The 71,334-nt window shown below is 51.2% G+C and overlaps 1 protein-coding gene across 2 annotated transcripts; it reads left to right on the forward strand.

Moving 5' to 3' along the window:
* Positions 1-2,988: 2,988 nt before the first annotated feature.
* LOC149365168 (uncharacterized) lies at positions 2,989-27,930 on the forward strand. 2 transcript variants are annotated; one of them, XM_089570248.1, is made up of 3 exons: positions 2,989-7,109; positions 14,295-14,545; positions 27,339-27,604. In XM_089570248.1, exons 1-3 carry the CDS (start codon positions 3,078-3,080, stop codon positions 27,466-27,468), a joined length of 4,413 nt encoding a protein of 1,470 aa, XP_089426374.1. In that variant the 5' UTR covers positions 2,989-3,077; the 3' UTR covers positions 27,469-27,604. The 2 variants fall into 2 exon arrangements, with proteins under 2 accessions (XP_089426374.1, XP_089426373.1); XM_089570247.1 differs by lacking the exon at positions 14,295-14,545 and having other exon boundaries at positions 27,339-27,930.
* Positions 27,931-71,334: the final 43,404 nt, after the last annotated feature.

Below are 71,334 nucleotides of genomic sequence, written 5' to 3' on the forward strand. Positions count from 1 at the left end.
ACTCTAATATAAATTTTTTTCGCTTGGAGGTGTGGTCGAACGAGACGGTTGGCCCTTCTGCCAATGTGCACCCCTGAAAATCGCTTATTTTCGGCACCGAGAACGTAGTTCAGAACTTCAGTCAAGCATATATTGCGTCCTAAATCCTTCTGCATTACACATGGCTTTAATCGTGCGCGTGCAGCAATTCCTTTATTTCCTTCATGTTCTCAGAGAAAAAAATAAACGCCCAATCCTATTCTCTAAGATTATGCACAACTGAATAAAATGGATGAACTTCTTGAACAGCGACAGGCAACGAGACAAATAGAAAGTACGTCTTGCCCGTCGCAGCCGTTTTTATTGACTTGACAGCAAAAACACCAGAAATGACAGATTTCCCTCCGTGGACATATAGACGACAGTAACTACAAATAAGACGATTAAACTACTTCATAAAGAGAAGCCGACACCTGGAATTGTGGTTGACTCAAGTCCAAGAACGTGTCTCTCATAAGAGAGACACAATGCGTCGGTCATCGACGAGGGCGGCAGAACGGCTACTACTAGTTCGACACACACCGAGTTATTCACGCATCGGGAATATGTCTCTCACCATCTGGACCCCTCTGGTGATGGAGCTCTACGCTATCCGGGATGCTATGGATCCAATAACTTGGTGTCTGTAAGAGAAGCCCGAACTTATACGCACTCTTTAGAGGCTGTCAGGCAACTCAAAAGAGCTTCAAATACTCTATAAGCATTACTCAAGAGATACATGCTCTCAGTAAGAGAATAACTAAAACCCATCCAGGTAAACTGGACACAAGAATATGCGCAGAACGTCCACTAAAAGAGAGCACACGCTCTAACACCAAGCTCCAACGACGAACGTTTCCCCTAGCCTCCATTTTGGTCTCCGCTCCATTCTTTAAGGAAAAGTACACGTGCCCTGATTCCCCCATGCACTTACTCCCTCCCTCACATTTTAGCGAAACTGGAGGAGGTGCTGCTTAAAAGGATGTGTGGTCCTTAGCCCGTTGGTGACGTGCCGATGGGGCTGTCAAGAAGATGCACTGCTCAGCACATGTCCCAAGTGTTCCACGCCCGCCGCTGACGTGGATGTTTGCCATCTGCTGCGGACGTGCCCGGGAACAAGAGCTTCAAAAAAAATACTGCTATGGGGAGTTGGTCTAACGGCAACCAGGGAGGAAGATTTCACCCTGTGGCTGACGGACAACACTAATATGAGCCGGAACCAGTTCAAGTTTCTGAATGAAAATAGCCTCCACGACCTTCTGTTGTATATTTGCTGCCCCCATCTTATGCCACATGGCAAGTCCTCGAAATTAAAAAAGAATTGCTGGTTGATGCTCTTGCGACGAAGACAAAGAGCGCAGCTCGGTCGCGCGTCCCGCTGGCCCCTCGCGCTCGAGAGTGCTCGAGCGCGGCGCCCGATCGCAGCAGCGCCCGTCCTGGGCTTTCCATGGTTCCGACGGGGTAGGCATCCAAAGTAAGTAAAGCCAACGGTCTCTTACGTTTTCTGCTTGTTTCGCCCAGTCCACGCTGAGGTGTTCCACCGAGCTGTGCGACAAGGGAAGGCATAGCGCCGTGCCTGATTGCTCGAGACCTGGTTGCCATTGCAGCCGGGGCCGAGTGTGCCGCCGCCGTACCCATGCTTTCGGGCGCGACTTTTAAACCGCAACAGGCAAAACCTAACACTTACCTGCAGGACAATGGGAGTTTATGAAAGCGCGTGAGAATATGCGTCAAATATTTGGTCCGGGTAGCTCACGAACGCCTATTTTTTCCTTTGTTGCTCTACCGTCGCCTTTCCTTGGCAGCTCTGCAAACTAAACCAAAAAAAAAAAAAAGCTCGGCGGGAGAAATCAGGTGGCATGGCTGCAGTCGAACGCAAGATAGTAGACTAGCGCACATCATTACTGGTGAACAGCTTGCATTTGTTCCCGCAAAGAAAGATGAAGAATGGCACGATACCTCTGTGCTTTCCCAGACCGATGCAGCGCCGCCATCCCCCTGCGTCTTACCGTGCTTTTCTCTTTGGGTACCGTTTTTTGCGAACAAGGTGTGTATCCGATGTCTGGTGTTTTTCTTTTTTGTGTCCCTTCTTTTGTGCAGTTTTCATGCGTGTCAGTGTTATCATGTTCTGTATAAATACGGCTTTCAACAAGCTAGCCTGCCCGCATTTCCACGCCCTAAGGAGCTGCAGCCAATGGTGACAACCGGTCTCGCGTCGAAATCGTCAAACCTTGCACCACTTCCTTGCTCCGAAGCGTGTGTTTAGCGTAAACTAAATTGAACTCAGCTTAGAACAGTACTGGCTTGCAAAGTTGCCCGTTGTGGCGAAACAATATCTTACCCCATATGAGCGTATGTAGGCATGTTGCAAGGCCAAATGATATGCACACTAATTACATGCTAGATCATGCTTAGTTAGGCGGCAAAAATTTCGTAGTAGCTGTCTTCTTCCGTTTTATTCGTTTTAATTCATTGCAGCTCAGAATTAAAGCAAGTGATCAAGCTTTATTAAATGCTTTTTTTTTGTTTTTAATGGTTTTATGGGATTTGACGTCCAGGGCTATGGGGACGCCGGAGTGGATCGCTGCTGACAATTTCAACCACATGGGCTTATTAACGTGCGCTGACATCGCACAGCACAGGGGCCTCTTGCGTTTCGTCTTCATCGAAATGCGACCGCCGCGACCGGGATCGAACCTGCGTCTTTCGCGTCAGCAGCCAAGCAAGCTATCACATCTGAGCCACCGCGGTGGCCTTTATTAAACGAATTCCGATGTTGAAATCGCTCTTATACGACTGAAATTCACGTTGCAGGTGATTTAAGATTACTGTAAATCGTGTTAGCCTAAATAAAATTTAAGGCGCGTTTGAATCGGATCAAAGCCTGAAATTGTCATCGGCAAGACAACTCGAATCGCGCTACATCAGTTACCTTCTACGTTTACAGCTCGTGAAATATGGCCGGCCGTCTTTCATTTGTCGCTGCTGACCGCTAGAACTTCGGCAGCGTTTGACTGTCGCTCCTGCGCCACGCTCTCAATTTTCAGACCAAAGAAGCCATGGCCGAGCCCAAGACCGACATGGCGGCCAAGATCACGGACAACAAGTCCGGGGTCCCGGACCGGCCCACCAAAGTTTCTCAGGAGCTGCGGGACGAGGAGGCTGCATATCAACGCGACGTTCTGGGGAAGGATGTGCCCGTCGGCAAGAAGGGCGAGGAGAGTGGCACCAAACACGAAATGACGAACCTGTTGAACCGCGAGGAGGCTCGGCTGGCAAGGATCGGGCAGAACCTGGACAAGCCTGAGATGCTGGACCAAAAGCTGCGAGAGCAGACGACAGCGAAGCAAGAATCGTCCTTCGCGTCGACGGGCAACATGAAGACTGATATGAACATGCGCATGACCGACGACGTCAGAGGGCCAGCGGAACCGGAAGTCGGGCCTCCCAGGCCTTCAGCTGGCGGCCAGGGAGGCGGTCCGCCAGCCGGCCAGGGAGGCGGCCCGCCAGCCGGCGGCGCGCCGCTGCTGAGGGCTGCCTCCAAGGAGAAGCTCGGAGGAAAAGCGACGGGCACGTCTTACGCCACGGATGGCAATTACCCGAAAACAGACATGGCCGCCGTGATCACTGACCACCGCTCGCACTTGAACGAATTGAGCAAGTCTCTCCAAAACAGGGTGCGGGAGGAGGAAGCGAGCTATGCACGAGACCAGGTGAACGTGGTTAACGCAGTAAGGGAGGGAGGAAAGCGAGGACAATCGCTCCCGGGAGGGCCGGTGGTGCTGGGAGGCCAGCGCGCACCGTCAGCTGGAGGCGAAGCCGCCAGAGGCGGCCCGCGTGGCAGCCAGGCAGGCAAGGGGGCACCGCCGCCCGTCAAGTTAGCGGCCACTATCTACACCAAGGAGGAAGAAACGTCCGAGTCCGACGAGCAGCCCCGTAGGGCCTGCTGGCTGATGCCCGAGAGCGTTCAGCGGGTGCTTGACAGCGGAATGGAGAAGATTTACGGCCCACGGCCGAGGCGCCCATACAGGCCACCAATGCTGGAGATGGAAGTGGAGGAAGACGACTACGACCCGTACTTCAACAAAGTTGAGGCCACCGAGGCAGTGTACAAGCCCGAAGAAGGCCGGGTGATGTACCCGTCAGAGAAACGCCGCAAGGCCCGCCGTGCAGTGTATCCGGATGAAGAGGACTTTGACGTGATGTTTCAGGACGAGCTAGAAATCGATGGCGAGGGCCCACGCATGATGTACGAAAACGAAGGCGATACCCGGTATGCCGACGAGGGAGAAATGTTTGAGGAAGATACCGAAGACGTCATGTACATGGACGACGAGCAGATGATGTACCAGGGGAACCGTATGCTGTACCGCCAACCTGTAGGACAACACATGATGCAACCCATGATGCAGCCTATGGTGGGTCAGCCCATGATGCAGCCGATGATGGGGCAGGCCATGATGCAGCCAATGGCGCAGCCTATGATGCAACCGATCGGGCAGTCTATGATTCCGCAGATGTCTCCAGCTATGATGCCCCAGATGGGGCAGCCCATGATGCAGCCGGTGAATTCGCCCATGATGCAGCCAATGCCAGTCCAGCAGTACGGTTACGCGCAACAGCCAGTCGCCAGGCAGGAAATTTACGACCCTTCGCAGGGCATAATCATTAACAGGAAGGACCACATCGAAGTAAGCAGCTCGGACACTGACGCTAACGTCAAATGGACCAACACGTACACCGTGGGGTTGCCCGATGAACTCAACCGAACAGGCTCCGGTGTACGCATCGAACACAAGGTTAAGGTCAAGTCGCAAAAGGAGCAGTCGTCGACGACAGATGGAGATGACGAATCGGGGAAGAAATCAGCCGCCGTCCAAACTGTGCGCCATGACCCTGTATCCACAACTGCGCAGACGGAAAGGCCGGAGAAAGATTCCAAGAGCATCAGTGCGCGGGCGGACACCGACGACGCCGCCACTCAGAGGAATCGACAGCCCGAGAGGGCAATGGACACGCAGACCTTCGGCACATCGCCTTTTGTCCCGGGCGCCGGCATGCCGTTCATGTTTCCACCGGGCATGATGAACCCGTTCATGATGGGTGCCATGGGAATGCAGCAACAACAGGCGCCACCACCTCCGCCACCGCCCCCGCCCGAGCCGCCAGCCCCTCCGCCGTGCGAGGAGTGCGCGCAGCTGAAGTCGTGTTGCGATGACGTGCCTTTCGAAGACCTCAAGAAGAACATAGAGGAGGACATCATGAACATAGTCAACGAGAACCTGGAAGTCAAGATTAGCGACGAAGACACCAAGATCCTCGTCGCTCGGCCGGACTCCCCCTACAAGCTTGTCTACCTGATACCGCAGCGGCCGCAGGTCGTCAAAGAGGAGAAGAGCATCCAAACAGCCAAGGAACCTGCAGACAAGGGCATTCAGACCGAGGGCAAGAAGGGCGTCAAGGGTGCCAAGTCTCTTGACACCGACGCCGGTGAAGGGGAGCGCGTGATCAAGGCCTCCTACAGCACGAAAGAGTGTCAGGTGAACGGGAAACGCGTGCGAACGACCAAAGCATTTCGCGTCACACAGTCTGACGACGAGAAGAGCGCCACGGAAGTCCAAGAGTCTTCCAGCAGTTCGGAAAATGGCAGGTCGAGGTCAAAGCGCAGGTCGCGTTCGAAGAGGAGAGCCAAGCGTGCCCGTTCAGACGGTGCCTATCCGCGCAGTTTAACCATCTCGGTCGGGCGCACTAGCTCGACAACAGATCGCAGCCGATCACCGAGCCACAGCCACAGCCGCCGCAGCCGCAGCCGCAGCCCTGGCGCGGTGCGCAGTGACACTCCCACGCAGCGACAAAGCGCTAAGCACTGGAGAGAGATCGTGGTCGCCAGCAGTTCGGCGAGCATCAGCAGTCAGACAAACGTGTCCATCATCGGGCCCCCGTCAAACGCAGACAGCGTGACCTGCCGCGCCAGAGCGTATATCAACAACTCACCGGCGCGCGGGCAGTACATGCCGTCCAGGTACGCCGCGCAAGGCGAGGGCCCTACGACTGCGCGCTGCGTCATCGTGACTTCGGATACCAACATCACGTCCCACGAGACTCAGGACGTTGCGGAACCTCCGGCCGAAGCTAAGCCAAAGTCAAACAAGGTGTACGTGGAGCGTATTTACAACGAGCGTCCAGAGAGCGCGCGTTTCAGTCCTCGGATGGAGAACCGAGCCTGCTCTCCGCGACCGCCGCCGTCACTTGCCGGCACAGACAGACCCCCATCGCCTCGCTTGCACGAAAAGAGCGGATTCGTGTGCAAACCGCCGCAGTCCGCCTCTTCCGTGTTCCAGTCAGCTGTGGACGCTCGCCACAAGAACGTCAATCGCAATTCCAGCTACATTAACGCTGAACGCATCGCCAAGCAGATTGCGCAGCAGATCGCCCCACAGATCATCGCCGCCCGCCAGAAGGAGCCCATCCAACAGAAGCACAAGACCGGCCAGCCAACCGCACTGCAGAGCATGGTGGCGACTGCTCAACAGCAGCACCAGCAGCAGCAGCAGCAGCTGCACCACCTGCTTCAGCACAAGCGCTCTCAGCACCGCCAGGTTCCGCACCGCAAGGACCACGAGACCACCCGTTACGAGGACAGCACCCAATACCAGACCACCGGCCGCTATACCGTCATTTCCCAGCACTCCCTGGAACGGCTCAACAACGCGCAGGGCTCGCGCTGTGTGGCCGAGAACAAGGTGTCTCGCTACGGTCCGGCTGCTCCCTCTCTCAGCCAGAGCTTCCCGCAGCGCACCAGCGGCCGCTATACGGTCGTGTCCCAGCACTCCCTGGAACGGCTCAACAACGCGCAGGGCATGCGCTGTGTGGCCGAGAACAAGGTGTCTCGCTACGGTCCGGCTGCTCCCTCCCTGAGCCAGAGCTTCCCGCAGCGCTACTCGAGCAGCCAGCCGAGGCGGTCCGCCACCATGTCCGCGATGGGCTCCCCCCTTCACCAGCACCGTGGACAGCCGCGCGGAAGCCATTCGCCCTACGACGCCAGGCAGAGTCAACAGCAGGCCCGTTACATCCTGCCCATCCAGCTGCAGGTCAGTAACTTAGGCGCACCTTGCAATCACACTAGGCGTACCTATATTCTAGTGCCCGTCTGTGTGCAAACAGGCATACCGCAGGGGTGCGCGGAGCTCCGACACCATGGTGAACATGCCGTGCATTAGCGTGCATGCGCGTACGTCGGACTAGTCTGCGCATGCGCGCGGCGCTCAAGTATCTACTGCTCTCTGTACGATGGTGCGCAGTTCGCAGTTCATGGCAGAATGCATGCTAGATATCGGCGTCCGCGCTGCTGTCCCGCACACGCGCCAAAATCGGCACAGCGGTTCACTGCAGCCGGAAGACGAGCTCCCCGTGACACTTCTTCACGAAATTCTGTAATCAAGCGTGTCTGCGCGAGAAGGGGAGGGGGTGCGGTAGGGGGGGGGGGGGGGGAGGTGCGAGCGCCAGGCACATGGAGATGATGCGTGACCCTTTGTGAGTAATCTAGTTTATAATCTGTCGTACAGATTAGGCGGAAATGTGCAATGTATGCAGACGATATTGCATTGTTAGCCGATAACCAGGAAGACTTGCAAACTCTGGTTAATTCTTGTAGACGGAGACGCTCTAGGCGTCAGTTTTAGCGCAATTAAGTCAAGTCTGTTGATTTTTAATAATTCAACTGCGCAGGCTATGAAATACCCAGAGTGAAAAAATAAAAAAAAATTGAGGTATGGGTAAACGAAGGACACATGTGCATAAAAAATGGCTGCTGCTTAGCTCAGCTAACCCTGGTCATGCAAGCGAAAGTTACGCTTGCGGCCTATTGCTGCAGTGCCGCGTGTCTGCCACAACGTTGTCAGCGCTAACGCATGCAGCCCACATCTCTCTCTCTATCTCTCACCACCGCCTCATGTCTCCCTTTAATTTATGCACAGGTCGTTATGCTTCGCGAATATTTTTTTTAGACCTTATACACCACTTTTTAATTACTTCATGAAACCTCCCACCCTTCACATCTTGTTAACCTGAGTTGACCGTTCACCTTGTGTTAGGCGCTCTTTGGGCTGAGATGCCCTTGCGCCATTGAAACCCACCACCACCATCTTCATCATTTTCATCATCATCATCATCACCGCCGCCACTTACCTCAAAGCTCAACAGGGGGTCCACTGATCCAGGGAGCCAGTTATGCCCTTCCTTTCCTCAAAAGCATCGGAGTCTAGAACGTTGTCATTCCCAACGCCAATGAACCCAATTTACGCCGATGGCCTATAGCTTCAGTGCCGCTTTTTTGCCACAACGTTATCAATGCTAACGCACGCAGCGAATGTCTGTCACTACCGCCACATACCGACTCTGATACTTCGGATGCGGGCCAACCCTTATTCCACTTTTGAGAAATTCTGAAATGCTATAGCAGCATAACATCAACGCCACCCATCCCCGGCAAAAGGGCTTGGGAAAGCACACGAACTCGTGCTCCGACTTTTTCAAATACTCTTAATTGTATGCCCGGCTATAATGAAACATTATGACCCTATGGCTACTGGCCGGTGCTTGCACTGTGGGGAGGTGGCTGACACCTAGCACATGGTGTGGGCCTGCCAGCAGAACACAGCCCCTAACCCCAAAACCCAACCCTACCCGAGAGGACTGGGCGACGGCCCTGCTCGGCTGCTCGCACCTCCAGGCTCAGAGAGCCCGGACGCGTATCTTCAATTGATTGATTGATTGATTGATTAATCGAAAACTTTTATTCCCACTAATATAGGAGGCTCCCCTACTCAGGCACGCAGGCCCGAGCAGGGGGCCGGGATTCCGCATCTAAAAGCGCGCGAGAATACATTGATTCTTCGCGGCCTCAGCCGCCGGGCGGATGGCGGATGGCCCCTGCTCATCAGGGGTTGGCAGGAAACGAGGCAGCAGACGCAGCCGCCCGCGCGCTCTCTCACCGGGCTGTTTTCTCCTCCCCACCTGATCAGGAACCCGATTTTAATCCGGTTTATACGTTCAAAAATATCGCAACCTACTTTCAAGATAGCCATCGCCTTTACCCTAGCCCATGTAAAGGCCTCAAGAAGGCGGATGAGCGGCTTCTTCTCCGCCTCTTCACCAATACATTGCTGTGCCCGGCAGCACTAAAACATTTTGACCCCTCCTTTAGCGGCAGCTGCCCGCACTGTGGTGCGGTGTCTTCGGACACCTATCACATGGTGTGGGCCTGCCCCTCCAACCCGGCCATTCCCCCTATCCCCAACCCAACCCGGGAGGACTGGGAGGCGACCCTGCTCGGCTGCCACGACTTACAGGCCCAACAAGCCTTAGTCGGGCGCGCCCGGGCGGCGGCTACCGCCACTGGGGTCCCAAACTAGGGACCTCCACCTAGTGTTTGTAAGGATCGGTCCCTTACGGGCCGATCCAAACACCTCCTGTTCTGAATAAATGTTTTCACCACCCCCACCCCTACTCAGGCACGCAGGCCCGAGCAGGGGGCCGGGATTCCGCATCTAAAAGCGCGCGAGAATACATTGATTCTTCGCGGCCTCAGCCGCCGGGCGGATGGCTTTTAAGGCGAAAGCCTTTAATGGCTCATGCTCGCGGTGTCCGCCCATGCTCGCGGTGTCCGTCCTTGCGCTGGAATCGTGCCAACGGTGGCCTCTCCTCCGCGCAGCGACGCAACCTCCTCTGTAATTTCCTTTCCTCAAATTAATTTTGTTCATTACAGGCCCTTTTTCTGTTTCTTCTTTCACTCCCATTTCCTCCCTTCCTCAACAAACGGATGACGGGTGTCCACCGAGATATGCGAGACAGTTACTGCGTAATTTCCTTTCCTCAAATACAATTTTCATTTTCTTCACTACGGCTTAAATTGGTTAAATTGGTTTTTTTTATGAGAGGAAATGGAGCAGTATCTGTCACACATATCTCGGCGGACACCTAAACCGCGCCGTAAGGGAAGGAAGGAAGGTGCGAGTGAAAGAAAGAGGTGCCGTAGTGGAGGTCTCCGGAATAATTTCGACCACCTGGGGTTCTTTAACGTGCACTGACATCGCACAGCACACGGGCTCCTCTTGCGTTTCGCCTCCATCGAAACGCAGCCGGTGGTGGTGGTGGTGAAAATATTTATTTAATCACAGGGAGAGTTGTTGGGGGTTGTGACCTGAAGGGTCACGCCCTTACAACCACTAGGTGGGATGCCTAGTCAGGCACCCCATTGGCGTTTGCCGCAGCCCTGGCGCGCTGCGTTAAGGCCCTTTGGGCCTCGAGGGTGCAGCAACCAGACAGGGTCGCTTCCCAGTCCTCTCGGGTCGGGTTTGGGATAGGGGTAGGGATGGGTTCTGCTGGCAGGCCCACACCATGTGGTAGGTGTCAGACACCTCCCCACAGTGTGAGCACCGCCAGTCGAACTGAGGATCGAAATGCTGTAGATATGCCGGGCACAACATCGTGTTGGTGAGCAGGCATAGGAGTACCCGCTCGTTGACCTTCCCCAGCCCTGGATGTGGAGGCCAAGTACCCGGAGAGTGTTTACCTCCGGGATGGGCCGGTTTTCCAGTGTCACGGTGATGGGGACAACGGGAAAAACACACTCACCATACGGAAACTCAAGCAGACAACTGTGTCGATATCACACCTAATCCGCCGCGTTTCTGCACACCACCGGGGCATGAAGGAGCATGACCTATGTCGTCTCATTCATGCCTTCGTCCTCAGCCGCTTTATCTTCACGCTCCCCTACCTGAAACTCCAGGCTAGGGAAATCTCCACCCTGGATGCCATGATTCGAACAGCATTTAAGACAGCATTACACCTACCCCAAAATACCTCAACCGAAAAACTCTTTCAACTAGGCCTGCACAATACGATAGGGGAGCTTATTGAGGCCCACCGACAGACACAATACATACGTCTCGCGAGAACCACCACCGGGAGACACATCCTACACACCCTCGGTATACGCCTACCAGTTACCGATCCCACACAGCTCCAGGTACCCCGCCTCATTCACCGCGATTTATTTATTAAACCTCCCCCCAAAAACATGCATCCCACCTACCACGAACCCCGCCGCAGAGCTCGCGCACGGGCACTCCACAAATACTATGGCACGGAACCGTATGCCGTTTGGGTGGATGCCGCATGCACGGGCGAGGACGCGGTTGTCGCCATCACGAACCCCTCCCTCCAACCCATTGCCACACTTCACATAACCCCTACTGCCACTTCGGAGGAGGCCGAAGAGGCCGCCATTGCCCTGGCCATCACCCGCACGGAGGCGCGATATATACTGTCAGATTCCAAAACTGCCATACTAAATTTTGCTCGCGGTAGAGTTCACGTCCTTGCATTTCGCATACTGGACTCCCTCGCCGCGCACCCGCCCCGCCATGTGGAGCTGATATGGGTGCCTGCCCACTCCGGGAATCCCGGAAACGAGGCCGCCAACGCTTTAGCCCGAGCTTCTCTCAACCGGGCACCGGCGGCCTCCGACCTGGGGTTCTCGCGGGAGCGCATGCACTCATTCAGTGAAATGACGCAGGCCTACAAAGCCGAGCGTCGGCTCTACTCCCCACCTCATCCTTCCCTCGACAATTACCATCAGACACTTTGGAGGCGGCTCCAAACACGCACTTTGCCCTCCCCTTATATACGCTCGCGATATCACCCAGTCCACACGAACCCTTCCTGTACCCTCTGCCACCACCCCGAAGCCACCCTCGACCATATTCTTTTCCTCTGCCCGGCGGATCCTCCCCCGCGGGGCCTGGAGCACCTTACCTCATGGGAGGCTTGGGAGACCCTACTGCGCTCCGAGGACCCGGCCAAGCAAGCCATCGCCACCGGCCGGGCTGCCAGCGTCATGAGCCTCCGGGACATGAACGTTTGAGTGCAGTGGGGCCGTGCGGGGGCCCAAGGACCGACGTGTCCAAAACTCCCTTGTTATAAATAAAGTTTTCATCATCCCCAGCCCTTTGCACGGAGCGGGAAGAGTTTGGAGCGTGGATTAGCAGCCGCCGCGGTCGGTTTCGCACCCGGGTACTCCGGCTCGGTAGACGAGCGCCTTACCGCTGAGCCACCGCGGCGGGTCTTCACTACGGCGCCTATTTGTCTACGGCCACTATTTGTCTTTCTTCTTTCACTCCCACTTCCTCTCTTCCTGTACTATGCGATTCGGGTGTAAACCGCGAGGGTTGCTAGGCAACGGCTCTAGCGGCCGCAACAACGGCACAAAAGCGCGATTCAGGCGTCCACTGACCCAGGGAGCCAGTTATGCGCGCTTCCTTTCCTTAAAATGATCGGAGTGTAAAACTTCAACGCCAACGCCATTGAACACAATGAACGTCGAATGGACAACGGCGACGGCGACGCCGCGAAACGGGCGCCAGAGATCTGCGCTCTAAAACACAATAAAAAAAGCGACTGCAGCCGCCAAAGACAAAAAATTCAGGGGGCACTTTGGCTCTCTAAAGGGCTGCAAGGCGAAAGCGTTTCCTGGCGCGCTGTTTGTTTCTGTTTATTTTGTTATTTTTTTCATATATTTTTATTTTATTGTTTTTATTTGTTTCTTTTCTTTAATTTTTTTCCGTTTGTTATCTTTATTTTTATTTATTTATGAAACCCATGCATCCACTACATGCGCCTTTATTCATGCTCAAATCCTGATAATAAAGACAAAAAAATCCTTCGTAGTGGAGTTGTAGAGTCTCCGCTTCCAATGCCGAAGGCCGTGGTTCGATTCCCAGCCTCGACGCAGTTTTTTTTAAGTAGTGACGCCGAAACGCGGACACATTTGCTAACATTTTTTGCCACGACAACATGAGGCATTAAAGGCTTTCGCCTTAAAAAACCGCACATGCGGGAAGCCCGCCACGCGCCAAGGGGTTCGGGGAAGCGGCGGTGGGTTGACCGCAAGGCTTTCGCCAAGCACACTTTAGAATTTCCAAAGTGTCTTCGGTAATTTTTTTTTTTTTTTTGTTCTTCAAGGTTTGCGCTTTGAAGGAGGGTCTCCCAAGCTTCTAAGTCTATAGCCTCAGATCGGAAGGCGCATTGCCACAGAGTTTACATTTATCGTGTTCTGGTGGTGGTAGAGGTTTATTTAAATATAACAAAAGTGAAGCAAAAGAGTGTTGCCGGCCGCGGCAATTGCTATCTAATATCTTAAGCACCCGAGCTGCAGCCGGCGGAAATGAAAGGGAAAGGGAGAGGATAGTGAGGAGAAGTAAAGAGGGGAGCGACAGCAAGAAAGGACAGGGGAGAGCTTTGTACACTATTTACAAAATACAAAAGTAATCAAGTTCGCGCCGCTCGCGCGCTAATGTCCAAGCATTGTCCGAAAATGAGTGCGCGCGAGCGGCCACTGCGCACAATCACTTAGAAAAGAAGTAAACTGTATGTATACATAGCCGCGCGCACGTAGCGTCCTGTCTAGGACTAATCGTGCGCGCGGCACTCTGCACTAGCGGCCGGGGTGGGGCGCCCGGCCGCGTAACTGAGCCTCTAATATTTGCAGATGTCGTATGTGTTTAGCCTCTCCCGGGTCCTGGATTGTCAAGCCTTTCCGCGTTCGTCCGGCAGTAGATATCTAGGGCGAGCGCGTGAGCGGCTTCGGTTTCCAGACATCGATTCATGGCCTGGGGTCCATTTGTGATCTTGCGTGTGATATTTTATTCGAGGATTTTTTTCGTCTCGACCAAGACTCTCCCTTTTGCTAGGTTCCATACGTATATAGCTGTTTTGATGTCGCTAATAATTATGTTTGCCTTCGTGCTGACGCAGGCTAGTGCGATCGCCACCAGCAAAAGACTGCATCTCTTGTCTTTATCTATGCCGTGACCAGATCGTGCCAGTCCCGTTTACCACTGCTGCGACTGCAGGTCCAGATTTGCCAGTGGCTGCATCTGTGTGTGCTACAGTGTTTGGCTCTAGTTCATTAATTTCTCTTTCGATGGCTTTGCCCTGGCTTTTCTTTCTTTGATCTTTTCTTTCTTCTTTCTTCGTGTGATGCGCAAGTTGGCTCTGCTACCTTGGCTTAGGCTGGTTTTGGGGTTTGGCCCTTATTGATGAAGAAAAAAGTTTCTCTATTAACGATGCATGACTTTAGCTGCCATTCAGTGCGCGCCGGTCGAAGCGAGAAAGTAGCGAGGGGTTGCGATAACACACATTCTAGAGGCGCGGGGAAAAACTCCGGCAGTAAATGCAGTACTCTTGTCAAGCAGTCGCGGTCACTGTTGCAGGTGACTGGCCAGCCTAGCCGCGGGACAGCTGCCAGCCAGTACAGCCAGCACCGTTCAGCCAGTTCACGGGTCCCGGCGCATCCCGAAAAGAGTCGCTCCAAGGTGATCATGATGCAGCAACAACAACAACAGCAGCAGCAGCAGGGACAAATGTCGAGCGTCATGATGCGCTCCGTCGAACCAGACAGCCCTACAAGGATGACGCCGGTCACTTCTTGCCACGGCGACAAGAAGAGGGCCTTCTACAAACGGTACCGCAGCGCCCTTTAGCTATGTGAGGTACTCCCAAGGAGTGGTTTGACTCTGTGCTTAGGAGTCGTTTCATTCCAGAAGGGGACAAAATGCTGTTAATCTTGCGAAATGGCGCACCAACCGGATTAGCGAAACAAAATTTTCTGCACCGCAAGAAAACCCATTTTGTGGCATATTTAACTGAGAGCACGGAAAGCAAGGACTGGCAGGCATAAGCGGAGTGAGTGCGTAAGGAACGGCTCGTAAGAACTGTCATTTTTCAAAACAGAATACAAGGGGAGTGGTGTCACCAGATCTAGTAGCTGCATCCGCTGTGGGGGCTAGCGCGTCAACCCTCCCGCCCCTTCCTCTCTTCTTCAACCCTACCCTTTCAGTGTACTTCTCTATACACTAAAAAAATTTGGTGCATTTCCGTGTCTATAACTCGCACCCTTGCATTCTCCTTGTCAGACCCATACTAAGAGTGGGATCGTTACAGCTGCACCATTTTTCCGACTGTTAGAGTTTCGTAGGTTTTGATTCCTTTAAAAGAAGTTGATCTTTTTTTTTTTTTGTGCACTCTTCGTGGGGAGCTAAAAATTCCCTGCGAAAAACTGCTGACGACCTGTGTGCTTTGCACTACAGTTACGGCATCCCCAACCATAATTATCATACCCAGATGTGTCTTTCATGGGGTTGCTGAGCCTGTTTGCTGTGGAGTCACATTTGTGTTTTTCCGAATACATTGAAAAAAGATTTAAAAAATCTGCCTCTCCCGTAACCGAGAGTAGAGTAAGCATGAAATGTTTACGGGCCTAACACAGGCTGCGTGCAATACTTGCGCATACTTTCTCCAAGTTTATACGTGCCATTTCAGCGAGCCCCTATTTGGTGCCAGTGATGCTTAGCACTTCAGCTAAATTAATTCAGTTAATTGTCACTTTATGGAGGCGCAAATCGTAGTCACAGCTGCTCGCATTAAGGTTGCAGCTTTCATTTAATAGAGAGCTCGAATAGCTCGCATCATTTTGGTTCATGGTTTATGGGGATATAACGTCATCACATCATCATATGGTTTATGGGGGTTTAACGTTCCAAAGCTGCTAGGCAATGATGATGGATGGATGAAAAACTTATCAAGCAAGCGAGTTTGGACAGGCAATGAGGGACGCCGTAGTGAAGGATTCCGGAATTTTCACCACCTGGTGTTCTTTAACGTGCACCGACATCGCACAGTACACGGGACTCTAGAATTTCGCCTCCATCGAAATTCGACCGCCGCGGCCGGGATCGAACCCGTGCCTTTCGGGTCTTAGCCGAGCACCATAACCACTGAGCCACCGCGGCGGCTCGAAAAGTTTAGATCGTAGTCAGTAGAAATACTTAGGAAACAAAAATTGGTTTCCGAGGAAAGGAAATGGCGAAGTAACTCTCACAACTAGGCGGACGCCCGAACCGCGTCGTAAGGAAAGGGCTAAAGGAGGGAGTTAAACAAGAAAGGAAGAAAAAGGTGCCGTAGTGAAGGGCTCCGGAATAATTTCGACCAGATGGGGATCTTCAACGTGCACTGACAGCGCACAGCACACGGGCGCCTTTTGCGTTTCGCCTGACGCATGATATCATCCTGTCCCACCTGTCCCATGTGGACTGTGGGTACAACACATTCCAATAGATTAAGCAGTTCCTCACAGATCGGAAATAATATTGCAACAGATATCGTGAATGAAGACGAGGTGAACGAAGTGTCTCGGTGATGCGCGTGTTCTGGGCTTGTGTGCTTTGTGCGGGCTCTGAGCTCCCGATCTGTGCGTTGTACCCGGGTCGTTCTTGCGTTGTCCTCGCCTAGGGCCACGTGACATCTCTGGTAGAGATGCGGATTTTGCACTCAGCCCACCACGTAGCTTCGGAGTGGCCGTCACGCCGGGTCCACCACCATGGTTCAAGCCGGCGAATCAAGAAGCCTGTCTACCGCTCCTTTCGTGCTCATGGCTCCTCCTCGTGACCCCGATACCTTTTCCGGCACTGATAGAACGGACGTGGAAGTCTGGCTTAGCTTCTACGAACGCGTCAGTACTTTAGCAGGCGGGACCCGATGTTAATGCTCGCCAACGCCATATTTTATCTCAATGGGACGGCACGAGTGCAGTATGAAACCCACGAGGACGACCTACCAGCTGGGACTCTCTCTCAAAAAAAAGATAAGGACGCTTTTCGGTCGGCCTGATCAGCAGCTCGCCGCCAAAAAAAAAAAAAAAAAAACTTGCGCCTCGCGCCCTGTCTTCGACTGAAAGCTACGTGGCTTACATCCAGGATATCTTGGCTCTTTGCCACAAGGTCCACGCTGCCGTGAGCGAGACAGACAAGGTTGACCACGTACTCAAGGGCATTGCAGACGATGCTTACCATCTACTTGTTTGCAAGGACTGCTCCACTGTTGAGACGATCATTAAAGAGTGCTGCCGTTTTTAGCAAGTCAAGGCCCACCTCATTTCGCAGCCTTTTTCCCGCCTTCTGAACACAGCCGCGACATCTTACTGTTAGGACCAGCGATCTCCATTCCGACCGCCCTCGGACGCTCCCCCTGTCACCGATTCGGTCACGCAGATTGTCCGACGTGAACTGGAGGCCATCGCACCTGTGATATCCCCTCTACACGCCCCTGATACGACGCTGCCCGTCGTGTCGCTTATTTAGGCTGTCGTGAGGCAGGAACTAGAAAACATGGCTCTTCCTCCGCCAGTATGCTCAATTGGCCGCCCAGCGTCCACCAGCTTCCTGCCCCTGCTTTTCGCCCCGCCGATGACAGACCCACCCGCTTCCACTGCTCCCGCGTTGAGCACATTTCTCGAGAATGCCGCAGCCCATGGCCTTCCCCTCCCCGCCGTGACTTCTCCCCCTACCGACCTCATCGCCGCTTCTCGCCCCGCTACCAGCCGGAGCAGTCTGGACCCTCTTTCCGATCTCCGTCGCCACAAGGCCGTCACTCACGTTCACCCCAGTCGCCCTGTCTTTCGGCAGCTGTGCCCTACGTACACCAATACGTTACAGTATATCCGACTCCAAGACGCTGAACATGGCCTGTACCAACTTGGCCACAGGGAGCAGTCCTCTCGCCTCTTCTCTTCAATCTGGCAATGATGAAGCTCCGTACCCTGCTGAGTGAGGTCCCCGGTGTGAAGCATGTCCTGTGCGCGGACGACATCAACATCTGGGCAGCACACGGAAAGGTTGTAGATATCGAGGCCAACCTGCAGCAAGCGGCGCCTATTGTGGACGATTATGCACGCCTCTGCGGCCTTGAGTGCTCCCCGAACAATTCGGAATTGGTGCACATACGTGCCAATTCAAAGTGCACAACCAAAATTGCCCTCTCTCTCCTTAATGGCCCGATACCTGAACACGAGGAAATCAGAGGGACTCTACATACACAGGAACCTCAAGATTGGCACCACGCTGAAAAATCTCTGCAAGGTTAGGGACCAGGTAGGCCGTTTGGTCCGCCGGGTAGCAAATTGGGGGAGGGGGTTGTGATGCAAAGACGCCCTGTGGATGGCCAATGCATTCGTAACCAGTCGAATCCTGTATCCGGCACCTTACGGCGCGGTGCAGGTGTCCACCGAGATATGTGAGACAGATACTACGCATTTCCTTTCCTGAAAAAACAATTTATCCATTTACCAATTTTAGCTCTCGACCTCCCCATTGCCCCGTCCAACCAACGTCTACTCGGTCTGGGGATGACGAACACTTTTTGGGGAGCTGGGCGAGGCTCATATCAACAACCAATGATGAAAAACTGTAGCGCTCGAGACGAGGACACAACGAAGACGACAACACATGCGTCTTCGTTGTGTCCTCGTCTCGAGCGCTACAGTTTTTCATCATGAGCAACCAACTCGCCCAAACATCCACCCTGATCAACAACCGATACTTGCGGTTAAGCAGAATACGTGCGGCTAGCCGCCTTCTGACCCGCCTCCATATCACTTACACAACCCAACAGGAGAAGCTGGCATCCCTGCCCCAGGCCTGGCGCTTCGCCCTGCAGGTTTGCCCCCTTCCGAGAAACATGAGAAAGGATGCCCATGATTGCTGCCGCCTCCCGCGAGCGGATGTCATTTCCGAGCAGTATGGTGCTCGACGAGGGGTATTTTACACGGACGCGGCCGGTAAACAGTTCGTACACGGCTGCCGTCGTCCACCAACACCCCAGTTCAAGGCCTCACTTTCCGTGCCCCCAACATTACATCCGCGGAGGAAGTTGCTATCGCATTTGCAACCGCGGATCCAGCGTCCCGAGTCATTATCACCGACTCACGAGGAGCTTGCTGCAATTTTGAGCAGGGAGAAATTCCAGTTCGTGCCTTCCAAGTTTTACATTGATGTGAGTACCGGAGTTTCCCAACCCGGCTCGCCATCATCTGGGCGCCAACACATGCGGGTATAAAGGGAAATGAGGTAGCGGATGCTACCGCCGGCGCGCTTAACCACCGGGCATCGCCCCTCCCGCTGCCTGATCTGGCTCCTGATTTCAATCTGGCTATTATTTTCGGGAGACCTCTCTCCTGTATCAAAGCTCTCACCGCCGATACCCACCGCCCTGTAAAGGCCTCAAGAAGGCGGAGGAGCACTGGCTTCTTCACCTCTACACCAACACGGTACTGTGCCCGGCAGTGCTTAAACATTTCAAATCGGCCTTTTCGGGCAAGTGTCCACACTGTGGGGACGTGTTTGCGGACACGTATCACATGGTGTGGGCATGCCGGGCCAATACTGCTTTCCCATCACACCCCTAAGCCGGGAGGACTGGGAGGCGATCCTGTTCGGCTGCCACGACTTACAGGCCCAACGATCCTTAGACAGGCGTGCCCGGGCGGCGGCCACCGCCACTGGGGTCCCAAACTAGGGACCTCCACCTAGTGCTTGTAAGGATCCTTACGGGATAATCCAAGCATACTTCCTATCCCTTCCTAATAATGTTTTTAACACTACCACCACCACCCCACCCGAGAAGACTGGGAGGCTGCCCTGCTCGGCTGCTCAACTCTCCAGGACCAACAAGCCCTGGTGACAAAAGCCCAGGCCGCCGCGGAAGCCACAGGGTTCCCAGACTAGGGATCCATCCTGGTGATTTTGAGGGCCGGGCCCTTCAGGCCTGGTCCAAGTTTTACACCACCACCACTATCAAAACGCGGCTGCTGCTGCCGGGCTCGAAACCGGGAACTCCGGCTCAGTAGCCAGCCGCCGCGGTGGCTAAGTGGTTGTGGTTCTCTGCTGCTGGCACGAAAGACACAGGTTCGATACCGGCCGCAGTGGTCGAATTTCGATGGAGGCGGAATTCTAGAGGCGCGTGTTCTGTGAAATTCTAGAGCCCCCCCTCTCTCTCGGGAGCACAGACATTCCCTTATTATGTGGTCGAGGGTCCCTCTCGCCCCACAAAGATTACACCTATCACTCCTATGTAAAGACCTCCACGCGACTGCCTGTCTATTGTGTTAATTGCGTGTCTGGCTGGGGTATCAGTCTGCGATCCAATCTATCCAATCTGTAATGCTGCGTGATCTTCCCGTATGCATGCGCTCTCGCTATCTCGGTCTTCGGGGGGCCCTGTAACGGCTCGGCTGTAGATATTAGAGCACTGCACGGGCCTCAGTCTGAGGCCCAAGCCCGGCCCAAGCCCGGCCCAGGCCCGAGACCTGGAGCCCGAGCCCGGCCCAGGCCCGCGGCTTCAAGCCCGGGCCCGGCCCAGGCCCGCTAAATTATCGCTCTAGCGAGCCCGGCCCGGCCCGTGAATCCCGGAGTGAAGCCCAGCCCGGGCCCGGCCCGGCCCGTTTCACAATAACGCTTGAGGTATACTGCTCACTCTGAGCATGTAGACCGCTACTAGACGGATAAGAAATTGGCCGACAAAGGTTCTGAAACCACAGTTTGGCTTGCAGAAAGTTGGTTCCTTTTAACCCAGAAGTAAGTGATTAAGAGTACTGCTCGCCAGGCCCGTCTTTTGGACAGTGATCTCGTGTAGGTGCGCACAGATAAACTCTGAAGTTCCGAGAGCCAAATAAAAAGGGCTGCATACGTGTGTAAATGACTATTTTGCATCCCCCATGACTTTATTCAGTTATATTTTGCCGCCGGGAGGTATAAACATTAAAGCTGCCTAGCAAGCAGTGGGATGACATTTGTTTAGTGAACGCGATCTTACAGGTTGAACTCGTAGCTGAACTGGTCGCCTTTCAGCAGAAACGAAAAGCTACAAGGCTTGACTATTTCACGGTGTGTGTTTTGTAGACTATAAGCGTCTTAAACTAATATGTTCTTCGCGAATGCATTTCTAATAGTGTATGGGTATGTTTTTGAATGACGAACGATCAATGGCCAATTGAGACCGGTTGAAAAGAAATAAAAAGAAAACCAAACGCGCTTTTGCGGCTATTTCATTTACGAGACATTCCGGTCAGCTGATCAAAAAGAAAAAAAGAAAACCAAACGCGCTTTAGTTTGTGAATTTTCTCACATGAGCAAAATATAGCTATAAAATAAAAGCTATATCTTGGGGGCTTAAGGGCCGAAGGGGAGTCAGGCTGTGAAAGACACCGAAGCAGAGGGCTCCGGATAATTTCGTCCACATGAGTTTCTTCAACGAGCAATGATACTACAAAGTACATGGCTGTCATGCTTGCCGCCTAAATAGAAATGCGGCCGCCGAGGCTAGGAGAAAACCCGGATTCCCCGGCTCAGTAATCAAGCGCCTTGACCACTAAGCCCCCGCGGCGTGGAAATAAGGAAATAAATAAGTCAATGAATAAAGCATAGTTTTTTTCTCAGCGCGTACTGTAACCCATAGCTCATCCGTGTCGCTGCTCCAATGCCGCAGTTGTGTACTTCACTCCGCAATAGTGAAGGAATAGTCGGACACCAGCCGTTTCTGTACGGACCCAAGCCCGACTCGGGTCCGCAGCTTTAAGCCCGAGCCCGGCCCGGGCCCTCAAGTTCAGGCCCGGGCCCGGCCCAGGCCCGGCAAAACAAATCATGTCCCGGCCCGGCCCGGCCCGCGGGCCGGGCTGGGCCCGGGCTTTCGGGCCGGCCCGAGCCCGTGCAGTGCACTAGTAGAGATCTCACACCAGCTCGTGGGCCGCCTCGTTTCTGTGGACGGCTGCGTGCCCAGGAGTCCAAATCATTAATGCGTACGCATTGTATGGCTATGTTTGCGGAGCTTGTCCGCACGATTACGTCGGAACGAATGAGTTTATGCGAAAACGAACGGTACCATCGGATAGAGCATCAAAAAATCTCGTGAGGGAAATCGGTGGGTGGATGTGGGCTAATTACAATTAGAGCCAAACATATCCAAAAAGTGGGTGGGGCCGGAGCAAAAGTGGCGCGAAATTTAAAAACACCGGAAGTGTGGCACACGTGACCGGAAGTCTGGGCGGAGCCAACACATGGCGCCAAATTTGAAAACGAAGCGTGGCACGAAATTTGAAAACTCATGCTTACGCATTTCTCCAATGCGGGTGCCGCAGTGATCTCTATCGTTTTTTATTTTTCCTATCCAACTTTTTCTGGCCTAGGATTCTGGCCGCTAAGGGCGAAATCCTTCCCTTGCTAAAATTTTGCGTGGCAGTTTTGTTGACTGATGAAAAATTTCGTTTCCCTTCGTACGCAAGCTCCGTATCTCCACAAGATTTTTTATTTGGAGATTGTCGGGTTACAATGCCGACAACGCCAATAACACCGACACCGGCTTTTCTGCGACACGAGCTGCTTAACGCTATCGCGTTAAAATCTTAGGACAACGCAAACACTTTCATAACGTCACTTGAGGCAAATAGAAGGGGTGTTCAATAAGTTGTCTCCATGATGGAAATACGTGGGCGCAAACTAAACGAAGCACGAAGGAAAAGAAGACACACTACACGCGCCGTTCTTCGTCCTCGTATTTCCATTCTGAACGGCCTCCAATTAGCCCAACTTTCCACCTTACCCACTCTACCCCAGTATGTTCTCCGGGGTTAGAGTGCTGAGCTTCTCTGTACACTCTAGACTTTTGAGAGAAGGAGCTGTGTCACGCCATCCGAAGTTATAGAGCAGTAGTGGGGTGAGGATGCTGTTAGTTTGAAACTTTAGGACGGACGTGTGCTTGTTCCATGTTCAGGGACGGGTGACGTTAAGGTCAAATTATGCGTTTTTCCCTGGCCTTCTGGTAGTGTTCAGATATTTGCTTCGGCCACGTGGCCCTGTGGACGGCGCGGGACCACCACCTCTCCTTTCATGGCATATGCTACCTTTACCGCCTCGGTCGCCTTGTATACCTCTGGGCCCACCGCAAAACCTCTCGGTATCGCGAGATTCTGTGGAATCGGCTTGACTCGCACTCTTCCCACTCCTGCCTTCCACCACCTAATCCACGCAGCTATCCCTCCTCAGCTTGTAATTTCTGCCTGCCAGAGCCAACATCGACCACATATTTGGGGCCATGTTCGTCACCTCTCACCAACATTCCTAATTCGAAGGAGCAGTGGGAGGCTGCCCTACGCAGCCCAGTGCCTGATCTCCAGGACGAGATCCTCTAATGGGCTCAGAGGGTAGCGGAAGCCTACCCAGCCTAGGATTTCTTCCCTCCCGCTGTCCCCTTCCCTTTTGGTATAAAGTTGTCACTTACTCACTCGCTCTTTGTACGTACAAGATTCTGCCACTGGCGTTGGATTTGACCACGTGATCGAAGGTCCCGGATGTCGATTTCGCGGACCCGTTGATGAACCATCTCACTGATCTCATTCTCTACTCATTTAACACTGCCATTGCCTCTTCTTATTTTCCTTACATTCCCCTCTTTCCTGGGTTGCTTGGCTTCACTCGGGCTCGGAAGATTATCAGCTTGCCTTGGCGGAACAAGTTTCCTTCCTTCCTTGCTTGCTTGCTTGCTTGCTTCCTTCCTTCCTTCCTTCCTTCCTTCCTTCCTTCCTTCCTTCCTTCCTTCCTTCCTTCCTTCCTTCCTTCCTTCCTTCCTTCCTTCCTTCCTTCCTTCCTTTCTTTCCTTCTTTCCTTTCTTTCTTTCCTTCCTTCCTTCCTTCCTTCCTTCCTTTACAGGTTGAGACAAGTCTGAACGTAATACACAGTAGCAGTTCACTACAAAAGCCCTGGACATGGTTGTATGGCAAGTGCGGTAAAGTGTGGTCTAGAAAGAAAGAATGATATTTGGAACTATGTTTCATGATAAAATTCTTTACAAATAAAAAAAAATTATCGGGCAGATTACACTCTCGTGTAAGACTGACACAGCGATGCTGTTTGAGTTTGGTTCGACTAAGTTAACCATGATTATACTCGTCTTTTATATCTGTTGTCGTCCATAGTGTTGTCGCTCGACACGCATTTGTTACGTCTGGGCACAGTGGCTTGGAAGTGCGTGTCCTGGGCCTGAGTGCAGGTTTTATTGCGGTAGCACTATGAGGTGCATTTGCCGATTCGGAAATACCTATGTAGTTCATAAGTGCCTGAAGCGTACCCATCGGGGTGTGGACAATCTGCGACCTGCTAACCTAGTTGTGGCCAACCTGCCGGGTGTATAAACCTGGCAGACTCTTACCTGGATGGAGGCCTGGGTAAAGGTCTTTGGGCCAGAGGCCTTCATGTTAAATGCCTTACGGGCAAAGGTCTTTATGTAGAAGACCTGTATGGTAATGGCCTTTAGGTCAAATGCCTTTAGCCCGTAAGGACCTTTAGTGCCTACCGTAACTAGGGCTACTGCACGATATTGCGCGTTTAGCCATGATAAACCGTCTGCTATTAAAGCGATATATCTCTACTCCGTGAAGAACTTGAGTTTCAGTCCACTGTGTATAAATGACATTGAAATGACCTTCGAACTTAAAATTTCATAGAAACAGCCTTAAGTCAGATGCCAAAGCATACTTTGACTATGGCCAATGAGATGGCGCCTCCAAATTAGACCCGGGTCGCTTCCAAAACGTTGCCTATAAAATCTTCCCATTTGGATCACCCTTTCCCCGAAATTCGATCGTCGTCGATTAGAACCAAAATCGATGTCCAGGCTAATTTGAATGTGCTCAATACGATGGTAGTCTCCGAATTTGACCCGGCTCACTTCTAAAATTTGGGCCACCCTTCCCCGAAATTCCACTTCCTTCGATTTGGACCAAACAATGTCCAGCTTAATTTGACCTTAGTCATTCTGTTGGTTCGAACTTCGAGAGGCCTTGCCATTTAAACGAAATCCAAAGCTTGTCGTTCAACATTATTCGCGCGATAGACTAGGCAGAACAGCTATAGCTGGATCATTCGGTGTAAGTAGTGAAACCGCCGCTATTTTTTTAATTGACTAGCATTGCTGGTCGCAATGAGCGACTTCAGTGATGTCTGCGTGGTCCTTCTGCGTCACGCTAACAGAAAAAAAAACGGTAGAGATTACTGCGGCACCCACATTGGAGAAATGCGTAAGCATGAGCTGTCAAACTTCGCGCCACGCTTCGTTTTCAAATTTGGCTCCACGCGTTGGCTCCGCCCACACTTCCGGTCACGTGGTGCCACACTTGCGGTGTTTTCAAATTTGGTGCGACTTTTTCTCTGGCCCCGCCCACTTTTTGGATACTTCGGCTCTAATTAACTAATTAATCCACCGCAACCTCACGATTTCCGGTACTATATTTTTTGATGCTCTATCCAATGGTACCATTCTTTTTCGCGTTAACCCATTCGTTCGGAGCTAATTGTGCGGACAAGCTGCGCAAACATAGCCATTAAAAAATGCTTGCGCATTAAAAGAATTCCAGAAAAAAAGTTCCACGGGTCTGATGTGAGCTCAAGAATTTCTCGTTGGAAGCGAGTACAGAACCTCATAATCACGACGAGTAACGTGGTACTTGATAGAAATCAACATAGTCTGTGCGGCATAATTACGGGTCGATTAAGAGTGATGAATTACGCAGGATTGAGTTAAATTAGGTTGGCTTAAGGGTGGCTTAAGGGTGGATTACATTGGATTAAGGTGTATAAGGGCGAACTAAGTTGTCTTACGCTGGATTGTGATGAATGACGGGTGGATTCTAGCAGATTGTGGTTTATTAAGAGTGGTGTACTTTGAATTAAGTTGGATTAGGGTGGTTGTGGTTTGTGGTTTTGTGGGGTTTAACGTCCCAAAGCGACTAAGGTTATGAGAGACGCCGTAGTGAAGGGCTCCGGAAATTTCGACCACCTGGGGTTCTTTAACGTGCACTGACATCGCACAGCACACGGGCCTCTAGAATTTCTCCCCCAAAGAAATTCTAGCCGCCGCGGCCGGGATCGAACCCGCGTCTTTTGGGCCAGCAGCCGAGCACCATAGCCACTAAGCCACCGCGGCGGCGGATTAGGGTGGGTTGCTCTGTATAAGGTTATATTGTGTGGTCATTAGGGTGCATTGAAGGGTGATTACATTTGATTAAATTGCGGTAGGATGGATTAAGACGAATTACGGTGGTTTGTGTGGATTAACAGTGGATTAGTTTTTTGATTAGGTCGCAGTAGGGGGAATTATTAGTGTATTACATTGGATTAAGCTAAGTTGTGGTAGATAAAGTTGGATTTCAGGGGGCTGGGTAGATTACAGGTGGATTATGACGGACGAAGGAGATTGAGAAGGGAATACGTACGATTAAGTTGGATTAGTTGTGAATTCATTGGAATATGTTGTAGTACGGTGGATTAAGTTGGATTGTGATGGATGATTGGTGAATTTTGGTGGATTGAGGTGGATTAAGTTGGATTAGGTGGATAATCATCATAAGCCTAACTGTGCCCACTATAGGGCAAAGGCCTCTCCCATGTCTCTCCCTTAGCCCTCCCTGCTAAAAAAAAGTTGTATGATGCAATAAACTCATACAGTTTATCATACAAATATCATAGACTTATCATACAAATCATACAAAATTGTCATGCAAATGTCATACATTTCTGTAAAATCATAGTCATCATAGAGATGTCATAGAATATCATACAAATTGTATGATATATCATTCAGATTGTATGATATTCCAGGATGAAGCCTCTATGTGGTTATTGCATCATAGAACTTTTTTTCAGCAGGGCTGCCCTTTTCCAGCTGCAGCTACAGTATCCCCGCAAACTTCTTAATCTGATCCACCCACCTAACTTTCTGCCGCCACCTGCTATGCTTTCCTTTTCTTGGAATCCCCTGCGTTACCCTTAAGAACCAGCTGTTATCTCGCCTTCGCATTACAAGCTCTGCCCAAGCCCATTTCTTCCTCTTGATTTCAATTAGGATTCCATTAACCTGCATTTGTTCCCTCACCAGCTTTGCCCCCTTCGAATCTCTTAACATTACACCTATCATTTTTCTTTACATAGCTCGCTGCGTTATCCTTAACTTAAGCTGAACCCTTTTCGTTAGCCCTCCACGCTCCTGCCCATATGTGAGTACCGGTAAGATACAGCTTTTGTGTACTTATTTCTTGATTAATATTAGTTAACTGCTATTCATGATCTGAGAGCACCTGCCATATGCGCTCCACCCCATTATTATTCTCCTAGGTGGATTAGGATGCATTAAGGGTGGATTAGAACGTATTTGGGAATGGATAAAAAAGAAGTGAATGCTTTCGCCTTCACAGCACTTAAGTAGTCTTAGTGCCCCCGAAAAGTGTTTGCAATGGCCAATAAAATGTGTTTGAAGTGGTTTGAAAAATGGCTCAGCAGTCGCTAGAGTGCTCAACTGCTTGCTAGCGTGTCCAAACGTTTCTCTTGCACAGCATGACCTGCCATTTTCTTATCTGTCTTTGCTTCCCGGTGCGGCAGGGCATACCGGCTACGGATTCCAGCCCAGGAGAAGCAGGTGCTGACGTATGCGCTGGTTGCGCTGGTGGCCCTCATCAGCGTCATTCTTGTCATCAACACGCTCGGCAAAAGGCGCACCAGCGCCGACTGACCCGCTTTCACCATCGGCTTAACCGAATGCAGCGGTCGACCGGCAGGTTTTCCTTCGTCGTGCCTTTCTTCCCTCCGCACACATGGTGTTCAGCAGACGACCACCTCGGCAAAACGTTTGTGCGACGCGTCAACGATCCCCCTCCCCTGCCTATGCATGAAACGAACAGAACTTTGAAGAAGAAAAAAACAGAGGTTGCTGTCATTGCTCTCCTGGCACGCATGCTAGTGGCCATGGTGATGAACACCCGCTCTCAAAAGTTTATGGAAAGCAATATTAGCCAAGCAGTTTGAAGGGTCTAATTCGAGTGCGCTTTATACGCAATGGAGCATAAATAAAGCCGTGCACCTTGGGTACAAAAATTGAATTTCGTCTCCGGAAACGTGCTTAGTAAAATATTGGCCCTAATTTAGGTGTGTTGGCATGGCGGCAGTGACAACGTAAAGAATAACTCAGAGACTGCGCAATATTAACATATCTTTATGGGGAGCCTTGGAGCATCCTTGTCTTGCGCAGTCGAACCCCGATGTATCGAACTCGAAGGGGAAGAGTTCGATATATAAAAATGTCAATAGATAAGCCTTATCTTTAACACAGAAGCGATAAAGCATTGAGCCCATGCTAGTGACTGTCTTGCAGCGACGTGCTGCCCGCCAGCGCACTGGTGGTGAGCCACTCGCTAGGCGTTGCTAGGCCTAACCTGCTTAGAATCTATACTCCGTTTCATACATAGCAGTCAACGCGGCCAAGGCTGCGGCGCTGTTCGCGCTTCTCGTCCGCATCAGGTTTTCGCAGCTAGGCCGGCCGGTCATGTTGTCTGCTTTCGTCATGTTCTTTCCTTCCTCCATGGCTTTCGTCAACCTCTTCGTGCGCCCTCTTCATGAACCATAGAACCTCGTCGTCGGCTTCTCTCAATAACAATGTCAACCGCAGCGGCAAGGGCGTTAACATACGGCACCACTTGTTGCGTTCGATGGCCTGCGCAGCGGAATGTCTGCTCAGGGCCCAAATGCACAGCTTTCAACAATCCCCATCTCTCCGCACTAGCTTACACCCATAACACACCGAATCCGACATCTAATGCAAAACATTACTATGAACAGAAGCACTTCAAAGAATTTTCCTTGTAACAAGAGCTCAAAGAAGAGACCTCCCGAATCAGACGCTGCTCACTTTAAAGCCGCTGAGTACGCCGATCAATGCCGGGTTGCCGCTGGCCGAGGCTGCTGCGAATAATCGACGCCGCACTGAATTCTATCACCACACAATTAAAGATTCATTGTGTGCCGCATGCAAAAGAGCCACTGAACGCCCGAGAACAGCACATCACGTCCGTCGCCAATACACTACACTGCCTTTTCCCTTCGAAACAAGTAAACAGCGCAAGTAAACAGCGCAGTGTTTTTCAAAGTAGGCATTACAGTTTCGACTTTCTACCTAGTGATAATTATAAAAAAAAAAATAGCCAAGCCGGGGGTCGAACCTTGGCCCCTTATAATATGAACAGACAGGCGCGCGCTTCGTACCACTCAGCCACGACGCGAGGCGGACGGATACATTTTGCTTGTTTTTTGCAGCGGACTACTTTCGTACCTTTGGCAGCGTTGACAGCTATGTATGAAACGGAGTATAGGCTCTGCGGACGGTGCTGGAAACTAGTCGATGCCTGTCATAAGGTGTGTAATCCTTTTACCAGAGTACTTACCAGAATTCCTAAAATTAAGGTGGAGTTGGTTCCCGCAACGCCTTCGGTAGTGAAGTACCCCACGCGACGGCTGCTTTGGGCTCTAGTTATACGTTTGAGGGTAGGTAGGCTGGAAACTCTGATTGGTAAAAAAAAAACAAAAAACGTGACGTCCTACGTGTGGCGTCAGAGGTCATGTTTATTTAGTTTAACCCTTTAACCCTTTTCAAATTTATTTTTAATTTCATTTAACCCTCTAGAGGTGCTGCTGCAAGAAAACAGGCACATCTCGCGCGGGCAGTGACATGTTCCTCTTGTCGACCTCGGTCAACCACCAGTCTTCTAGCAATACCGCAATCCATTAGAAAAGCTTCCCTGGACGCCGCGACCCCGCGACCTCGTATGTGCCGTACGCAGCCTTGCCTCCGCTTCCCAGAACCTTCCATTCTTCTTACCCTTCCAACTGCAAGGCGCCCAAAACTTCTGGCTTTTCCCCAACGTTGATACTTGCTAGAACCGAAAATTCGTTTCAGACCCCAACTAGCTTTTGTTTGCTTTTTGTTAGCGTTTGTACTATCCTCCCGTCCTTGTGCATTCTCTCCTGAATGGTCTAGACACAAAGCACTTCCTGCTGTGCATGCAAGGCGCCCAAAGCACCAAGGCCATGCTCGCACTTCCGCACCATAGCCATATTCGCACATGCTTTGTCCAGCTTAGAGCCTTGGAGGTTTGGTTTTGAGTAACACCGCATGGCTCGTAATGCATTCCTACCATGCAGAAGCACGCACCAGACGAAATTAAAATGTGAGAAAATTCATTGCAAGCTAATATTTCTTTGTATTCTCCAAGTAAAACACTTTTCTTCTGAAGTGACCAAAAGAACAGCTCAGTCTGTAAAAATGCTGAATGCAAAAAACACTACTTTTGTGCGAACTTCATAGGAAGTGCACTTAAACTGGTACAAGTGCATGACCAATTAAGGAGAAAAAAAAACTGCGCAAAGGACAGAGACGCAGAACAGAAACACAGGACGACGCTGTGTTCTGTGTTCCTGTTTTCTGTGTGTTCCCAGTTCTGTGTCCCCGTCCTTTGCGCTGGTTTTCTTTCTACAATCATGCACCAAATAACTCGCCCACCTCTCCACTCGACTGGACCAAATTAGTATCATACCTTACGATACATATCTTGGAACTGTTTTTTGCTGCAAAACAGGTGTAATAAGGGAGTAATTACTCATTGACATCCACCCAAGCGCAGCCTTACGGCTACTAAGGAAAGCTATACAGCTACACGTCTTCCATTTACTTAGGAACAAAGCAGCGCAGTCCTGCCAGCGAAAATTTGAAAAATGTGTTTTTTTCAGCACCACTATAACATACGTTGTGAGGTAGTAGCTCCTCTGAAACACACAGTTCGCCACTACCTCACAGATGGCGCCACCTTCCCAGCGACGACGCCTTCCCCGCTGCCGCTCGGAGCTGGGGAGACGACGAGTGTGTTGTTGTGTAGTTGCCCGCCCGCCATGCGGTGCGCCCTCCTAGCCCCTCTCAAGCCATATGCCCCGTGTAATTATTGTAAATAAGAATTGGCCGCAATAAAGGCTGACTTCTGTAGTACGCAAGCCTGGCACGTGATCGTCAAGCCCCAGCAACGCCCTCACATTTGGCGCAGTCGACGACAGAACCTGCAGCCTCGCCGTTCGAGCACGCCGCTCCTGCCATGCCTGACTAGACGCAGCCTTTGTTTCTCGGCCCCCGCCATGTTCGCCATGCTGGTCTAGACGACGCCTTTGTCTACTCGTACGAAGTAAGCGCCATGCCGGGCATCAATTGGGCCGAAGTCGACGCCGCTACAGTCGCGTGCTTCAGCTCTGACTTTATTCAGAGAGAGCTCATGCGCCGCGGAATCGACGCTACTGGGTCAAGAGAAGAATTAGTTCAGCGCTTCACAGCGTGCATGGAAGACGCCCGTGCAGCCTTGCCCATGCAAGCGCCCAGACCTGCCTCTGCGCCAGTTGCTTCGAACAGTTTGTCTTATGAACATTATATGTGCGCTTCGCCTGGAGTGCAGTTCAGTGCCTCTTCTCCTACTACGAAGGTTCAAGCAGCCCCAAATGCAGCCTCGTGCGTCATGCCCCCGCCATTGTATCTTCCCGCGCAGCCGCTCGTTGACAATGCCGCAGCCATGCCAGCGCAAGAACTTTTCTCGCCGCCGCGGCAACCGCAGCCTTTCGTAACAACACCTGGACTTGCAACGGAGCCACAGTACTCCCATACGCCATTTGGAATGCCATTTTCTCCAACGTCGTCACCGCAATACCAAGTTCCTTACATGCCGCAGATACACGTGACAACCATGCCTGACGTATCGTCTACCTTGCCATTGTTCGAGAACTGCCACAAGCAAAGTGCGCGTATGTGGATCGAAGAAATTCAACGAACGCAGCAGCTTGCTTCATGGTCGCCAGAAACAACCCGCCTCATCGCCGCAAGTAAGTTGAGAGGGACAGCAAAAAATTGGCACCTGACTCTTGGCGCGCATTTCCCGACTTGGGATGCGTGGCGGAAAGCTTTTCTCGACGCATTTGCCGACGAACTGACGCTACTGCAATGGCAGCAACAAGTTATGTCCCTGGTGCAGACCAGCCCTCAGTCTCTCCGCGACTATGCCTACGCAAAACTTCGCGTCATCGAAAAATGTCCAGCGCCGCTGACCGAGCCTCAAAAAATTGAATATCTCTTGCAAGGTATTTTGAGCCCAGGCACAGCGACAAGCATAGCAGCGCAACGTCCGTCGTCAGTGGCGGCCTTCATTGACATATGCACACAGCTTGACCGGGCAATACAACATATGGAGATCGCAAGGAGCCCTGCTCATCGTCCCGGGCAGACCGTGCACAGTCACAATAACGGCAGCCCGCCTTCCAGACAAGTCTCTTCGATGCCATTTATATCTGAAGTGACACCTCCAGCTGTCTCCAATCCCAAGCCCAGCCGTGCGCCTACATCCCGTGCTGCCAGCCCTCCAAATCGTCCTCGTATAGCGGATCTGTCGCCTTCTGAAAAGGAAGCTCGGTACTCAGCCCTGTCAGAACGTTATGGTGTTCCAGCCTTTCGTCCAGGACAGTCATTGAGTGAAGCTGTTTGCTTCAAGTGTCATGAAAAAGGCCACCTAGCATCAAAGTGCCCCACAAAACAAAAGACCGTCACACAACAGCCGCCACATTACTTCAAGCAGCAGCCCCTGCATTGCACGCTAGCCCGTCCGAAGACATCTATGGCTCTCAACTGGAATGCTCATTCTTCACAGCTAGCATCGGACTCTTGGGATCCTACGATGCATTTCCGGATACAGGGTCCAAGGTAACTATAATTACCAAGTCAGCAGTCAAAGATCTTCCACTGATGCCTTGGACACACAAGCCCTTAGCAGTCGTTGGTGGATCAAGTGTGTATCCTGAAGGTACAGTCTGCCTGAAGATTACAGTGGGCCCCATCACAGCTCTAGTGGAAGCCGCCGTCATCAGCAACAATGTCTTGCCTGTGATACTGGGTGAAGATTGGTTTCGTGCCAGCAACACACGACTCGTGTTCGAGCCTCCAAATCCAGCCGAACTTCACCATCCTGCCTCGGGTACTGTCATAAAGGCGCAGCTGAAGCTCTATCCACGTGCCTCATGTGCAGTGATCCTTCGGCAGTCCTTCCTGGCTCAATGCACTGAAGTGCCATCTTCACTGGCTCTCCAGGACGTGCCCCTCCCAGGAATGGAGCCAGTTTGGAAACCCTTGTGCAAGAACCTGCCAGAACAAGGTACTACTGCACCGGATGGTACAGTAGCTGTAACAGTTCATCCTGACCTGCCTCCTGCCTTAGTTGCAAAGGATCTCTCAGAGACACAGAAAATAACTCTGGCTACTGCTCTTTCTGATCATCATCTCACATTTGCTCGTGATGAGGATGATATTGGCCATTTCCAAGGTGTGGAACAATGCATCGACCTAGTGCCCAATGCTGTGCCTTACAGCAGAAGCCCATACCGATACTGTGCAGAGGACCGCAAGTTCTTAGATGAACAAACAACCAAGCTCTTGCGTAAAGGCATCATCCTGCCTGCCACTGGGCCGTGGGCCTTTCCTGTCATCGTTGTGTCAAGAGGAGCGAAGAAGCGCCTCTGCGTCAATTATGTTCCACTGAACAAACTCACCATAAGTGTTGCACACCCGTTGCCCCATGCTGATGATATCATGCAAGACGCCGCTGGAGCATCTTATTTTGCAGGTTTGGATCTGAAATCTTCCTACTGGCAAGTCAGCCTACGACCGGCAGACTACTCCAAGACAGCGTTTATCACACATAGTGGGACATACATGTGGACACGCATGCCCTTTGGACTAAAGAACGCCCCTTCAACGTTTCAACGTGCCATGCAACTCATCTTTCAAGACCTTCCACCTCCGGCAAGGTCGGGTGTCAGAGTGTATTTGGACCACATCCTCGTGTTCGCATCGTCCTTCACAGGCCCACCTATCTCCAGGACTATGAAGTGGACCTTTGAAAGTGCTGTGCTTGTACTTTTTGGCTTTCTTTTGTGTTATTCATGCCCGTCTTTGACTTTGCCTTTAATTTGTAGTGCTTTTGTGAACCTGCCAGGCCTATTGTTAGTTGCCATTTGCCACATTGCCATTTCCCACATTGCCCAGGGTTACTTTCCTTTTTGCGCTCATCAAAAGGGACTTTGATGAAAAAGTGGGGCCGGATGTGAGGTAGTAGCTCCTCTGAAACACACAGTTCGCCACTACCTCACAGATGGCGCCACCTTCCCAGCGACGACGCCTTCCCCGCTGCCGCTCGGAGCTGGGGAGACGACGAGTGTGTTGTTGTGTAGTTGCCCGCCCGCCATGCGGTGCGCCCTCCTAGCCCCTCTCAAGCCATATGCCCCGTGTAATTATTGTAAATAAGAATTGGCCGCAATAAAGGCTGACTTCTGTAGTACGCAAGCCTGGCACGTGATCGTCAAGCCCCAGCAACGCCCTCACAACGTACATGCTTACAGCATGTGGAAATTGTTGTTAATGCACCATAATAATCATCACATGAAGCCCCAGCTGTTGTGGCCTAGGACGGAGAGTTTGATGATTTATGGAAATATTTGAAGTGTATTTACGAATCAAGTTCTTAATACTCTAACGTTCTCCTAAGCAAATCTGGCGATTTTGATAATTTTGATGATGCCATTATGCAGCTAATACTACCAGGAAGTGGTAAATAAACAAAAAAGCAAATTCTTTGATAAAGACGTGTACGCTGCACTTGTTCTGCACATTATTTCATGCTGTACATTTTCTCAGTGCAGTGTATTCTGTGATAGGCATATTTCTGGCTCATTACATTCTTTGCTTCGGTTCACAATTCTTCTGTTAGCTACATTTCATCCACTTTCGTGCCATGATTTCAATTCAAGCGTAATTTGTGTTTGGACATTTTGTTTTGTCCGTGCTCCTGTAATGTACTTGCATATATGAATGATGCTGAGACCTGTTTCAAGCTGTTGCACTATATTTCAGTAACTTCCTCGATCACGATCACCTAAGGCTTAACACTTAAAAACAAAGCACCATGATCTATTTCAGTATTGTTTTCTTATTTGGCGATTTCAATTTTTCGAACATGGCATGAAATACCAACTCCCCTTTAGTATCCTTGTCGTTGTCTCAAAGTCGCGAATTTTTAGATGTGTGCTCAGTATTCCCGTTAGTGCAGCTGTGCACACAAGCGACTAGAATAACAGCCAACGCGGCGAATACGCTAGATTTAATCCTGACAAATCGATCTGACGTAGTCTCGCCTATTACATACCTGCCGGGCATCAGCGACCACTTGGTAATGCACTTCATTAATCTAGCCCCTCCAAACACTAACAAAAAAAAAAAAACGCGAGACTACAAGAGAGCAAATTTTCAGGCGATAAATAATGAACTATTTTCTTTAATCGATGCTTTCTCATAGATTTTATGTCCACAGTGTTCAAACAAACTGGAGCATGTTCACAGCTATACTCACCCACCTCGCAGAACAGTACACTTCTCAATGCACTGTTACCACCCGCTCAAACGCTCCCTCGTATAAAAATCACATTAAGCGTTTATCTAACAGAAAGAAAGCCTCTACCGCATCGCAAAGTTCTCGCCAACTAGTGAGCGATAGACTTCGTATTCGGCGGCTTCCAACACGTATGTTCAGGCGCTCAACGAAAGCACTTCCTCTCACATGTAACCACCGATGTGAAAACTTGTGGCGTGTCATTAATCCTTCCACTGACGATAGCTTTGCCTCATCAGACCCATCAGGCGATCTGATTCCTTGACATTTGCACCACGATTCTTTACCGTGCATTCACTGACATCTTTACAGACATATCTGATGTACACATGCCTACAACTCAGCACTTCAACTATGTTTTCATGCCACCTATAACTTTCTGCTACTGGGGTTAATAAACTTATTGATGGACTCAGTGTTCATTCCGCTCCAGGCTATGACTGTGTTAACCCAAACTTCTTAAAAAGCAATGCAGCTTATTCGCTCATTGTACTAACCAAACTTTTCCCGCAATCACTTGACCAATCAACGTTGCCTACTGAGTGGAAGATCGGAAGGGTGGTTGCAGTCTACAAATCCGGTAGCAAAGCATCCCCTAGTAATTATCGTCCCATATCCCTTACTAGCACTTGTTCCACAATGCTCAAAAATATAATATTCACCAACCTTGTTGTTTTAAGTCAGCGCAACACGGTTTTCGAAAACCTTACTCTTGGTTTGGTTTATGGGGTTTTACGTCCCAAAGCGACTCGGGTTATGAGAGACGCCGTAGTGAAGGGCTCCGGAAATTTCGACCACCTGGGGTTCTTTAACGTGCACTGACATCGCACAGTACACGGGCCTCTAGAACTTCGCCTCCATCGAAATTCAACCGCCGCGGCCGGGATCTAACCTGCGTCTTTCGGGACAGCAGCCGAGTACCATAACCACTGAGCCACCGCGGCGGCCCTCCTTACTTTGCGAAACACAGTTAATATCGTTTACACATGCATTGCATCGTATTCTAGACCTATCATCACTAGCTGACTGTATATTTCTAGATTTTTCAAAGGCTTTCGACAATGTATGTCACAGGCTTTGGCCTCATAAACTAAAACAGCTGAATATTGACTAACTTTTGAAATGGATTGAATGTATACTTAATCGCTCACAATTTGTTTTTGCGAGCGGTTATAACACCAGTGTTACAACGGTTCTTGGATCCCTAGTGTTTCTAATTTACATTAATGATCTCGCCTCTCTTGTGAACTCTCATATTCACATATTCGCTGATTCTTTTTTTTAATTGCGCAAATATGCCTTGTGGCATCAGAGATTTATATATACATATGCAAACTGGTGTCGGCTACAAATGCCAGCAAGGCCCGGTACTGGGGCCCACTGTGTGTCCAGATTCATGTATCTGGTGGCCGGCTGGGGCGGAAACCCTGAATGCCGAGGTGTCGCTTGCGTGCCTCCTGCAGTCCGGGGCAAGTCAGAAGAAAGTGGTCTAATGTTGCATCTGTAGCAGAAGCGTGGCAGAAGGGGCAGTTCAGAAGCGGGGTCTGCAATGTCCAGCAGGCCCTGACGGCAGGCGTCATCGCATCATCCACCCGGGTTCTCCTCAGCGCCACCTCCTCACGGAGAGTTAAATCGCCGGGAAGGTTGGATCCACGCGGTGGTATTAATGCACGCGTGGAGCGGCGGAGAAATTCTTTGTTAGGCAGAATGGCGTCTCCTGCGGATATAGTTTGAGTAGAGGAAGCGGGTAAGGCACTTGCAGTGGGTAGGACGCACAGTCCGCTTCCCTAAGACGGTGCGTATTGCTTCGAGCCTACAAAACTCGGACTGGGCATGGATACGATTGCATGATAGCGCACACATCGACAACAATGCCCAGGGGACAGGCTACGCGCCGTAGAGCCCCTACTGCTTGTGGTGAGTTGGTATAGAGGAGAAGACAGTTCGGTGGAGTAGAAAGGAGGTCCTTTAAAGCGGCCGTCACGAATGGCAACGAGCTCTGCTATCACAGTGGGAAGCGGCGCCATGTCTGGCGTGCATTAGGTAGAGCTGGACAGAGGAGACTGGTGTGTATTGTGACATTTTGAGCTTGCATCCACGTAAGCTTGAAGGGCGCCTGTGGAGTCTGCTGGGAGAGGAGGCTCTGTTTCTCTCACCGAACGATGAGCGGTGCGCGTGACACGTAGAGATCGGTTGTCGGTGACCTGGGGATGCTGCCAAGGAGGAGGTTCCAAAGACGTTGTGTAAAGAAGCGGATAAGTAGGGTCAAAACAATTTGCGAGGGCAGATGCCGCAGGGCTTGCTGATAACTTCAGGCTGGGTGCATTACGGCGCTGCTCCACGAGCTCATCAATCGTATTCAGCTGAACTTCCGCATGTAGTGTGTGAATGGGGGACAAGCGAGAAAGGCAAGTGATAACTCGCATAGCCTCTCTGTTGACTTTTTCCAGTCGGTCCCAATCTCTTACGGTAAGGCGTTGGAACTGAGCTTGATAAAAGAGCCGAGGCTGCAACACAGAGCGGACTAACGTTGGAGCCATATTAAAGCATGCGCCACCTGTTTTCTGGGCAATTCGACGGAACAGGTGCAGCGTGCTGGCGGCCTTCTGTCGGGCAGATCGAACCCAGGGTGCTGCAGAACCAGAGCTGTCCAGGCCGACACCTAGCACCCACATCAACGAGGCTGTAGTAAGGAGTTGCCGTTCAAGGACAGCTGTATAGATGTGTGAGCAAAAGGCAGCGTCTAGCACATCGGTTTATGATAGACAAAGTTTGTCTTTTCAACCGACAGCGCCAGACCAAATTTGGTGCACCTCTGAGAGGTCTTTTCCGGGTCGGTCTGAAGGCCTACTTCTTGACGAATAAGATTTCCCCCTGCAGAACTGCAAGCCGTTCATCCAATTCGGCAAGTTCATCTGAAGGTTGTTCTTCAAGAGCCGATTTTTGAGGTGGTCTAGCAGAACGGGTTTGCTTCAGTGCTTGGCTGTACGTTTGTGTGGCGGTAAGACTTTCATCAACATCATGTTGTGCGGTGGTGTCATCTTCGCTAAGCGCCAGTAGTGCAAAGGGGTTCGATGCAGGCGAGACACCATATGACGGCTCCTTTATTGGCTTCGGGCGAGGACCCTTGGAACGTTCGCGCCGTTTCTGTGTGGTGGTGGTGGAAAACATTTATTTACACATGCACTACTGGAGGTATTGCATGAGATGACCCAGAGGGGGCCAGCCCTTGCAAGTACTAGGTGGAGGTCCCTAGTTCGGGACCCCAGTGGCGTCGGCCGCCGCCCGGGCTCGCGCGACCAAGGCCCGTTGGGCCTGCAGGTCAGAGCAGCCGAGCAGGGTCGCCTCCCAGTCCTCCCGGGTTGGGTTGGGGTGAGGGGGGATAGCAGGGTTGGAGGGGCAGGCCCACACCATGTGGTAAATGTCCGAAGACTTCTCCGCACAGTGCGGACAGTGGCCCGAGAAAGAAGGGTCGAAGTGTTTGAGAGCTGCCGGGCACAGCAAAGTATTGGTATACAGGCGAAGCAAAAGCCGCTCCTCCGCCTTTGAGAGACCTTTACACGGGCGGGGATAAAGACCATGGCCAGATTGATAATGTAAAACAATGTCTTTAAAGGAGTAAGCGGGAGTGAATTCGAGTTCCTGATCGTCGGGGTCGGAGGGGAATGTCCGGTGAGAGAGCGCGCGGGCGGCGGCGTCAGCTGCCTCATTTCCCTCAAGGCCCATGTGAGCAGGAGCCCAAACGATACGCCGGTGCGCGGGGTCCCCGGTGTAGACGCTGTGTGGCGCGGCGCTTCACTGGGCAGTCTTTGGAAGTAATATCGTGATCATCCTTGCGACTAAGGCCGCAACGATGTTGCTCGGAATCGGAAGCCCCTCAAAGCTGTGTGCGGGATACGGGCAAAACGGTCTCATATGTCCTGGCCGGAAGCAACGATAACAGTAAACGACTCCAGGTTTGCAGGAGCGGTGCTGCAAGGTACCTCCATAAAATGAGATGCGAGTCGGAGAAGACAGGTTCTCTGCAGAGCGACAAGACACGTACGTACAGTGGTGAGCAGCCTTGTCTAGAGCGCGCCGACGGTGCTCTGCGGAGCAAGTCAGCGCCACCTAACGTTGCGCTCTTGGTTTGAGCTACGCGTCTCGTGTGCATACGCGGCCAAAATAAAGCGGTGCCTGCTCGTGGGTTCTCGGCCTCAGTGCTTGCGCTTCAGTCCGCCAGGGCCGCGCTGAATGATATGTAACAGTGGCCGGAAAACCAACGCGTTTCGCGCGAATCACGGGGCGGCTAGGCAAGCAAGTGCAAGGGATATCGGGTTATCGCGCGTTTCTGGCGTCAAAAAAAAAAAGCGACATCAGAACCCATTCAATCATTTGTGATCATTTTACAAGCACGGTTGCTATGTGCCGACAAGCTTTTCGTTATCATATCTTGGATGTTTTTCGCATTGACGAACTTTGTCGTGATAAAGCTTGCCGGCCGTCTCGTTACACTCGCGAAACACGGTGGCATGGCGACGCCCACGCCGCCGTCACAGCGTCACAATTGCAGGCAGCGCGTCCCTGGCGGCACGAAACGAACTCGCAAGGCGGTGGCTGGACAAGGAAGCGATGAGCAGGCATGCCTCTGTTTCTGCCGCGCATGCGCGCGGGACGCATAACTCAAACCCACAGCGCAACGCTAGGTGGCGCTGACTTGCTCCGCAGAGCACCGTCGGCGCGCTCTAGATAAGGCTGCTCACCACTGTACGTCCCATGCCCATGTAGCGAGTTTCCACCACCTTATGTGTGGAAAAATCCAACGAACCTGTCCAGGACCTGTGCTAATTAAGCACACAGCCAGTTTTAGTCCCAAGGAGCTGAACATTTGTGCATATGTAAACAGCCAATATTTATGTACTATTGTAGTATGTATTATAGTGTAAATTGATACTGCAAAGCTACTGTCAAAGTGTTGTTTCTTTTCCCTTTTTCTTGACTGTAATGCGATTGTAATTTGTATCTCTTATGTTGTTAGGTGTGCCCTTCATGTGGCGGTAAGACTTTCATCAACATCATGTTGTGCGGTGGTGTCATCTTCGCTAAGCGCCAGTAGTGCAAAGGGTTACTACTGTCATGTAATGGTCCCCTGGGCCTTGTCAAGCTGTGTGCATGTAAGGAGATAGCGCCACCCAGCGGCGTTCGTGAGGAGAAGAAGACAAAGCACGAGGAGTGCGTGCGGAGGGGTACACCGGGACAGGTCGAAGAGGATTACGTGGCAGAGAAGAGAAGAGCGCGGTGGGCGACGGACGTGGACGAGTTCTGCTGGCTCCCCGAGTTCCGGGCTTGGGCCTCAGCCGCAGACGTCCGGGCCACCAGACCTGGACATCCATCGTCGAGACCTCAACCACCAGGCCCAGGCGCCACTCTTCTCCGTCCATCCGTCAGCTGCTCCACACAGGCCGCCTCTGGTGCCTACGTGGCCTTTCCGGGATACCAGACCTGGGAACCGTGCTGGGAGCCCACAGACGCTGACGCTGCGGTAGCGTTGCATCGACATTGGAACACCCAGAGACTCGCTGACTGCCCGACACCCAGCCAGTCCTCCCCGCTCGTTGCTCGAATAAGAGACAAGTAGTGTGACTTTCCTCTTTGACTTTCTTTTTCCTGTATTTTTCGTAAGCATTTTGTTCTGTTCCCCCGTGTGTTTTTCCCGTGTGTTGTTGCGTTGCTCTCTCGTTCCTTTCCTTTTTTTACACGCTCATACTGAAATTGGTTTCCTTTCCGATAAAAGCCGCCTCGTTTATTGTTTGTACTTTTGTGTTTGTGTAAAATACAACCTGCAATCTCCCAGATCCTCACAGTGCACAGCTTTTAGCCCAGGGTGACCATCCAGATTTTTAAGGCGGAGTTGTCGACAGAGCTGTCACGCTTTTCAATTGGGCGAAATTGTCGTGACGTCACAGTGCGCGAATTTCAAACGGGGCCAATTGTACTTTGGCTGGTAACTATGCAACCAATTAAAGGGATGGTTAGTGATGCTCCAAGTAAGTGGGACTGAGTTTAGTCAAATATTAAGGCGGAAGCCTTTAATGCCTCATCGTTGTAAGCAAGGGTTGTCGACAGAAATGTCACGCTTTTCAGTTGGTCGAAACGGTCGTGACGTCACAGTGCGCGAATTTCAAACGGGGCCAATTGTAATTTGGCTAGTAACTTCGAGTCACAGAGCGAGCCGAAGAGGTCGCCGAACGACATCGTCGGTCGGCCACCTGGCGTCCGGCCTAGAAGAGGAGCCCACCGCGGGGAGGCGAACATCACCCCAATCCGCGCCTAAGACTTCTTCTTTAATAAAGTTTACCTCCTCCTCCTAGTAACCATGCAACCAATTAAAGGGATCGTATAGTGATGCTCCAGATAAGTGGAACTGAGTTTAGTTAATTGCTTACTTAAACCAATTAGCCTAATTAAGCTTTCTAGTCAGACCAGATAAATAAATAAAACCGAGTAGGAATTTGGCCGACCTCGGGAATTGAACCCCGGTCTCCGGAGTGCGAGACGAGCGTGCTACCACTCCGCCATGCCAGCTAAATGGTTTGGAATGAGCAAAGGCGCGTCTAGTGAATACGATGTCTTCGTTCATTCCCATCTTCCTCCCTTCCCGTTAAGACGAGGTTTAGGTGTCCACCGAGATGTGAGAGACAGATACAATTCCTTTCCTCAAAAACCAATTTACCGACGAGCCGAACGGGCGACGGCGTTCAATGGACTCCCTGGCAGCGTTGCAAGACGCTGTCGCGCTCTTAGAGGCGAAGCTGAACACCTTAACCACACATCAGTGACACAAGCAGCAACACCACGCTTAAGGCTTTCGCCTCACCGCACTTTAGGTCAACAAAGTGCCCCCTGATTTTTTATGCGAAGCATATTACTAGAGCTACACTACAGCCCGTCGAGCGCGGCGGTGGAGCTACCATTGACCTTTAGCGTGACCACGTGACACCACGTGACAACATGACGTCACAGCAGAGGAGAGATGGGCTATAGTGTACTATATAGATGGGCTGCCGGCTCGCGCGGTCGGCCGCGGCGGTGGAGGCTCCACATCAGAGGCGCTGCAGCTGACCACGTGACGCTACAGCATGGATGGATGGATGGAAAACTTTATTAAGCAAGTGAGTTTGGACCGTACAAGGTCTCAGGGCCACCGCACAGCCCTCACATTACGCGCATGTGTCCAGGCCACGTAGGGCCATGGCACTGGCACCCCGGTTCACACAGCGAAGTTGCGCGTCCGGGTCCTGCGACGCAAGGAGGGCCTCCCATTCCTCCCATGTACCGATGGCGGGCTGTCCCTGCGGGGGAGGATCGGCAGGGCAGCCGAAGAGGATGTGGTCCAGGGTGGCGTGCGGTTCTCCGCAGAGAGTGCACTCTGGGGAAACATGGCGGAAGTGGGATAGAAGCTGAGGGGTAGGAAGAGTCCGGGTCTGGAGTCGCCTCCAGAGGATTTGTTGGGAGTGGGATAGGCGGGGGTGGGGAGGGGGATAGAGTCGACGGGCAAGGCGTGCTTGTTGAGTTAGTTCTGAGAACGTGTGTGCCCGCTCCCTCGAGAAATCCCGGCTGGGGTCGCCATTTGCCCGGCAAATAAGTCCTCGGGCTATGTTATCGGCGGCCTCATTTCCGGGATTGCCAGAGTGAGCCGGCACCCACACGAGCTCAATACGCCTATCGGGATTTAGGGTGCACATTCTCAATATCTGCCACGCGGGGGGATGGACGCGTCCGCGGGCGAAGTTAAGAATGGCTGTTTTGGAATCGCTTAGTATATAAGCCGCATTGGTTTGGGCAATGGCTATTGCTATAGCTGCTTCCTCTGCTTCTTCCGGGGTACAAGGTGGGTCTATGAAATGAGTAAATGGGGGGGCTGCTGGATGATAAGCCACAGCTACTGAACGGTTTGTACCACACGCGGCGTCCACCCAGCGCACATCCTCTAAAGTGCCATATTCTTTATGGAGAGCTTTGGCTCGCGCGACTCGGCGGGATTGATGGTATTCAGGGTGGACATTCTTAGGAAGGGGTTTCAGGATAAGCGCGGAGTGTATGGCTCGAGGGAGAGAGATGAAGTCTGTCGTGTGTGCCGGTATGCGAATTCCCAGAGAATCCAGTATATATCGTCCAGTTTCCGTGCCAGCCAGACGAAGGTACTGTGTGTAGCGATGTGCATCTATAAGTTCTTGTATAGTGTTGTGCATTCCTAATTTTATGAGTCTGTCCGTGCTAGTGCTCTTTGGTAGGTTTAGCGCTGCTTTGGTAGCCATGCGGATAAGAGCATTGATCTTGTCTTTATCCGAACAGGAGAGGTTCAGGTAAGGAGTGGCGTAAAGAATGCGGCTGAGCACAAAGGCATGCAGCACCTTGAGATTATCTGCTTCGTCTAGACCGGCTCGTGAATGTGAAACCCTTCTAAGAAGATGGATGACGGAGTAAGTGGACTGTTTTAGTGCTTTCAGGGTAAGGTTGTTTTTCCCCGTGTCCTGTAAATGCAGGCCAAGAATGCGGAGGGTAGGTGTTTGCGGTATGGGAGTGTCATGCAGGTAGATAGTGATGGGGGAGGTAGGGACGCGCCGCGGGCGGATTATGAGGAGTGCTGACTTTGTGGGGGAGCATTCAAGCCCAATGTTTGCCGCATGAGTAGCGATAGTTGTAGCGGCTTCCTGAAGGGTCGATTCTATGTCGCCATCCGAGCCGTATGTGGTCCAAACCGTTATATCATCCGCGTAAAGTGTGTGTCCTAAGTGCGGGATGCGGCTGAGAGCCTTGGCCAGGGGGATGAGGGTGAGGTTGAAGAGGAAGGGAGATAACACCGCCCCTTGCGGGGTACCAATGTTGCCAAGCGTGAAGGGGGGGGGGGGTCTGTATATCGTCTATATGCAGTGAGGCTGTGCGACCGTTTAAGAAGGCCCGGATATAGTTGTAGGTCTTAGGCCCCAACTGCAGCTCTTGGATGCCCTGCAGGATGGCGCTGTGTGTAACTTTGTCGAATGCTTTGGTGAGGTCGACTGCCAGGATTGCTCTGGTGTGATGTAACATGTCATTGAGGATAGCGTGTGAAATCTGCAATAGGGCGTCCTGTGCCGAGAGGTGGGATCGAAATCCTACCATAGTATGGGGATATAGTCCATGGGATTCCATGTGTTGCGTGAGACGGGTGAGGATGACATGCTCAAACAGTTTGCCCAAGCACGAAGTCAGCGAAATGGGACGGAGGTTTTGGGCGTTAATGGGCTTGTTTGGTTTAGGAATGAAAATTATTTTCCCGTGCTTCCATTCAGCAGGTAGCGCCCCCATTTCCCAGCACTCATTGAAGTAGTCGGTGAGAAGAGAAATTGAACGGTCATCTAGATTTCTGAGCATGACATTTGTGATTTGGTCCTCCCCAGGGGTTGAGTTTCGGAGCTTGATAAGGGCTGCTCTGACTTCAACCTCCATAATGGGGGCGTCGAGGGACGGTTGATCGGGGCCTACATAGTCGGCATATGATACAGCTTGGCCCATAGTGGTATAAGTTGATTGGAGTTGGCGTAACAGTGCTTGATGATTTTGACGATTTTTATGGGTAAGTCTTTTTAGTGCGAGCCGAGTTTGCTTTTTAGCTTGAGTGGGGTCTATCATATGTCGCAAAAGATGCCAGGCCCTGGTGGAGGAGAGATTACCTCGTAATCCGTCACATAATTGGTGCCAGTTAGATTTACTGAGTGCGGCACTGTGTTCTTCTATTTGTTTCTGTAGTTGCGCTAATTTAAGCTTAAGTTTCCGATTTTGCTTCTGGGTTTTCCAGCGCGTGAGGATACTGTTTTGAGCTTGGAGTAGGTGCGCTAAGCGACTGTCTGCAACGGGAGTCTCGGGGGTGGCGTCTAATGTTTGCGTGAATGCCTGGACATCTTGTTTCAGCTCTGTCATCCATGTGTGGAGGTTAAAGGGGGATTCTAATGTTTTGGCCTCTCTGTGCTCCCGAAGATTATCCCAGCTGGTAATCCTGACACGGTAGTTTTTAGCTTTTATGGCGAAATCAAGCTGTATATTTATGATATAATGATCACTGCCCAGGGCCTCATTTGAGTTTGTCCACACTGGTGTGGGAAGGTTGCGACCAAAAGTAAGATCTGGGCTTGTGTCGGCAGTGACACTATTGCCAATTCTTGTAGGTGTGCTCAGATCATTATATATGGACAGGCCGTGCATCTGAAGGGTGTTGCGCAATTCCGCTCCTCTCTTGTTAGTGCGTGTGTACCCCCAGTCTACATGTGCGCAGTTGAAATCCCCTAATATAATGAGGGGGTCCTTTTTTGCAGCGTTGGAGGCGGCTTTAATTAGAGAGATTAAATCTGAGACCGGTTGCCTCGGAAGGAGGTAACAGTTGAGGATGAAGAGGGGTTGAGATCTGTGAGTGGAGGGGATTAATTCTAGGAATGTGTGAGCTACCGGCGAGGTTAGTACATGACAAGTGTATGGTACGAGATGTTGGAGATACGTGGTAACCCTGGGGTTTGGAGTGGTGTCAGAGGGTACCAGAGCGTATCCTGGCAGCGATAAATTTGTGCCAGCATCCTGAAGTGCTACTATATCAGGGGGTGTGGAGGAAGCAGAGAGGAGCTGCTGCAGGGGGTCTCGTTTGCGACGAAACCCCCTGCAGTTCCATTGTAGGATGCTTAATTGGAGATTATTGCCCGTCAACTGGGCCATGCTGGAGGGTGGGGGGGCGGAGGATGGGAGCAGCTATGGGGTTGCTAGCTGGGATATGTGAAGACATTCCAGCAATTATTTGTGGAATTTGTTGTAGAATAGCAGAGGTTACCTGACTGATAATAGTTTCTGTAAGCTTAGTGATGGCGGCTTCAATGTAATTTTGAGTCTGAGCCAGAATACTGGCTTCGAGCTGTTGGGCAAATTTTTGTAATTTAGAATCCATGTCTGGAATGTCTTCTGGTCTGCGTTTCTTTTGTGGAGGGGGTGTGGAGGGTTGGGGTGTAGGTGAAGAGGTTTGGGGTGTTGGTGAAGGAGTGGGTGGAGAAACGGTAGGAGGGATGGAATTAATGGCTGCCCTAAGATGCCTTACCTCTTCCCGCAGGAGAGCTATCTCTTCCTCCCGCTGTGAGGTTTGGGGTGTACTGGTGGGTTTGGTCCAGGCTCGCTGGTGATCTTGATGAGGCACTAGCGGTGGAAAGTCCTTTGGCGTAGGCACTGGTTGCTTGGGTTTCGGCGCGGTCTGTCTACGAGGTGGAGGGGTCCTGGCTTTGCACGAGCCGGTACCGGTAAGGTGGGAACCACCACATAGAATGCAGCTTGGCGTGCATGGGGTCTCTTGAGGGGTGTGCTTCTCGCCACACCGCGGGCAGAGTCCAGCCTTCGGGAGAGGGCACACGTCGTACCTGTGTCCAGGCTTCCTGCAGTTCGTGCAGGCATCGGGGCTTCCCTTGTATTTGGTGCAGCGGTGTACCACACACATATATTTAATTGTGTGAGGCACGGGACCTGAGGCAAAAGTTATTAAGATGGACGTTGTTTTGCCCATGCGTCGGGCCGCTATAATGTTAGCGTCCGGGTTTCTGTACTGTAAGTCAGTTAGGATTTGTTCTGCGGTATAAAGCTGAGCTTGCCTCGCTCTCCGGGCAGGAAGGAGTATCTGTTCTCGCTTCGGCGAGCGCGGCTTCGGCCGCTTCTTTTTGAGCAGCGTCCGCTCCGGCGGACGCAGTTGTTGCTGCGACGCGCGTCTTTTCTTTCCTTTTTCTCTTTCCTCTGATCTTTCATCTATCTGCACGTGGCAGCGGTGGTGGCTTGGCTCGAGCCAGTAGCAGGCCCGTGCAATTTCCTCTTCATTCTTCTCTCAGTCACAACAACAACAACAACAACTCCGGGCACTTACGAGGCGGCCAGGTGTTGGGATGCCGCCTAGAAGCAGGGCTGATTTGAACGAGAAGCGAAAGCTTCAGCGTGCCACAGAGACCGATGAAGAGCGGGATGAACGTCAACCAAGGAAAGCCATGTATTACCAAGCCTAGCCATCAATATGCTTCGCATCTGACTAGGCTCAACCTTAGCTAAGCCTCAGCCATTTTTTAATTAAACAGTTAGTCTAATTAACCTTTCTAGTCAGACCAGATAAATAAATAAAACCGAGTACGAAATTCGTCGAGTTGGGGAATCGAACCACGGATTTCTGGAGTGCGAGACGATCACGCTATCCACTCCGCCATGCCAGCTTTTCTTTTCTTTTTTTGTCTTTATTGCACCGTCATGCCAGCTCGATGGTTTGGAGTGAACAAAGGGGGTGGTGGTGGTGAAAAACTTTAATCAAAGAGAGCTTGAGGGTAAAAAAAACCCTGCTGCATGGTCGGTATCCTTAGTCCGGGACACCGCATGACGAGGCCCCGTCTCGCGCCCGCTTGACCAGAGCCCTTTGGGACTCCAGTGTGGAGCAGTTGAGGAGGGCAGTCTCCCATGCCTCTCGGGTGGGGGTGGGGGAGGGGGGAAGGTGAGGATTCTGAGTACATGCCCACACCATGTGAAAGATATCGCAGATCTCTCCACAGTGCGGGCAGCGCCCATCTGTGTTCGGATCGAAGTGTTTTGCTATTGCAGGACAGAGAAGGGTTCCTGTCTGCAGGCGCCGCAGAGTTCGCTCCTCCGCCTTACTCATCCCCTTGGCAGGTGCCGGGTAGAGACGGTGGCTGTCGCAATAATAAATTAGGATTTCGCGGAACCGCAGAAGGGGTTTATGAGCTTCTGAGCCATGAGAGCTAGGATGATGAGCCCGGTGTGTGAGCGCTCGGGCGGCCGCATCAGCGGCCTCATTGCCTCGTAGACCCTGGTGGCCAAGGCGCGTCTAGTGAATACGGTGTCTTCGTTCACTCCCATCTTCCTCCCTTCCCGTTACGGCGAGGTTCAGGTGTCCACCGAGATATGCGAGACAGATACATTTCCTTTCCTCAAAAATTAATTTACTGACGAGCAAGGCGTACAGCCGAATTGGCGACGGCGTTCTGTGGACTCCCTGGCAGCGTTGCAAGACGCTGTCGCATTGCACTCAGAAGCGAAGCTTAAAATCTTAACCAGACATCAGTGACACAAGCAGCAACACCGCACGGCTTTCGCCTCACCGCACTTTAGGTCAACAAAGTGCCCCCCTGAATTTTTTTGCGGTAAATAGAGTGCATTAACTGATTGATTCATTCACTGATATGGAACTTACAAATGATTGGAAATGAGGGGAACATGTTCACGGGGGGTGGTGGTGAAAACATTTATTAAGAAGGGACAGGAGGTATGTTTGGGTCAGCCCGTAAGGGACTGATCCTTACAAGTACTAGGTGGAGGTCCCTAGTATGGGACCCCAGTGGCGGTGGCCGCCGCCCGGGCGCGCCCGACGAAGTGGGGCCTCTAAGTCGTGGCAGCCGAGCAGGGTCGCCTTCCAGTCCTCCCGGGTTTGGTTGGGGATTGGGGGAATAGCGGGTTTGGAGGGGCAGGCCCACACCATGTGATAGGTGTCAGAAGACACTGCACTACAGTGTGGGCAGCTGCCGCTAAAGGAGGGGTCAAAAGTTTTAGTGCTGCCGGGCACAGCAATGTATTGGTGAGAAGACGGAGAAGGAGCCCCTCATCCGCCTTCTTCAGGTCTTTACATGGGCTGGGGCAAAGGCGGTGACTATTTTTATAGTAGGTTGTCATATCTTTGAATGTATAGGCCGGATTAAAATCGGGTTCCTGATCGGGTGGGGAGGAGAAAACAGCCCGGTGAGAGAGAGCGCGGGCGGCTGCGTCTGCTGCCTCGTTTCCTGCCAACCCCCGATGAGCAGGGGCCCATATAAGGTAACGGTGTACGGGGTCCGTATCCCGTATGCAATTTTGGTAGATTCGATAGGCTAGGAAGGGAGTGCAGCCTTGTTCGACGTTCCGACAGGCCCCTCGCGAGTCGGTGATTATGTATTTTGAATCGGAATGTGAGGCCGCGAGAGCAATCGCGACCTCTCCTGCTCGTGTTGCACTGCTGGCTCTGAAGGTGGGGCCGTTAACTGTGTTGCTGTTGTGAACCACCGCGACCGTGTACCATCCCCCGTGGTGAGGACCGGAGGCGTCCACGTAGTATACACCTGTTTTGTTGCCATAATGTTGGGCTAGCGCTTCCGCTCGTGCCAGGCGCCGACCATTATGGTCTTCGTGTGACATGTTTGCTGGAAGAGGCCGCACGTGGAGGGCACGTCTCCACAGTTCTGGGATGCGAAACCTGTCTTCCATTGGAGGGGTGTGTTGGATATGGAGTCGAGCAAGAAGGCGGCAACCCGACTCCGTTAGCGACAAGCGCGTGTACTGGTTTGTAAGGTGAGCCTCCCGGAGCTCCCGGAAAGTGCGGAAAGCGCGTGGTCTGCCAGGAAACTCTGAGGTATCCCCGAGAAGGGCGTTTAGTAATGATGACAGCCGTTGCGTGCCTTTTCGATTGGCAGCGACGGCACGGCGTGTGCAGTCCTCATGGCTTTGCCCGAGCTGTGCAAGCAATCCTCGAACGCGACCATGACCTTCGAGCTCTGATGTTTTTATTTGAATAACTCAAGGGAACAAAGTCCCAGGGGGGCAGTTATGCACTTTGCATTCCTTTGCTTTATCTGAAGGTGAAATGAAGGTCGAAACCGCGAACGCCGCCAAGAAATCCGAGGTCCCGTAGTGACGCTTTCGCATCAGAAACTTTTTTCTCAGGGCAGGGAGAGGGGGGGGGCGTGGTAAAGGGGGGGCGGGGGCTGTATGCGTGTGTGAAAACGGAAGGCGCTACGGAAAGCGCGCGCGCAACTAGCAGACGACGCGGCGAACCGGCTACGCCCAACTTTCGCCTGTCAGTCACAACGACGCACCAATGAAATGCCTTTCGCGGAGGTATTCAAGATGACGTCAGCTTGAAGGCTTGGGAGTCAGAGTAGAGGATGAGGATGTTTGGCTCTCGAAAGAAAGAGCGAACGGGCTTTGATTTGAATTTTACAGGTTTTCGTTGCAACAACGACAACCAGTCTTGGCCTCGTTGTTGTTTTAGGTTGGGTTGGGTTAGGCTAGATTAGGTTGTGTTGTGTTGGGTTAAGTTAGGTTAGGTTGGGTATAGTTGGCTTATGTCAGGTTAGGTAAGGTTAGCAAAGCAAACGTTAGCAAAACACGCGTAGACTGGATTCGTGGCTCCCCAGCTGGATGCCAGCGGCGCGCTGTCCCGTTCCCGCCTGGCTGACCGGGTCCTGCCAAATATGTTTGTGGAGACCCGACAACGACTTTTGTCTGTGATTCATCTCCACAAATTTGGTGACTCCGGAATTCGAGTCTTCGTTTTCTGCTCCTGCCCTGCGCTTTTATTAGCCGCTTCGCTAGGCCTATTACCGCCCGGAGCTCGAGACCTCGCCTACCTTCAATCGTGTAAGCCATGGCCATGGATCTCTCCACTCAGGTACGGTCTCCGTCGCCTCTCACGCCGCCACCTGACGAGTTCGCGGTCTCCGCCTTCAAGCTCCCCGACTTCTCGTCATCGAACTCGAAACTGGTTCCTCACCATCGAGGAACCATCGAGGAGCGTAATTTGGGGGACCACCACGAAACCACCCGAGCATTTTACTACGACCAGTGAAGTAAATAGATACGTTTTTAGGGGGCACCAGAAAACATCAACATACCATGGCCAGTGAAAAGGAACAATTTCGGTGCTTTTGTGGTACCTACCGCTACCACGTGTTTCTTATAATTTGATCAGGAATGATGCTCTTTCCAGGTCATCGTTACTTTCAGCCGGGTAACCCTACCAAGAACGGAGAACAGGTAGACGAAGCCGACCGCATTGCGCAGCAGCACGACCAAGCCCCCAGCCGTGCCAGCAGCCACGAGGGGGTATGTGCGGCGGACAGAGCGTTTACGAAAGCATTCTTCAAGGACTTTTCGAGCAGTGGTAACTGGCACTCTGCGTCAGGCGTCTGGGCTAGAAAAATATTTTAAAAGAGCGTATTATGGGCAGGTCTGCTATATAAAATATAGCTGACCTGCACACCTATGGACAGCTATATGGAATATCATGCGGATGGAAGCGTCCTGCTGAGGGAGAAGCAGAAGAACAAAACATATCCTTAGCAAACAAGCCCGAATGCCGCACTCGCGATTCATGCGACATCTATTCGGAAGTCTCCCGGACTGTCATCGTCCTCTCAAACGACGAAGTGCTCCCCACGGACGACGCCTTCAACCACCGCATGTTCCGCTACTGATGGAAGCCCTGTCCAGCCCTGAAGCGCTAAGATCCACCCACTGGCCTGTATTGACTCGTTTGACAATACGTCACAGATGGTGACTACGTCACCACTCGATTGGCACAGTCACCGATACTCAAACTTTCATCAGTACTTCTCATTTTACTAAGACACCACCAACTACAACCAGTCTTGGCTTCATTGTTGCTTAGGTTGGGTTAGGTTAGGTTATGTTGGGTTGGGTTGGGTTAGTTTGGGTTGGGTCAGTCTAGGTTAGGTGAGGTAAAATGAGGTTAGGCTTGGCTGGGCTAGGCTAGGTTAGGTTAGGTTAGGTGAGGTAAAATGAGGTTAGGCTTGGCTGGGCTAGGCTAGGTTAGGTTAGGTTGGGTTAGGTTATGTGAGGTTGGGTTGGTTTAGGTTAAGAGGGTTGGGTTAGGTTAGGTTGGGTTGAATTAGATTAGGTGGTTTGAGCGCAAAGTGGTTTGAGCGCCCGTCTCGGCTGCGGGAGGTGGTTGGTTCGAAACGTACCGCAGGACACCCACCGGCAAAATGGGTACAAGCGTCCCGCGGCCTGGCGCTCGGCTTTCTTTAGGGGTGTACGTTTGGGAGAAGTCATAAAAAATGGCTGAGGCTTAGCTAAGGTTAAGCCTAGTCAGATGCGAAGCATATTGATGGCTAGGCTTGGTAAAGTTCCTCGCTTTGTTCATCAGTTGTTGTAGAACGTTGTCGCCGAGCCGCATATTGAGCACGCCGCTTAGCCAGACGTTCATCCCGCTCTTCATCGGTCTCTGTGGCACGCTGAAGCTTTCGCTTCTCGTTCAAATCAGCCCTGCTTCTAGGCGGCAACCCAACACATGGCCGCCTCGTAAGTGCCCGGAGAGCGAGGCAAGCTCAGCTTTATACCGCTGGTGTAGCGTCACGTGGTCAGCTGCAGCGCCTCTGATGTGGAGCCTCCACCACCGCGGCCGACCGCGCGAGCCGGCAGCCCATCTCTCCTCTGCTGTGACGTCATGTTGTCACGTGGTGTCACGTGGTCACGCTAAACGTCACGTGGTCACGTGGTCAATGGTAGCTCCACCGCCGCGCTCGACGGGCTGTAGTGTAGCTCTAGTAATATGCTTCGCATAAAAAAAGATTGGTTTAGATTGGGATGGTTTGGGTTGGGTTAGTGGGTTAGGTTATGTTTGGTTAGGTTTGTTTAGATTGGGTTAGGTCAGGTTAGGTTATGTTAGGTTTGGTTATGTTAGGTTGGGTTAGGTTTGTTTAGATTGGGTTAGGTCAGGTTAGGTCAGGTTAGGTTTGGTTGGGTTAGGTTAGGCTAGGGTAGGGTAGGGTAGGGTAGGTTACGTTAGGTTAGGTTGGGTTCGGTTCGGTTAGGTTAGGTTAGGTTAGGTTAGGTTGGTTGGGTTAGGCCATCATCTGTACCATGGTGGCAAATAAAATTTGAATTTGAATTTAGGTTGGGTTAGGTTGGGTTGGGTTAAGTTGGGTTGGGTTAGGTTAGGTTGGTTGGGTTCGGTTAGGTTGGGTTAGGTTATGTTGGGTTAGGTTGGGTTAGGATAGGTTAGGTTGGGTTGGGTTAGGTTGGGTTGGTGTAAGTTGTGTTGTGGTAGGTTAGGTTGGGTTGAGTCAGGTCGGGTTAGGTTATGTTGGGTTGGGTTATTTTAGGTTAGGTTGGGTTAGGTTGGGTTAGGTTAGGCTGGGTTGGGTTAGGTTGTCTTAGGTTGTTAGGTTGGGTTGGGTTAGGTTACTTTAGGTTGGGTTGGGTTGGATTAGGTTAGGTTAGATTAGGTTGGGTTGAGTTAGGGTAGGTTAGGTTAGGTTAGGTTGGGCTGGGTTGGGTTAGGTTAGGTTGGGTTAGGATAGGTTGGGTTAGGTTGGTTGGGTTGGGTTGGGTTAGGTTGGGTTGGGTTAGGTTAGGTTGGGTTAGGTTAGGTTAGGTTAGGTGAGGTGAGGTGAGGTTGGGTTGGGTTGGGTTAGGTTATGTTGGGTTGGGTTATTTTAGGTTAGGTTTGGTTGGGTCAGGTTAGGTTAGGTTAGGGTTGGGTTAGGATGGGTTAGGTTAAGTTAGGTTGGGTTGGGTTAGATTACTTAGGTTGGGTTGGGTTAGGTTAGATTAGGTTGGGTTGGGTTGGGTTGGGTTAGGGTAGGTTAGGTTAGGTTGGGTTAGGTTGGTTGGGTTGGGTTAGGTTAGTTTGGGTTAGGTTAGGTTGGAGTTAAAGATAATCAGGTCGAATTTGGCCGGTTGGTCCGATCGTACGTTGGTCAGCGGTACTTCGTCCGCTCGTCCGGCGACACGTTGCCGGTTGGGGCAGCAATTCCAAACTTCTTGCGACAAAACTGAAGCAAAAAACTAATTTATTGAAGACGAGACCAAAACACAACGAACTTAAGAAAAAAGGCGGTTTAAAGAAAGGCTGTCAAAAAGGGCTGTTTAAAAAAAGGGCTGTAGAAAAGCGGCCGAGACTGAGACTCGGCGCGCTCTTCCGCTCTTTGTTTGCAGCGGTTTTTATCCCCTCGATAATTGGGCGGAGCTTTAATAAACCGGCTCTCGCCCAATTCCAACCAATACTGCTGCAGTGGCACTGCGCATACAAGTAGGCAGAGCCCAGTGCACGCCAGGGCCCGACTCTGGAGGCGCCACTGCTTAGCTAGACAGTCGGGGGTTTAAGGAGTCGTCGACCTTATTGTCCCCCACCCCCACTTCTATGTTTGTCAAGGGATCCCTTCAAGGGGTCGTCGGCCCCTTGGTCCCCGACAAGGCGGTCGCGGTCTTTCCCGCACCCTTGGACGGCATCCGAAGCGCGCGACCCGCTGTCGCCATTCCTAGCCTTCCCGACTTCAGACGGACACGGTAGGGGGGAATTAGCCTACGGGCGCCATAGGCTTCTGCCTTAACACCTCCCCACCAAGAATGTTGGGTGGACGCTCGCCGTACACACAACATAGGCAACCTGCAATAGCCAGGCGGCGCCGCTGTCGCGCTGCTTACAGCGCCGCCACCATATGTTTTTTTGGTACTGGGTAGGCGGTCGTTTTTTGCGGCGTGCATGCCCAGTACGAATTTGAAAATGTCGGTTGTTTTATATTGCGGATTCAAGCCTATTGATGCCATCGGTGTGTATTTTCGGCGATGGGAGCTCTAAAAAGGATGTCGCCTTTACGAGAGCAACCATGTGCACTCAGTGAAGGAAACGGACGGCGCTGAAATTTCGGCGAAGTGTCAGTCTCAGCGGGGCAAACACGTGTACGACGTTCAACTTGTGCATGTACAGTGCATGTGTAAGCAACCGTCTCGTCGCTTTGCATTGGTAACTGATCTGTAAAATAGATTTTGAAAAACATAAAGGGACAAAGTTTAGATGCACGGGACCCGTGAATATGTGAATTTTTCACGTAGCGTGTAATCGAAAGCACAGTAAACAGTGGTGGGTGTACAGAAAGAATTGCATCTATCGAGCCCAGACTGAACGTCCAAGCAACCACACAGTGAGCCTCCTTATTACTCCCGCGGTATCCAGGTGTTTACAGCTGAATTCAGGTTGTTAATAATGTTAGGGCAGTTTCATGCATGACCTTGCTTGTTGTCGGGAGATAACCGGGATGCGTTTCAATGGTACTCTTTTCACCACGGACAAAGTGCTTTGAACATATTTTTGTGCTGTCATTTGGGCTGCAGTTGAAGAAATCTTCACCACTCAGATATAATGCAACCAAATTTGTATGACACACAGCACTGCAAAATCAATTCACCCCTTAGGCAAAGCATGGAAATCTGCGCGAGACGGGCAAACACATAAGGGAACGACATACGGGAGTGGGACCTGAATTAATCACCTGCGACTCACCCCGCGAGGCGTGCTGCCTTTAATTCATGGTACCTCGACACGTACGCGCTAACGTTGAGCGCACGTACTTGAGTACCAGTATAGAACAAAACCGCGACCAAGAGCCCTGCTTTCGAACGCGACGAATCCTGATTTGAAGACCGTTGTTCTGACAGTACCAGAAAAACGGCTTCTTAACGCGGGAGCGCGACCGCAATTCGACGATACCAAGCAAGAGAACCACTAGCGGCGAATTTAATGAACGCTCAATATTATAGCTTCATTCAGCCGCTCCACATTTATACTTTTTTTCTCCTCTTAGCTTCACGTGAATTATAACACCAGTGCAACTTCCTTGACACGACGCACTGCGACGATCCACTTCAGTCGCCGGGTTGACCCGTACGGCCTTGCAGGGAAACGAAACAGCTTCACGTCTCCGTTCCCTTCTCGGGTATGACAGTCCTTCACGCAACAGTATCTCCGGTTGCTTTTTTTTCCGAGTGTGACCGACATCCATGGCGTAGGGTGGCCGAGGTAAAGCTTCCAGAAAATCCGCAAAGCTGCACAACCTCGCTGTTTGCGCCTTCCTCGGGAAGCAGAGCCGGTCGGGCCGCGCCGAGCTGCCTACTCAGTGCTTGTCTCTTCGGCCACGAGACGGCGCCACATGTACCTGCAAACTACACTGCAGGTTGCCTATACCAAAGCGCGGAAAAGTACAAAAACCCGGCTGTCAATAACATAAAAAAAAACGCCACAGCACAAGGGACAGGACCGTAAACCGGGCGCTGCACCAACAACATAAAAAAGGAGCGCTTCTGCGTCCTACTAACAATTCCAAGAGAAAACATGCTCAGGACGCTGTCTGCGTGCAGATGCAAACACAATTCTCAGTTAACACATTTCAAGTACAAGCAGAGAAGCACAGATGAAACCCTCTGGTAAAATCGTGACAAAATCATACATGCAACAACATGTCAATTCAAAGATGAAGAAAACATATTGCTACATAGTTTTCATTAAGTTGCACATACACCGCAACATGATCCCAACGAGGGCAAGAAAGGCCATATAACACGGCACTCTCGTCAAACGCGGATTATGTCCTCAGCAAGGAAAACAGTTCACGTAGGACACAATCATAACACCCGCATGGGCCAGTCCAGTCATTTTCACAGTCTCAGCTGTACACTGTTCAGGTCTCCCCACTCTCACCTACTGCCCATTGTGTGCTCGAGCCATACTTTACTCTTATTGGAACCTGACAGTGGCAGAGCGGATTAAGGCTGTGGCTATTAGGTGTTTGTCGCTATCCACCAGGATCGAACACGTGACCTGTTCGCATGAAAGTGAACATTACCTGTTGCAGCGTGCACAGTCGTCGCATTCGTCCTTTCCAGTTGCGTAGCTCATTTTCTGCATCGGCGGAGCCGCCGCCCGTGCGCGCATATGGGGCGCAGGTCTCTGCGAAAGCCTCTAAGCTCTCGTTCACAAAGGGCCTCTTAAAAAGTGGCACGGCCAGCTCCACCAGTTCGCCATCAGCGACATCTCGGTTTGTGATCCACCTGTTGCGCAAAACCGCAAGGTGATCGCGGCATGGGTCGCGGTACCAACCTATCAGCGGAGGTGTACCTTCGCCTCCCTGAGGGCATGGAACGAATTCTCCGTCGCCCGTGCTCTGATTCCAGTTATCTAGCACCAAACTTTTCGCGATGCCAGACGAGTCTGAGTTTCCTGGGTCGGAACAGCCTGGCTTGCCCAGCTGTTCTTCCGGCTTCTCTGACGTCGGTATGAGTGCTGCGCATGCTGTTTGACCACCCATGCCGCTTCCGTCAAACCCTGCTTTGCATACTGCCGCTTCAGCTGGCAGCAAAAGGTAGCACTGGGCAACCCGGCTGGCCGATGATTCCATGTCGTCGTTCTCATCAGTGCCATTAGCATCGCTAATGACACGCTCGGCTGCCTCGCAGCACTCGACCTGCACAGTCTGATTACAGGCCGAATTTTCCGCAGTCACATCCGTGGAGCTCACCTCCACCTTGGGAATTAAGAACTGCTGGTCTGGGTCAACAACCGTGGTTGACTCCACAATTTGCGGCTCCTCAACGCCAATGCTAGCTGTATTGTTTGCCGGAACCTGTGCTACCTCTTTCCTGTCCTCGAAAAGAACCGACTGAATGCCGCTGGCCCTGTCGTCTTTTTTCACTGCCTCGATTTGCGTTTCATCAGCGTCCCATACGATGCGGTAGGACGGCAACTGTGCTGTCTCCCGCAGTACTCTAGCCGCTCTCCGTGAGCGTTCCTCCTCTTCCATTCTTTTCCTCTCCTTGCGTAGCTTCTCTTCGGCTATCGCTAACTGACGCTTGAGGTCCTCAATATACGCGTCACTTCTTTCCTTTTCCCTGGCTCGCTCTGCCTCAGACATCTGCGCTCGCTCCTGGCCATACCTGTACCCACAGCCATATCCACTCCGCCAACCAAATGTTGCCATTCTGCCTTGGTTAATTCTAACCCTGCGGCTCAAGCACACCCGGGGAAAGTGAGGTGAGACTGGAGAAACTCACTCTATTATCGGGCTGTCGATCATGGCACTTGAAGCGCAGCAGCGGCAGGTTGCGTCCATAGGCGCAGATGAGTGGCCGGCATCCACAGCTCGCAGTAGGCTCATCACGTCCTCCCGGTAGACGAGGTCGGCAATCGCAGGTGCCGCCGAAGTCGCAGCGCTTCGCTCCGTCGGTCTCTCTTCGCTCACTCCTTGGCGCTGTCGTGGAGTCTTGGCTCCGGGCCTCTCGCAAGGGTATCGCCTCACTTGTATCTTGGTCCCCGGGGCTTCTTACCAAGATGTTGCCCCGTCAATCTTCCAGAAGGTACTGCCTCCAACCGCTCGCAGAAAGCCGCTCGGACTATCCTGGTCACGGCACCAGTTAAAGATAATCAGGTCGGATTTGGCCGGTTGGTCCGATCGTACGTTGGTCAGCGGTACTTCGTCCGCTCGTCCGGCGACACGTTGCCGGTTGGGGCAGCAATTCCAAACTTCTTGCGACAAAACTGAAGCAAAAAACTAATTTATTGAAGACGAGACCAAAACACAACGAACTTAAGAAAAAAGGCGGTTTAAAGAAAGGCTGTCAAAAAGGGCTGTTTAAAAAAAGGGCTGTAGAAAAGCGGCCGAGACTGAGACTCGGCGCGCTCTTCCGCTCTTTGTTTGCAGCGGTTTTTATCCCCTCGATAATTGGGCGGAGCTTTAATAAACCGGCTCTCGCCCAATTCCAACCAATACTGCTGCAGTGGCACTGCGCATACAAGTAGGCGGAGCCCAGTGCACGCCAGGGCCCGACTCTGGAGGCGCCACTGCTTAGCTAGACAGTCGGGGGTTTAAGGAGTCGTCGACCTTATTGTCCCCCACCCCCACTTCTATGTTTGTCAAGGGATCCCTTCAAGGGGTCGTCGGCCCCTTGGTCCCCGACAAGGCGGTCGCGGTCTTTCCCGCAGCCTTGGACGGCATCCGAAGCGCGCGACCCGCTGTCGCCATTCCTAGCCTTCCCGACTTCAGACGGACACGGTAGGGGGGAATTAGCCTACGGGCGCCATAGGCTTCTGCCTTAACAGTTGGGTTGGGTGAGGTGAGGTTGGGTTGGGTTAGGATAGGTTGGGTTAGGCTGGGTTGGGTTGGGTTTGTTTGGGTTAGGTTAGGTTGGGTTGGGTTAGGTTGGTTAAGTTAGTTAGGTTGGGTTAGGTTAGATTAGTTTAGGTTGGGTTAGGTTGGGTTGGGTTGGGTTAGGTTAGGTTAGGCAAGGTTAGGCAAAGTTAGGCTAGGTTAGGTTAGGTTAGGTTAGGCTAGGTTAGGTTAGGCTAGGCTAGGTTAGGTTAGGTTAGGCTAGGCTAGGCTAGGTTAGGTTAGGTTAGGTTAGGTTGGGTTAGGTTGGGTTAGGTTGGGTTAGGTTGGGTTGGGTTGGGTTAGGTTAGGTTAGGTTGGGTTGGGTTGGGTTAGGTTGGGTTGGGTTGGGTTAGGTTGGGTTGGGTTGGGTTAGGTTGGGTTAGGTTAACATGGGTTGGGTTGCGTTAGGTTGGGTTGGGTTGTGTTAGGTTAGGTTGGGTTGGGTTGGGTTAGGTTAGGTTAGGTTCTGGCAATTTGGCAGTTCTGGCAATTTGGCAATTTTGGGCATCAACAGCACCCTTTAACCCAGATCATTTCCACCTTCTAAAATATTGTGTGAACTGTGGCGGAGACCATCCAGCTTATTCTTGTTCATGTTTACTGTAGGAAAAGAAAGACAGTACAATAAGGCTGAAAGTTAAAGAAAACATTTAATTTCCTTAAGCATGCACTGGCACAAGACACAGTCTTCAAAAATGTGCCTCTCGTGATGTGTTGATATGTATAGAATAATAAAGTGGAACAGAGAGTCACACTTTTATTGGTGATATGAGTACTGAAGCACTTTTGGTTATCACTCTGGCAGTGATAAAGGGGGTGGAACTTGAATTAACTACAGTGCAGTCCAGCATGGAAAGTAAAATGACAGGCTAACAGTAAAGGGTATGAAGAGATCCTAATGGCTTAATGAGCAAGTAGGAGTTAAGGAAATGATAGCTAAAATCAAGGAAATGTGCATAGCGAGTAATGTAGAGTACGGTTATCTGATGATCCACTATACTAAAGGAACAGATTCTGAGGCAGGACAGGCGTCGCAGAGAGCCAGGTGGGCAGACGAGATTAGGAAGACTGCAGGGATAAGGTGGCTGCATCTAGAGCAGGAGGATATGGTTAATAGGAGATATATTGGAGAGGACTTCATGGAGTTTGCCGAACGATATGACATCAGACGCTTATAAGGATGAAAGTTATGCGCCTAGAAAAGGCACGTTTCCTTGAGCTAGCTTTACTTGTTGGCAATGGAGGCTCGGGGAAGCAGATGATTGCAGGCATCAGCACTTTAATGGCACAAATATAACATGTTACATAACTATAGCCAAAATTGACATTTAAAGGGCAACTGCATAGGTTTCAGAAAACGATGAGCTTAAAGGGGTCGAATGTATGAAACTTGACGGTAAAGGATGCCAAGTTCTGTCGCGCTAGCTTTTGAAATGGTGATGTAAATGCTGCCCTAAATCCCGGTGGCCTTCAAGTTTCTCCGCAGTGCATAGCGTCAAGAGGGGGGGCATCATGACGTCATCGAAGGTACCGGTACATTTTCAATGCATAAACGCTTGTTTTCAAGGAAAAAATCCAACGTCGTCAAAGGCAAAGGTCATCTACCGTTGTTCTACAGCATCCAACGATGCACGTCAGGATGTGGACGACCACAGCGGAAATTTGAAATCTTCACTTCTATGACATCTCACCAACCTTCTCTGCATTCCTTCGGGGTTGTGGGGAGAAGTCTAAAATTTAATCTTCGAATACGTCCCTAGTTTAAATGCTAGCGCGAAAACTCTTGGCATGCTTTACCTACAGCTTATATAGATTTAAATCCTTGAATAGTGTGCAATTCTCAAAAAGTAGTGCAGTTGCCCTTTCTGTATACATATATATTAAGCACAATTTTGATTATACTCCAAACACAACGTGAATGCTGCGCTTATAAAAGAGTCTAAATATTTCACATTGTTTAGTAAGCATGTCAGAATGCTTTATAATTTCATATGAAAATCGTACCATAACTCTGTATCAGTCTGATGCTTGTCAGCATCGGCAGCAAGAGCAGTATTAGTTTATAAGACTACTAAGCCATTTGTATCGGACGTGTTGCGTTATGGTAGGACAATTAAGTCGAGTTAGATTTCATTACATCACTGATATGAGGAAGGCATACACCAAGTGCAAGCAGCAAAGGGAAAAAATAAATTTACATACAGAGGACGAAGCAGAGGAGCGGAATAAAAGTTTCAAGTGTGACCACGTACCTATGGTAAATGTTCACGAATTTTCATTAACACACATAGGACGTTTCGCTACCAAAGGACACATGCAAACTGAAATGCATATGTCACATAATAACACTGGGAAAATACAAAGATGCTTACAGAAAATTTTCTTGTAGTGTTCAGAGACTAGGTTTTTGTATTGAAAAACCTGTTGAAGTTATTTTCTCTATTAATCATGGGGCTGCATGATGTATCATTTCTCAGTCAAATTCTGTAAGGCTGAAGCAAAGGTTCCAATATACTTGTTTTCAAAATTTATATATGGTACTGAGGTTAGCTTGAGGGACGACACTTGTAGAAAGATATATGGTCACAGTGAGAAATAGAGATTTTTTATATTTGATAGCTTTGCTATATATAACCAACATTAGCTATGTAACATACAACATTCTTTTGAAGGATTTGATTTTGGATAGGTTAGCTTGAATAGTACTTCCCAAGACAAAAGAGCACTAGCTTTCCTGCCTGAAAACATTGATAAAAGGGCCACAATTTGGCTTTATTGCACAAAGCAGATTTAAGTTATTGGATAGCGGTATGAATCACTGGCCTGTTGAAGAAATTGTCTGGTCAAGGACTCTTTTCCAAAGCATTTTATGCCACGAATGCTAAACGCAAGGCCTGTAGAAAGCTAGTCCCTACCCAGCAGCACTGGGGATTGAACCTGCAGCACCATCCACATGCCAGGCGCATGCCCAAAATTGTAGGCCACCGCCTAGCAATTACTAGGCAGTCTTAAAATTTTATTTTTTAGGGTAATTGATAACTCAAACAGTGTACTTTTTTTGAGGGAAAAAATATTCTTACCAGTTACCTTAAGAGAGTAACGTGCATGAACATTTAACTTCTTGATAAGGACGTGTAGATGTTGTGGCAGTAGTGATGTTGTAAAGGGGCAGGCAAGATTATCCTTGCATTGGAAATTGCAGAGTTGGTCCACCTGTATCACGTAGTCTGTAAACAAAATACAACTCCTAGCACTGCTCTACCACAGAAGGAACTGCGAGATTATGCTTGTGGAAATGTCAAGAACAGCCTCGTCACACTATATAATATTCACTTCTTTTTCTCTGAAATTAAATACCTACTGAGCCATTTGAAATGACACAGAGTACTTTATGTGCTGCATCTGGGACCCTTGTTTTGCGGAAGAGAGAGAGAGAGACTTTAATGAATGCACGAGAGGTCTGCTTGGTTGTTACCTTAGCATGCTACTCCAGGTGAGGGTGAAAGAAGAGAAGATAAGAAGAGGATGAAAAAGAGAGGAAAAGGGAAAAAATAAAGGGTGAAAGGTTGAAATCAAGCGTACTGAACACACATGCACTCACAAACACACCTAATTTTCAAAGAGTGTACACCAAACCCATATCCCTAAGAAAAACTAATAATGCTTTTGTCCCTCGTGCAGCCAAAGCCGCACCACGCCAGGGTCCCAGAACATGCTCCAGGTGCACGGGGCCGTCCTGACGGAGTCCTAAAGCACTTAACAGTGATTTGCAGTGGTTATTAAAGATTTGGCAGCAGAAGATTAAGCATTGAAGATCCTCGCTCGCACCACATGTCGCGCACAGCACAGAGGGGTGCTTGATGAACCAACTTTATGAAGATAGAATTTAGTGAAGGCAACATCCCGGCAAATTTGGTGCAGGCAATTGCGATGACTCTATCTAAATTGCGTAGCATGCGGAAGTCACGAGTGGGGTCGATACGAAGAAGAGGTCTATATTGGCGCTGCATATCACACCACAAAAAGCGTTGCGTCTGCGAGGATTTAGTAGCCAGGAGTCTCGCGCCATCAGTACTAGAAAAGGGTATGTGTGGGAGCAGGGAGCTAGGTGTTTCCATGCGCCGAACTCGTTGCACGTCAGCATGATCGTTGTCTGTGAGGCCGCAGTGAGTGCGTAACCACAGCAGCACAACACGGTGACGTAGCTCACATGCCTCGATGTGTAATCTGTTCAAGTCATCTACGATGTGCTCCTGAACGCTTTCTGATGACTTTATCAATTGTAGTGTAGAGAGAGAGTCACAGAATATGACCCACGCCGTCAGCAGTTGTTGCAGAATGTAAGTAAATGCTGCTCTTAGAGCAGCCAGCCCGGTAGCAGTACTCGAGGTGCAGTGACCGAGTGTCGCTGAAATTGTGGTGCACATTGACGGAACCCAGACGCTAACTGCTGATGAGATGGATGTGACAGAGATGGATATGACAGGATGGGGTGGTGCACACTGCAGCTACGATAAATGTGCTCAAGAGCAAAGTATTTAAGTGCAGGATCGGGGGTGTTTGTTTTTCTTTTAATGGCAGGGAATGTTGTCTTGGTTTGCCATGCTGCGTACCTCCAAGGTGGGGAGGAGGTTGTGACAGGGTGCTGGTACTGTGATGGGAGAAGGTCAGAAACTTCCTCTATGCAGTACTCTGCGAGTGAATGGTTAGGTGCACGAGTCACAAACCACACCTGGGCACGAAGGGGCTCCTGGGTTAACAGTACTGATATTGATAGACTTCTGCTCTCTGCTTGAGTACCCACCCTGCAGATGTTCTTGGGAAGGCCGAGGCAGATACTTTAGCTTGCATGACTTCAAACAGTTTGATAATTGTTTTGGAGAAACTCTGAAGAGCTGGGAGACTGTAGTGCAGTAGTGCTGTTATTGGTAGCTTCCAGAACCACATGGAGTTCTTCCGTAGTGAATGGTTTTTCAAGGACGGCAGTGTTAGGTGAACGGGTAAAGCTTTGGAGAGACAATGGCACCAATATGGCTGCTAATCGAGCAATGAATTTAGAACAGCAAGCCTCCGCTACGTCGAGATGTGAAATATTCACATTTACAGCTACGCACTCGAAAAGATTTAGTGGCACAGGCTGACTACTGAGGCTGCATACATGCTCCATAGCTCTATAGCACTGGCCAGCGAACCTGATCTGTTCACGCCACTGCAGGTTCGAATTTCTGTCGCGGCAATATTTATTTTAATATGTATTTCACACACGACGAACTTAATGTGGTGTCGGTTAGGTTAGGTTAGGTTAGGTTAGGTTAGGTTAGGTTAGGTTAGGTTAGGTTAGGTTAGGTTAGGTTAGGTTAGGTTAGTGTCGTGTCCGGTCGCTGTGTTGAATGCAGCGAAAGACGCACACGGTACTTTAAGACTTCGTTTATTTAAAGCCGATGAGGGTGCGACCAGCGTCGACCGAGGCAGGAGCCGAACTGGCCGCCCGAAGAAAGGAGGGAGTGGAGAAGCGTCCACGGGAGGGAGTGGCTTCCCAGAACAGGAGGAGGGTGCGGGGGCGCACCATGGGGGGGCATCTGGCGACAGCGTGCGACGAGGGGCAAGCGGTCGTTAGGAGGAGGATGCGAGTGGTCGTTAGGAGGAGGATTGAGTGGTCGTTAGGAGGAGGATGCGAACTGTCGTTAGGAGGAGGACGCGGGGGCGCACACACACAAAAGCAACAAGGGGACACAACACTTCCTTCCCCCTTAGAAAGTTGCCCGGTATCGTGCAGGGGGTCGGCGCTCACGCGTGGAGGCGCGCTGGCTTTGTGCGCTCGGGGGAGAAACACTTGTAGGCTGGCTGTTGTTCGCTGTGTCTCCTAGGTCTGTCCTGGGCGAAGTCTCTTCTTCCGGGAAGAGGTGCCAGGCTATGTGGGAAAATGGTGCACGTGTTCTCTCCGCTGGCGGACAGCTCTCAGACGGCGTCGTAAATCTACGCAGCTGGTTGAGATGTCGGCGTGCTACTGTGCCATGTATGTTGACGAGCCAAGAGCGCAGGCCTATGCGTCTGACAATTGTAGCTTCCTCCCAGCGTGGCTTTTTCAGAAACTGTCGGGCGAGGACGCGCTGCCCCTCATTAAGCGTGCCGCAGCGCGGAATTGCTTTTTCTTCCCGGAACGTCTCTGCCTTTGGCTCGGGGAGGATGGCTGTGAGCTGGGTTCGCATTTCACGCTCAAACATCATTTTCGAGGGGGTCTCGCCTGTTGTGCTCTGAACCGTCGTGTGCTGCTTGAAGAGAAAGCGCGCAAGGCGGCGCTGCAGCGAGCCTGTCTGATCTCTTTCAAGGGCGCGTTTTAGCTCGGCTACGTAGCGCTCGGCTTGTCCGTTTGTCGCTGGGTGGTAGGGGGCCGATGTAACTGATGAGATCCCGTTGTCGCGATAAAACTTGAGGATCTCCGCAGACACAAACGGTGTTCCGTTGTCCGACACTACCTTGCGCGGCAGGCCGAACGTTGCAAATAGTGATCGGAGGTTGTCAATGACTGCTGCCGAAGTCGTCTGTCCCATTTGCCTTATCTCAAGCCACTTTGTGTAGGCATCTACGACCACAAGGAAAGTGCAGCCCTCAATTGGTCCTGCAAAATCAATGTGCAGTGTGTGCCATGGTGTGTCTGGCTTTTCCCATTCTGGGACAGGAGCTTTCGGCGGGGCGCTCCGGCTGCTCTGGCAAGGCTTGCATTCTCGCACCACTGTTTCGATGTCGTTGTCAATGCCAGGCCACCACATGTAGCTTCTGGCACACTTTTTCATTGCAACGATGCCCCGATGTCCGGCGTGGATGAGAGACATAGCTTGTGCGCGTAGTTCTCTCGGCATCACAACTCGGGACCCAAATATGATGCAGCCGCGATGGGTGCTCAACTCTGTAGCTCGCCTGCGGTAAGCGTCGAAGTTGTCCCCTTTGAGTTTATGCACGTTGCCTTGTTGAACAGCTGTGTAAACTAGCCGGAGAGCTGCGCACTTCTGCGTAGATGCTGCAACTGTGCCTGCTGTAAGCGGAGGTTCTGGCAGTGCTTCGAACATCAGAACGTCTCCTGGTGGAAATGGTTCGTCAACAGTTGCGTCTAGTGGCAGACGGCTTAGCGCATCGGCGTTTTGATGTTTGCCGCATATCATCACGCCTAGTGGAGAAAACCAGTTTCTCCCTAGAAGGCTTGATCCTGTGCCCTTCACAACAAGCAGAGGTAGCGTATGGGTCTGGCCGTTGTAGTTAACCTGCACGTTGGCAGAGCCCAATAGTGGCAGATTCTGTCCTGACCACGTTCGCAGGTGCGTGTCGTCTTGTTGCAGGGCGGGTGCGTCAGATGGCCATGAAGTTCGGAACGTGTCCTCACTGATCAGAGTACAGGCTGCGCCGGAGTCCACCTCGAACTTAATCAGCTGGTGATGTACGCTTACTTCTGTAAAAATCTTCGGTCGCGTGCCGAGATTCATGGTGTTCAGGTCGTACAACACAGATGGTGTTGCTGATGTTGTTCCATGGAGATCAGATAGCGGCGTATTCTCTGAGGCGTTGACGCTGTGATTAGGCTGGGAAGGTGACTTTATCTTGGCAAGTCTCCGTTTCGTAATGCATGCTCTTTCGATATGCCCTCGCTTGTGGCAAAAATTACACGTGGCTGACTGGAATCGACATCCCTGGGGGTTGTGTTGGTCGTCACACCGCCAGCAGCGTTGTGCCTTTTTGACCGATTTTACAACAACAGAAGGCTTGCGCACCTGGTTGCTTGTCTGGTGTACCGGCTCGGTGTTCCGGCGAATCCCTCTCTGCTGGTGACCGGCGCTCTCCGCTCGAACGGCGATGTCGTAAGCTTTGCTGAATGTGAGGTCCTTCTCAGCGAACAGGCGCTGCTGCAGTGACTCGTCACTCAGTCCGCACACAAATCTGTCGCGTAACATCACGTCCAAGGGAAGCATGGTGGTGTTAGCAGAAGAAGCTGCGTCTCCCTCCTGCCCGGTAGCTGTTGTCGACAGCGTTCCAAAATTGCAGTCGGCAGCGAGCTTCTTGAGCGCGGCTACGTAGGCGCTCACAGTTTCTCCTCCCAGTTGATCTCGTCGTTGGAAGCGAGCCCGGCTGTAGACCTCGGATGGCCTTGGGTCGTAGTGCTTTTGCAGCGCTTTTACGATGTCGTCGTAAGACACTGCCGCTGGTGTGCTTGGCTGAATAAGGGCGCAGACAGTATCGTAGGTCTGCTCCCCGCACAGCGTCAGCAGGTTGGCCCTCTTCAAGGCTGGGTCTGTGATGTTGTTAGCTTCAAAGTAGAACTGAAGGCGTCCAACCCACGATGACCACGATGAGCCGTTGAACTCTGGTATCTGATTGGGAAACCCTCGCGTAGCCATGGCTTGTCAATAGCGTTGCGTAGCGCGGGTCGAATCCACTTTCTCGTCGCCACTGTCGTGTCCGGTCGCTGTGTTGAATGCAGCGAAAGACGCACACGGTACTTTAAGACTTCGTTTATTTAAAGCCGATGAGGGTGCGACCAGCGTCGACCGAGGCAGGAGCCGAACTGGCCGCCCGAAGAAAGGAGGGAGTGGAGAAGCGTCCACGGGAGGGAGTGGCTTCCCAGAACAGGAGGAGGGTGCGGGGGCGCACCATGGGGGGGCATCTGGCGACAGCGTGCGACGAGGGGCAAGCGGTCGTTAGGAGGAGGATGCGAGTGGTCGTTAGGAGGAGGATTGAGTGGTCGTTAGGAGGAGGATGCGAACTGTCGTTAGGAGGAGGACGCGGGGGCGCACACACACAAAAGCAACAAGGGGACACAACACTTAGGTTAGGTTAGGTTAGGTTAGGTTAGGTTAGGTTCGGTTCGGTTCGGTTCGGTTCGGTTAGGTTAGGTTAGGTTAGGTTAGGTTAGGTTAGGCTAGGCTAGGCTAGGTTAGGCTAGGTTAGGTTAGGTTAGGTTAGGTTAGGTTGGTTAGGTTAGGTTAGGTTAGGTTAGGTTAGGTTAGGTTAGGTTGGGTTAGGTTGGGTTAGGTTGGGTTGGGTTGGGTTGGGTTGGGTTCGGTTAGGTTAGGTTCCTCTTGATCTCAACTAGGATATCATTAACGCCCCTTTGTTCTCTCACCCAATCCGCCCTCTTCCAATCTCTTAATGTTACACCTATCATTTTTTCCATAGCTCACTGCATTGTCCTTAACATAAGCTGAACACTCTTTGTTAGCCTCCAGGTAGCCTCCGGTACTCACCCATAGGTGAGTACCGGTAATGTACCGCTGTTGTACACTTTGCTCTTGAGGGATATTGGTAAACTGCCATTCATGATCTGAGAGAAGCTGCCATATGCGCTCCACCCCATTCTTATTCTTCTAGTTATTTCCCTCTCATAATCTGGATCAGCTGTCACTACCTGCCCTAAGCAGACATATTCTCTTACTACTTCCAGCACCTGGCTACCAACTGCGAACTGCTGTTCCCTTGCTAGGCTGTTGAACATTACTTTGGTTTTCTGCATGTTAATTTTTAGCCCCATGGTTCTGCTTTGCTTGTCTAATTCATTGATCATGCTTTGCAGTTCATGTCCTGAGTGACTTAGCAAGGCAATGTCACGCTGAAATCACCTGGCTAAAGTACTAAATGCAGTCCCTCCTTAGCGTTGTAAACGAAAGAACTAGAATTACTATCTGCAGGGAAGTAATACTGCTCTATCATTTTGGCTTTTCGTGTGCATAAACAAGTGTGTATCACCCCCATGTTTTCTCTTTGTTTTCTGGAGCCTGTTCTATTTAATTCCACGTTCCGAGGAATAAACCTTAAGTTGCAAATCAGCGCCTGTCTGCGTATTTGCCTTTAGTCCTTGTGCATTCCGTGCTGTTCTTCTTGAAAACAGCTTTGTCTTTCTCAGCCATCGAATGGTCGGTGCATTTCCATAAATCAACGATGCCTTCAAAATAGCTTGTGAAAGTTTCTGCCGGTAGCTGAGCTCGAGCACGGAGACGTTGCTCGGCGCAGAGTTTCTGCACGGCGGGACGGCCGAAAATGTCGGCGCAGCTCGTCTTAAATGAGGACCAGGTAGGTTGTCTTCATTGTTAGAAACCATAGGTTGGTAACATCTGTGAGGTAGAAGACATTGCTCCACCTGACGGAATAGCGTTAGTGAAAATGCAGAAAAAATCCGCACCTAGGAGGCAGGTGGGCTCCTTAACCTTGAGGAGTCATCACCACAACCTACAATTGTGAGCAAACCGCGTGGTTGCTCAACAATTTTCGGAAGTAGCTTCGCCTCCAAGCTCCTCGAGGTAGCTTCGCCTGCAAGCTCCTCCAAACAGGCAGCCTTGTTGGTGGCACGTAGGTTAGGTTAGGTTAGGTTAGGTTAGGTTAGGTTAGGTTAGGTTAGGTTAGGCTAGGCTAGGCTAGGCTAGGCTAGGCTAGGCTAGGTTAGGTTAGGTTAGGTTAGGTTAGGTTAGGTCAGGTCAGGTCAGGTCAGGTCAGGTCAGGTCAGGTTGGGTTGTGTTGGGTTGGGTTGGGTTGGGTTAGGTTAGGTTAGGTTAGGTTGTTAGGTTAGGTTGGGTTGGGTTGGGTTTGGTTTGGTTGGGTTAGGTTGGGTTTGGTTGGGTTGGGTTGGGTTAGGTTAGGTTAGGTTAGGTTAGGTTAGGTTGGTTAGGTTAGGTTAGGTTAGGTTAGGTTGGGTTGGGTTGGGTTGGGTTGGGTTGGGTTGGGTTGGGTTGGGTTGGGTTTGGTTGGGTTGGGTTGGGTCGGGTTAGGTTAGGTTAGGTTAGGTTCCTCTTGATCTCAACTAGGATATCATTAACACCCCTTTGTTCTCTCACCCATTCCGCCCTCTTCCAATCTCTTAATGTTACACCTATCATTTTTTTCCATACCTCACTGCATTGTCCTTAACATAAGCTGAACCCTCTTTGTTAGCCTCCAAGTAGCCTCCGGTAGTCACCCATAGGTGAGTACCGGTAATGTACCGCTGTTGTACACTTTGCTCTTGAGGGATATTGGTAAACTGCCATTCATGATCTGAGAGAAGCTGCCATATGTGCTCCACCCCATTCTTATTCTTCTAGTTATTTCCCTCTCATGATCTGGATCAGCTGTCACTACCTGCCCTAAATAGACATATTCTCTTACTACTTCCAGCACCTGGCTACCAACTGCGAACTGCTGTTCCCTTGCTAGGCTGTTGAACATTACTTTGGTTTTCTGCATGTTAATTTTTAGCCCCATGGTTCTGCTTTGCTTGTCTAATTCATTGATCATGCTTTGCAGTTCATGTCCTGAGTGACTTAGCAAGGCAATGTCACGCTGAAATCACCTGGCTAAAGTACTAAATGTGTCAGCAGTCCCTCCTTAGCGTTGTAAACAAAAGAACTAGAATTTCTATCTGCAGGGAAGTAATACTGCTCTATCATTTTGGCTTTTTGTGTGCATAAACAAGTGTGTATCACCCCCATGTTTACTCTTTGTTTTTTGGAGCCTGTTCTATTTAATTCCACGTTCCGAGGAATAAACCTTAAGTTGCAAATCAGCGCCTGTCTACGTATTTGCCTTTAGTCCTTGTGCATTCTCTCTTTCTCAGCCTTCGAATGGTCGACGCATTTCCATAAATCAACGATGCCTTCAAAATAGCTTGTGAAAGTTTCTTCCGGTAGCTGAGCTCGAGCACGGAGACGTTGGTCGGCGCCGAGTTTCTGCACGGCGGGACGGCCGAAAATGTCGGCGCAGCTCGTCTTAAATGAGGACCAGGTAGGTTGTCTTCATGGTTAGAAACCATAGGTTGGTAACATCTGTGAGGTAGAAGACATTGCTCAACCTGACGGAATAGCGTTAGTGAAAATCCAGAAAAAAATCCGCACCTGGGAGGCAGGTGGGCTACTTAACCTTGAGGAGTCATCACCACAACCTACAATTGTGAGGAAACCGCGTGGTTGCTCAACAATTTTCGGAAGTAGCTTCGCCTGCAAGCTCCTCGAGGTAGCTTCGCCTGCAAGCTCCCCCAAACAGGCAGCCGTGTTGGTGGCACGTAGGTTAGGTTAGGTTAGGTTAAGTTAGGTTAGCTTAGGTTAGGTTAGGTCAGGTCAGGTCAGGTCAGGTCAGGTTAGGTTAGGTTAGGTTAGGTCAGGTCAGGTCAGGTCAGGTTAGGTTAGGTTAGGTTAGGTTAGGTTAGGTCGGGTCGGGTCGGGTTAGGTTGTGTTAGGTTGGGTTGGGTTAGGTTAGGTTAGGTTAGGTTAGGTTTGGTTGGGTTGGGTTGGGTTGGGTTGGGTTGGGTTAGGTTAGGTTAGGTTAGGTTAGGTCAGGTGAGGTCATGTCAGGATAGGTCGGGTCGGTTCGGGTTGCGTTAGGTTAGGTTATAGCGCCCGGCGA

Source organism: Amblyomma mixtum, chromosome 2 (genome assembly GCF_055824585.1).
Source record: "Amblyomma mixtum isolate Tamu chromosome 2, ASM5582458v1, whole genome shotgun sequence".
NCBI lineage: Eukaryota > Metazoa > Arthropoda > Arachnida > Ixodida > Ixodidae > Amblyomma > Amblyomma mixtum.

Bases quoted from the DNA above. Each gene is read 5' to 3' on its own strand.
- LOC149365168 (XM_089570247.1), top strand. From the start codon at position 3,078: ATGGCCGAGCCCAAGACCGACATGGCGGCCAAGATCACGGACAACAAG. The intron at 7,110-27,338 runs GTCAGTAACTTA...CCGGTGCGGCAG, and splicing joins TCCTGCCCATCCAGCTGCAG to GGCATACCGGCTACGGATTC.